General features: G+C 31.2%; 7 protein-coding genes across 11 annotated transcripts; 6 read left to right on the top strand and 1 right to left on the bottom strand.

Annotated features, from left to right (window-relative positions):
• The first annotated feature begins 2807 nt into the window (after nt 1-2807).
• Nucleotides 2808-9353, top strand: LOC110625452 (DEAD-box ATP-dependent RNA helicase 15). 2 transcript variants are annotated; one of them, XM_021771048.2, is made up of 13 exons: nt 2882-3098; nt 3225-3245; nt 3360-3480; nt 4399-4499; nt 4867-5039; nt 5156-5387; nt 5484-5602; nt 6397-6453; nt 6542-6726; nt 6962-7106; nt 7244-7327; nt 8709-8772; nt 9034-9353. In XM_021771048.2, exons 1-13 carry the CDS (start codon nt 2897-2899, stop codon nt 9042-9044), a joined length of 1515 nt encoding a protein of 504 aa, XP_021626740.1. In that variant the 5' UTR covers nt 2882-2896; the 3' UTR covers nt 9045-9353. The 2 variants fall into 2 exon arrangements, with proteins under 2 accessions (XP_021626738.1, XP_021626740.1); XM_021771046.2 differs by having other exon boundaries at nt 2808-3245.
• Nucleotides 9354-11069: 1716 nt separating this feature from the next.
• On the top strand, nt 11070-13403 carry LOC110625492 (probable polygalacturonase At3g15720). The gene is made up of 8 exons (XM_043962178.1): nt 11070-11590; nt 11675-11809; nt 11880-12050; nt 12131-12154; nt 12230-12437; nt 12517-12598; nt 12686-12794; nt 12869-13403. Exons 1-8 carry the CDS (start codon nt 11510-11512, stop codon nt 12995-12997), a joined length of 939 nt encoding a protein of 312 aa, XP_043818113.1. The 5' UTR covers nt 11070-11509; the 3' UTR covers nt 12998-13403.
• On the top strand, nt 13121-20350 carry LOC122724997 (polygalacturonase ADPG1-like). Its single transcript, XM_043961393.1, has 14 exons — nt 13121-13258; nt 14956-15078; nt 15165-15192; nt 15267-15298; nt 15432-15602; nt 17881-18006; nt 18107-18241; nt 18316-18492; nt 18578-18604; nt 18696-18903; nt 18992-19073; nt 19669-19777; nt 19926-20039; nt 20120-20350. The coding sequence occupies exons 1-14, from the start codon at nt 13121-13123 to the stop codon at nt 20348-20350; spliced, it is 1701 nt and encodes a 566-aa protein (XP_043817328.1).
• A 2851-nt stretch (nt 20351-23201) lies between these two features.
• Nucleotides 23202-29814, top strand: LOC110625554 (putative rhamnogalacturonase D; the record flags this gene model as incomplete). The annotated part of the gene is made up of 18 exons (XM_043961392.1): nt 23202-23336; nt 23480-23614; nt 23750-23923; nt 24117-24324; nt 24405-24486; nt 24577-24685; nt 24767-24886; nt 24958-25189; nt 27748-27766; nt 27810-27873; nt 27999-28133; nt 28302-28478; nt 28562-28588; nt 28677-28884; nt 28965-29046; nt 29126-29234; nt 29391-29510; nt 29587-29814. Coding segments are annotated over 18 exons (2364 nt in total), but the record flags the coding sequence as incomplete, so codon positions are not given.
• Nucleotides 29815-31585: 1771 nt separating this feature from the next.
• Nucleotides 31586-35704, top strand: LOC110625957 (signal peptidase complex catalytic subunit SEC11A). The gene is made up of 8 exons (XM_021771671.2): nt 31586-31806; nt 32533-32645; nt 33932-34003; nt 34454-34489; nt 34813-34858; nt 35051-35138; nt 35268-35325; nt 35451-35704. The coding sequence occupies exons 1-8, from the start codon at nt 31728-31730 to the stop codon at nt 35499-35501; spliced, it is 543 nt and encodes a 180-aa protein (XP_021627363.1). The 5' UTR covers nt 31586-31727; the 3' UTR covers nt 35502-35704.
• A 148-nt stretch (nt 35705-35852) lies between these two features.
• Nucleotides 35853-39958, top strand: LOC110626101 (pentatricopeptide repeat-containing protein At1g52620). Of its 3 annotated transcripts, none has more exons than XR_002489661.2 (2): nt 35853-39614; nt 39697-39958. XR_002489661.2 is itself a non-coding variant. In XM_021771843.2 (2 exons), the coding sequence occupies exons 1-2, from the start codon at nt 36911-36913 to the stop codon at nt 39408-39410; spliced, it is 2463 nt and encodes an 820-aa protein (XP_021627535.1). In that variant the 5' UTR covers nt 35853-36910; the 3' UTR covers nt 39411-39958. The 3 variants fall into 3 exon arrangements, 2 of the variants coding, with proteins under 2 accessions (XP_021627535.1, XP_021627534.1); XM_021771843.2 differs by having other exon boundaries at nt 35853-39334; nt 39372-39958; XM_021771842.2 differs by having other exon boundaries at nt 35853-39340; nt 39378-39958.
• A 530-nt stretch (nt 39959-40488) lies between these two features.
• On the bottom strand, nt 40489-44514 carry LOC110625461 (O-fucosyltransferase 13). 2 transcript variants are annotated; one of them, XM_021771059.2, is made up of 6 exons: nt 44207-44514; nt 44024-44103; nt 43041-43111; nt 42861-42949; nt 41529-41750; nt 40489-41386 (listed from the first exon to the last, which is right to left on the bottom strand). In XM_021771059.2, exons 1-6 carry the CDS (start codon nt 44332-44334, stop codon nt 40654-40656), a joined length of 1323 nt encoding a protein of 440 aa, XP_021626751.1. In that variant the 5' UTR covers nt 44335-44514; the 3' UTR covers nt 40489-40653. The 2 variants fall into 2 exon arrangements, with proteins under 2 accessions (XP_021626751.1, XP_043817700.1); XM_043961765.1 differs by having other exon boundaries at nt 43041-43146; nt 44207-44268.
• Nucleotides 44515-51127: the final 6613 nt, after the last annotated feature.

Here is a 51127-nt window from a genome sequence, read left to right as displayed (position 1 = left end):
ACTCGTTATCAAGTAACCATGAGTTATCAAATTTAAACTTCCTTCTCTCTACTGTCACAACATTAACTCTGGTGGAAAATAACAAGAATTTATGATCTGAGATAGGCAAAGAGAGAACTTTAACGTTATTGTCTCTAAACTGATTCAACAATATAGTATTAGCAAAACACCTGTACAACTTCTCACGAATCACAACTTCCCCATGGCGCCTCTGTTTTCGGGTAAATTTAGGACTTGTCGTAATTACCTCGGTCAAATTGGCATCCTCCACCGTTGAATAGAAGCCATTCATAAAAAATTGTGGCTGTAATAAGCCATCCTTCTTTCTCATCTTGTGATAGAATATCATTAAAATCACCTAAGCATATCCAAATTTTGTCATCTCTATTCGCCAATGCTCTTAACAAATTCCATGAAGACCTCCTGTAATTCCTTTCTAGATGACCTCCTTTCTGGATGACCATAGAAGCCTGTTAATCGAACAAACTCTCCTTCCCTGTAATTTGAACATCCATAGTATTATTCCACATCAAAGTTAAACCTCCATCTCTTTCTACGTTATCCACAGTAAAATGATTTGAAAAACCCAAACTCCGTCTAACCTCCTCCACCTACCTGTCATTCACTATAATTTCTATCAAGAACACAATGTTTGGCTTGTGAATCAAGGAATATTCCTTGAGAATTCTTACCGCCTGGGTGTTGCCAAGACCCTGGCAGTTCCAGCTAAGGGTCGTCATGGCTTTCGACTGTCATGTCTCACATGACTAGCCATTGAATTATTTTGAAAAGCTCCATTCGAATCCTTTGACACAGAAACAGATGGTGTTTTGTTGTTATTTTCCACACATTGCCCTTTTTTTTTATCATCAAACTTTGTAATTCTCTCATGCTCTGTTTGGTCCACTAAGGGTCTGGCCCACTGATTCCACCTCTATCCCTAAAGACAATCTATCTTTCTTAAAACCACTTAATGCATTGGTCAAATAAGGATCACGGTAGCCAAAATTATGCATGTCACATAAATTGTCTTTTTTTACCTTCCTCAATTTTTGCTTCAGAATTAGCCATACCTTCTAGATATTCTTTCCTAATCCAACTACGCTCCCTCTTTGCCGGCTTGCGTGGAGGAGCCCGGAGCGATTCATCCCATCCAAACCGAATGTCTTCTTTCTTAATCTTCAACCTCCATTCACAAAAATTATCTGTATGTCCTAGTTTTCCACACAAATAGCAGAAGATGGATAAATATTCATATTTAAAATAAACAAAATAAACTAAACCATCTGGAGCCACCAATTTCTGCTTTCGTTGTAACAATTGCAAAATATCATGTTCTATTCTGATCATAAACTCAAGATTTTTCATTACAATGATACGACTATCATACTCCACAAACTGCCCCACGAAATCTCCCAACTGCTGAGCATATGCTTCATTCATATAACCAGGTGGGATATCATACACTTGAACCCAATATTATGCCTTAAGTAGATGGATGGTTAAATGATTAGTAGCAGTTTTTATTTTATCCCACATAAGGAGATGTTTATTAAAGTGCCATAGTGACCTATTCTAGACTCTTTCTACATCAACGTCATTATAAAAATGGAATAGATACCGCTTGGCTCCTATATCTTGAATATCCATACTACCTATAGGGTGCTAAAGATCGGCAAAAATATTTTTCATACTCATAAAATTAATCGAATTCAACGTTAGAAACATTCCAATAAGGCAATGTTCATACGCCATCATAGGAGCTCTTGGTAATGGGGCTAAGTGGATCTCATTGCCCTCCTCTTTATCAGCCAAGAAGAGAACATTTAACATATCATCAATAGAAAGAGAGAAAAAGAGAAAGATAGAAGAAATATAGAAAACAGGAAAAAAGAAGAAAAGAGAAAAAGAAGAGAGGAGAAGAATAGAAGAGAAGATATATTAGGTTTGAGGGAAAGAAGAGAGAAGAATAGAATAGAAGAGAAGAGAATATAAGAATATAAATATTTTATTAATATATTTAATAATTTATTTATTTATATTTCATTTGTAATATAATATTATAATTTATATAATTCTCTCTAAGTACGTGTGTTGGGGGGGAGTATGATAAAACTTAAAATTTTTAATGGATTATTGGATCAATCCATTAGTAGATTAATTACAATGTTAAAATTTTTAATTATATTCAAATTACAATTTAAATATGATAAAAATATAGTTTATATGAAGTAAAGTATAATTTTATTTATATTTATATAAGTTAAATTTAAGATATATAGGAATTTGACATGAAAAATCTAACTCTTAATATCATTTAACTATTAATAACTCTAATAAATAATAATAATAAAAAACATGTAAAACAAAAATTAGTCAAATAAAAAAATGTGAATAAGTTTTATATTAATCATGAATTTTATATGTTTAAATTCCAATCTATTCATTTCATAATTTTTATCCATTTTCTTTTAATTATTTTATTTAAAATATTATTAATTATTTTTAATTTATTATAATTAATTTTTCAAGCTTTATATAAATTTAATTTTATAAAATAATAATTTCAATTAATTAAAGCTAATTTTATGATGATTGATTTTAATTAATTAATTAATTACTGCATAGTGAGTTGAATAAACTAATTATTTTGATTTATTTAGTAATTTTTTTCCAAAAAATTATTTTAATATTTTTATTTTTTCAATTAAAATTACCTAAATTGTTTTCTTTCTCAACAGAGTTAAGGGCAAACCTCATTGTAAGTAGAGTAGAAGCTTAGAGGCCCCAACTGTGATGGAAAAACAGGCCCAAAAGACTTTGAAAACGCTAGCTAAAATATAGCATTCCCTGTCCGGAAAGCTAATGATACGTAAAATTCATCCATAATATTTCAATGAAATTTGAAAATTTCATATATTTTAATTACTACTATTGTCCCCTTCATTTCCCACTAAAAATCGAATTTAACCTGACCAGGAAGGTTAGTTTGGTCATTGTGCCTAGCTTTTCTTCCTATCCTCTCCTTCACTCTCTTCAAAACCCTAGCCAGCTTCCTCACTGCTTACTGCTAAACTATATTGCTCTGTGTTGCAGAGGTTTTCAATTTATTAAACTTTTACTAATTATTTTTAACTCCTTTGAGCTCTCTGTCTCTCTCTCTCTGTGTGTGTGCGTGCGCTTATTTAATTTTCATTTTTCTGTTTATTCTTTCAAAACCCTAGTACACTCTTGGAGTTCTGAAGGTAAGCTCTCCGAGCTCTACTGGTAACTTGGTTTCTCTTAATTTCAAAACTGTGATTCTCCAAGCCATGATCCTGGAAATTGATTGAATTTGCTGTGCATCTGTATGCTTGCAGGCAAAATGGGTGAAGTAAAAGACAACGACGCCTACGAGGAGGAGCTGCTCGACTACGAGGAAGAGGTCGAAAATGCTCCAGATTCCGTCTCTGCTAAGGCCGCAGCTGAATCTGCTAAGAAGTTCGTTTCTTTTCTCCTCTAACTACTGTTCTATCACTTTTTCCATTTTTGCAAATTATTGAGTTGCAATTGTGCTATGTGTTCTTTTTAGTAGCTATTTGCTCTTAGTTTTTGTTTAATTTTATAAAAATGCACAAAAACTTTTCAGTTATTTTTCTTTATGTTTTTATTTATGTGGGTTTTGTGTGTGGATTTGTGTTCTTATCTGCGTTGAAAGTTGTTCCTCCCCTGAAAGACTTTTATAATGATATTTTTCTGGTTAATTAGTTTCATTTAGAAATTGGAAACTGATAGTCTTTCTCTTCTCTTTATACTGTGTATGTCTTTCTTTGTTTGTTAAGTATGCTCTTTTTTGTTTTGTTTAGAAAACTGCAGAATCTAGGCCCGCTTTTCTCTGTTACTATTTGTATAATGAGCATGCTCCCTAACAAGTCTTGAAAAATTTTCTTTATTCTTAACAATGGATATTGTTTTCTGCCTGAAAACATGTTTGGCAATGCTTGCTCTACAAACAATTTTGTTTTATTGTCTTTGTGTTTTGGGGGGTTGGGTGTGGGGGACTGCTCTGTTTTCTTTATTGAAGATTGGATTGGAATAAATAATAATGTGAAATGCTTGTGCTGCACAGCTGCACAGATATATTTAGGGTACTTTTTTCACAAGAATGCAGAAGTATAAAAGTGTGGTGATTTCTAAACCTTGTTTCTTCATATTCTAATTGAAGACATTTGATGGGCTTTTTGAAATTTTTTTTTTATTCTTTTTATTCCTTATGTTCAGTCAGCGTATATGATGAAGGAGAGTTACATGCATGCTTGTTAAGTGGATGATCTTCTTGTATTGATTTATATTGAAAATATCTGTGCATTTCTTGTATTATTTTTATTATTGATTTTTGTTTTACTTTACACAATGCAGGGGCTATGTTGGAATTCACAGTTCGGGATTCAGAGACTTCCTATTGAAGCCAGAGCTTCTACGAGCCATTGTAGATTCTGGATTCGAACATCCTTCAGAAGGCAAATTCTTTAGTCATCCCTTTATATAATGTCAATTATTTTATTATTTATTAATTTTTTATTACTGTTATATCAAAGGAGATGAAATCAGCCCAGTGATTCTCCATTTCCCAGTGTTTTATCATTTTTCTGATAGTACAATAAATGTAGCTGCCAAATTCTCTCTTAAATGATGCATTCTTGTGGCTGTTCTCTTCTTTTGACTTACTGTGTTTTATATTTACAGGTAATTACTACTAACTGTACTTGTTGAAAGTCGTAATTTCAGCAAGAAAACTCGTCCTGGTAAACCTTTTCTTTAAAAGGATCTGGGAGGTCTTTATTCTTACTGAGGATTCCTCCACTGCAATTTTGTTTCCTTCATCAGTGCAACATGAGTGCATCCCTCAAGCTATATTAGGAATGGATGTAATCTGCCAAGCAAAATCTGGGATGGGGAAGACTGCTGTTTTTGTTTTATCAACTTTGCAGCAGATTGAGCCTGTTGCAGGACAAGTTGCTGCACTTGTTCTTTGCCATACAAGAGAATTAGCATATCAAGTATGTCTCCTGGTTTTGTTTTATATCCTATTGAAGTTTATGGTTGAAGTTTTCTCTTTTTGGATATCAATTTTTGTCTTTTTGATTCTAAAGATTCCTTGGTTTTTGTTTTATAGATATGCCATGAATTTGAGAGGTTCAGCACATATTTGCCAGATATAAAGGTTGCTGTCTTCTATGGTGGTGTCCATATCAAGGTTCACAAGGATATACTAAAAAATGAATTCCCCCATATTGTTGTTGGAACTCCTGGAAGAATATTGGCTCTAGTAAGAGACAAGGACCTTGGATTGAAGAATGTGAGGCATTTTATCCTAGACGAGTGTGATAAGATGCTTGAATCACTTGGTATCTTGCTTAGATCTGATCCTCTGGAGAAAATAACAAATACTTTCCTTTCAATTTTCTATTATTTTAATATGTTTCCTTGTCTGCCTTTTCCAGATATGAGGAGAGATGTTCAGGAGATTTTCAAGATGACTCCTCATGATAAGCAAGTAATGATGTTTTCAGCAACGCTTAGCAAGGAAATTCGTCCTGTCTGCAAGAAATTTATGCAAGATGTAACGATTTCTTGCATTTATGATACACTCTGAAAATATTTTGTTTAGTTTGATTATTGTTCTTTGCTTCACATGTATGTTTGTCAGTGGCATTTGTGCCTTACACATTCTGGGGGAGATAAAATGTAGAAGAATTCTGCTGTTGGGAAGATGAAATTTTGAATTGATTTTGGTTCAGATGCAGGGGTGGAATTGGAACTAGACCTTTGCACGTTGTTACTTTTTGGGGGATTAGGGGAGATAAAATGTAAAAGAATTCTGCTGTTGGGGAGTCAAAATTTTGAATTGGCTTGTGGTTTAGATGCAGGAGTGGAAGTGCAACTAGACCTTCGCACCTTTTTTTTTGGTTTTTTTGGGGGGGGGGGGGGAGAGGATAAAATGTAAAAGGGATTGTGCAGTGCTGGACTGGAAGTGAAACAAGAAAAAAATATTCGGAGGACTTGTTCATATTTTATTTTCAGAATTACCTTAAATTTCAGGGTAAATTTTAAATTTTGGGAATATGGTGGAATCAATACGGCGAATGGTAGATTAAACATATGGAATAAAACTGAATCAATGAAGTTGCAGGGATCATCATTATTGATTTGCAAATTTTTATTTTAAATCCCCCAACCTCACAACCTTGTTTCCCATCTAGATCTGGATGCTAGGTTTTATGTTCCTTTATAGCAGGCATCTAATTACCACATTTTTTAATGATCGCATTGGCTTTTTGGATAATGCTAGTCTGACTGTGATTGCTGGTTCAAATCTTTGAAAAATTCTAATTAATTGATGTTTGATTCTGGCAGCCTATGGAAATTTATGTCGATGATGAGGCCAAGTTGACTCTTCATGGTCTTGTACAGGTATCTATAAAAATAATACCTCATTGAAGTTGAGCCATGGTAAAAGATATTGTTTTATGCTAATTTTATTTTGGCCTTTTTCTTTCAGCACTACATTAAACTGACTGAGATGGAGAAAAATCGCAAGTTGAATGACCTGCTTGATGCCTTGGACTTCAATCAAGTAGTCATTTTTGTCAAGAGTGTTAACAGAGCAGCTGAGCTGAACAAATTATTGGCGGAATGCAACTTCCCCTCAATATGCATCCATTCTGGAATGTCTCAGGAAGAAAGGTATTAATGGTACTTTAAGTGATGCTCTGTTAATTTGTACTGTAATATCGGCTGTTTCAATGCAAAATTTATTTGTGGTTTTGAGTTGCCAACCTCTGTTTGATTGTGTTGTGTGGGTTTATTTCAATGTAGGAGGCACTTAGCCAAAATATCAGAGGAGGTTTTACATTATACTTCTTCCATGCATTACAAAGTTGCCTATATGTCTGATATTCTGTGTTTACTCTGTTTTAAGGTTGACAAGGTACAAGGGTTTCAAGGAGGGGCATAAGCGAATTCTTGTGGCGACTGATTTGGTTGGAAGAGGGATTGATATTGAACGTGTTAACATTGTTATCAACTATGATATGCCAGATTCAGCTGATACGTACCTGCACAGGGTATGCTGCATATGCATTCTATTATTTGGTCGGTAGATTTTTATTATTATTATTTTTCTATTATCTGTCTAGAAAAGAAAATGAACTTATCTATCTTCATAAATACTCTCTTAATTTCAATTTGTTGTCAATAATAGGTGGGGAGAGCCGGTAGGTTTGGCACCAAGGGTCTTGCAATTACATTTGTCTCATCTGCATCCGACTCTGACGTTCTGAATCAGGTTCGTCACACTATTTATTAAGCTTTGTTGTCTTACTCTCAACAAGCATAATTACCCAAGCTTTGCTGCAGTTTAAAACAATATTTCTTAATTGTTATATCTTATTTAATATTTTAAAATATTAGAAATTAATTCAAATGCTAGTAAATTAAAACTTATATAGGTTAATTTTATAATAAAAGCCCTTTATGATGCATTTTGAAATTTTTAACTTTTTTTTCATAAATAAGTATTATTTACGCTCCTTTATGCTTTTGGCTGGATTTTAATAATATTTTGAATAATTATGTGATATTTTTAATCCAAATATTTTAGACAATTTCTTTACATTAAAAGAAAAAATATTTAAGAAAGTATGACAGTTTTATTCATTGTTAAAAAAATCTCAAAGATGTTTTACAAACCAATATGCTAATTAATTTATTGAAGGAAGCCACTTATTAAATTTGTAATTGAGATAAGCTAGATAATAAAATATTTGATATTAAAAAAAAAATATCGCCATAGTTAAAACATTTAATCACACCTTATCATGAATAAAATAATTCAAAAATTATTTGAATGAAAATAATAACAATTGATCTTTTCTTGGAGTAATTGAAATTAAAATGAGAAAAATTAGCATAAACATGTGCGTTTGTGTGGAGTGATTAAGGTTTTGTTAACTTAAGAGAAATGGTAAAAATGAGGAAAGGGTAGGCCGACAGTAAAGGAAGTGTGTGTTTGGAAAAAAAAAAGGGTTAGAAGAACCTTTCGCTGTTCTTAAGAACAGTAAAAAGTGATTCTGATTTAGTGTATGGCAATTATCATATTAAATTTGGAGTGAACCAGCTGGCTGGATTGATGAACTAGATCCAAGTCGGTCTGGGTTTATAATTGAATTGAACTGGTTTGAACCAATTGACTCAATGATGGACCAGTGAACCGATTGACTCGTCATGTCAAACAATGAATAGAAGCAATTTTTTCTTTTAAAGCGCTGCTGGGGGTATTGAACCCAAGGCCTCATTTGAAGTCTTTAATTGACAACAGATTGAGCTAACTTCTTGTGTATGTATACATATAATCTGTTTATTTGTCTTGTAATAACATTCAGATTACATATATTTTTTTATGTATAACTCATAGATATTGAAAAAAAATTAATAATAATATTTAAAATTGAGTAGTTTTATATAAAATAAAAAATACTATAGAAATAGAACATAATAAATGTTGAAAGCTTGATTTTGAATAAATGAAACTTATCTAATTAATTAATAACTCACTGGTTAAACCAAACATCCATCCATCCTTTCCCTTCTCTGGTTTTCAAGTGATCTGGGTTTACAAAAAGTGCTTCCTCTGTTAATAATCATATATTACATCATAATGATTTCAGGTCCAAGCAAGGTTTGAGGTGGACATAAAGGAGCTCCCTGAGCAGATTGATACTTCCACATACAGTAAGTTTCCTTCTAGACTCTCTACTTCTACTTTCATACAAGCAGAATGCTTTATTTATCATATGGAATCTAGCGGCTGGGAAACAGTCATGTATTTTCTGCACCTTGCTAGAAACGTAATTTGCAGTGCCCTTGTGTATATGAATCAGTTAAAATATTAAATAAAGGCCGATACTTTAACTTTTTTTTCTTTTTTTGCCAAAGAGCCTCTAACTTCATTGTTATGAATCTGACATTTCTGTTATCTTATGTTATGTGCAGTGCCATCATGATGTACATATACATTGATGTGATCAAGAGTGATGGGGAAGTTTCAAATATTAAAATATGTGGGGATGTATCCTGACTGGAGGTAGTTGACGACTTCAAGTATTGAGCTTCTTGCTAGTTAAGACTTGCAATTAGTTGTTAGTACGTTTGAGTTTATTTGTTTATGTTGTCCTTGCATGTTGTTGTATTATTCATATTCTGATTATTTGCTGGCCTAAAATTTATGCTCAGTAATTCTTTCGAAATCCTAAATTGTAGATGGCATTTTAATTGAGCATCTGGAAAACGGAGAACACATTTATTTGGGTCTACCATCTGTTTGCTATTCCAGTGTATCCATTACTCTCTTCAGCCGGTGGTAGGGGTGAGCATTCGGTCTGTTCGGTTCAAAACTGAACCGAACCGAATAAACTGAAAATCAAAATTTTAGTGTTTATAAAAATCGAACCGAACTGATTTTGGTTAGAAATCGAATCGAACCGGTCTGATACGGTTCGATTTGGTTTGGTTTGATCGGTTTTGATTTTTAATAATTTTTTAATTTTTTACACTTTATTTTTAATATTTTAAAATTTAATTAAAATATTTTAATTTTAATATGATTTAATTTCTGAAAAAATATATTATTATTACTAATCGGTTTGGTTTGATTTTTTTATTTTTTTCTGATCAAAATAGAATCGAACCGAAATAATTGAAATTTTTGAAATTAAAATCTGAACCGAATCGAAATGTATAAAAAATTAAATTAAAATTTTAAATCAGTACGGTTCGATTGATTTTTTCCGTTTGAATTGAATACTGTTCACCCTAATCGGTAGTCTGTAATTTCAGAGTTTAAGCCAAAGTGATTATGTCAGCCGGTAGTCTATATTATATCAGTTTTCTTATTTTTTTAATAAAGGGTATTATAATTATTTTATATTTCATTAACAGAAATTTTGATAAAAAATCTCTAATTTAGATAAATTTAAAATTTGGAGATTTTAAATATTTAATTTCAAAAATAAAGGATAAATTTCCGTGTAATTTATTTTATAATTTTTTATTTTTATTTTATTAAAATTTAGTATAATTATTATTTTCTTTAATTCATATAAAAAATCTTAAACGATTAATAAGATTAAAATGATTTAAGATTCAATTGATTCAATTTGAAATTATAAGCCTAAATGATTTAACTCAAGAAATATTTACCCTTTATTTAAAAAAAAAAATTTCAAAATTGTTTGAAAAGGAGAATATATATTTTTTCTATTTATAAAATTTTCATTTTTAAAATAAATAAAATAATTTATAAATTTATAAAAATTTTTTTAATTTTTTTTTTTTATAAAAGAAGTCGGGTTAATATTATATCGTTGAGTAACCGCAGAAAAAAGAAGAGGTTATGCAGTTATTTTATTGCAATTTCATTGTTAAAATATTTAAAAAAAAATACAATATTAATTTAACAATATAATTATTATTTTCCAAAAAAAGAAAACAATATAATTATTAGAAAACTAAAAATGCTATCTCTGTCATATAATATATTTTAATCTTTTTCTGTATTTATATATAAATAAAATTGCAATATAAAATTTCTATTATTTGTTTAACGGTCGTGTATCCAAATTTTGAATGTACGTTAATACATTGGAATAAAATTTAATTTCTACGTTTTCTCTCAAAATGTTACTTTAACCTTAATTTAGTTTAAATATAAGAAAATAAGAAAATTTTAAATTAAATAAAAAAAATAAAGAAATTTAGCTAAAAATTATAAATTCTGCTTCTTATTTTAAATCTAAGTCGCTAAATTAAAAAATTTAGATTAAGAGTTTTTATTTTTGAATTAAATTGAGTTTAAATTAAAATTTTCAAGTTAATTTGGATACAAATTTGAAAATAAGGTAATTGATCTAAATTAAATAAAGGGGTTCTAAAGAAAATTGAATTGATTAAAGCTCTTTCTAAAACATATTGATTCCATGAAAATTAAATTAGAATAAGAATAAATAAAATTATTTTTTTGCTCACTTCAATATGAAAATGTTGAAATCTTGTCTACATTGTAATGGAAACATGTAAAAAAAAAATAAAAAAAATAAATGTGATTATGCATATCAAGTAATAAAAAAAGATCAGATTATGTCATCTTTTTTATTTGGAATTACCATAATTTTATTAGAGATATGGAAAAAAATTCAGCAGGGAGGATGGAAAATACATTCACTTTGATTTCTTTCCTCCAGAAGCTAATGCAGATCATCATCTTATAAGTAGCTTTGCAGTTTCTGTTAGATCAATTCACAAATTGTTTTCTCTTGTTCAGTCTTCTCAATCTTTCATTTTTCTCAGACATACAATGGTAAGGATTGAGCAGTAATATATCTGTGAAGCGTTAATCATCATTTGAAATCAAATTCTTTTCATTTTGCAGGATTCATTTGCCATTGTCTGTGTTTTGAGCCTAGTCTCATCAATGTTCATCGTCGTTTCGAGTAAAAATTACAATGTTCTAAGTTATGGGGCAGTTGGCAATGGCAATAATGATGACACACAGGTAAAAACATCTTCATATATATATACACTTGTTCTTAATCTGACATATAATTGCTAATCATTACCTGGAATTCGTGAATTGCAGGCATTTATCAAGGCATGGACAGACACATGTAAGGATTCAGACAGACCTGTTATGTTAATTCCCAAGGGAAAGACATTCTTGGTGCATCCTGTAACATTTGCAGGTCCTTGCAAATCTAGCCAAGTCGACGTTCAGGTAAGCAAAAGGCAGGTAACATTAGTTCTATACGACAACTAATTGACAGTAACATTCTTGTTTCTTGCAGTTATCAGGAAATGTTATAGCCCCTAATGATCCTAATGCCTGGAAGGGCTTAGATTTTGGAAAATGGTTAACTTTTCAATATGTAGATGGGCTCACAGTATCTGGCGATGGCTTGCTAGATGGACGTGGAAAGGGCTGGTGGGATATTTCTTGCAAATACAATCCTGGAAAGGTATGGAACAACCTTAGCAATTCTGCAAATGTTGTCGTTTTCTTGGTCGAAATTATTAACCTTTTCTGATTTCTCAACAGGGTTGCAACAAACTTGCTCCATCGGTGAGTATATCAATGTAGAGTTTATTCATCTGCAAACAAATATGAACTAGTTGTGTTTGTATTCTTGGCTTTCAGATACTCAGATTTGAAAACTGTAACAATGTTAAAACGACAAGAATTAGAACTGTACAAAGTGGCGGAGTTCATCTTGTCTACTTTGGCTGCCAAGGTGTGGAAGTAACATCAGTGAACATAAACGCACCTGACGAAAGCCCCAACACAGATGGCATCCGCCTTTCACACTCGACTTCTGTGTCCATCACTGACTCGATTATCGGCACCGGTAATTGACTCATCGTCTTGAATTCCATTAACCCTTCGTTTGTCCACTTAAGCTTTGTTATTAACTGCTTAATTAACAGGAGATGATTGCATTGCCATGCTGGATCGCTCATACAACATTTCCATCACTCGTGTTAACTGTGGACCTGGTCATGGAATAAGGTAAGTGATTTATCATTACTACCAAATCCCACTGAAATTTCTAGCTCATAAACTAAGACATCTTCTGTGGTTTCCTTTGTGGAACAGCATTGGAAGCTTAGGAGGTAATGGAGACGAGGTAGACTTGGAGAACATAACTATAAGTCATATAAATTTCTACAACACAACCAATGGGGCAAGGATCAAGACTTGGCCGGTATGACATTTAAAAAAGAAGTTCTACCAGTTAAAAAATTGCCTTTTCTTTTTCTTTTGAGTTTGTTTTTGTAGGCTGGGAAAGGCCAAGTTCGAAACGTTGAGTTCTCTAATATAAAGTTTAAGGAAGTGGAGAATCCCATCATCATTGATCAGCACTACGGTGAATCCAAAAATTCACCCCGACAAAAGACGGAGTTTTAATGAGTAAAATAAAAGAAACAAGTTCATAGTTGAGAAGTACTGACCATTTTAGTTTAACAGAAAACTGGAATTCAAATAATTGGAGTTCGCTATCATGAATTATCTGGGACGTCAAAGACAGATATGGCTATGAATTTTGATTGTAGTGAGAATGTGCCTTGCAAGAATATCAGCTTGAAGAATATTGAATTAAGAACTGCATCATCAGTGCAATCAGTGAGTTCAAACTGCAACAATGCTTTTGGATCGGCTGAAGGAAAGGTGGTGCCTAAGCCCTGTCTCCGATGAAATCCAAACAACAAATTTAGATTCTTCACAATGCTTTTTTAAAATAATTAACACAGTGGGAGGAAAAGAAAGCTCCTTAATTTCCTTATTGTTTGTTATATGTTAGCAAAATTTCTAATGTTCCTGATATTAATTGATGAATAAAGAACAATATTTTTCAAATTCTAGTTATTTTGGAAGGATTATATAAATCTAAAATAAATCATAAAAAAACCTAATACTAAAGAATATCAACATCAACAACAACCACATAACTCAGACAATCATTTTTTTAAAAAAAATCAATCATTTAAATTCTTTTTAAACGTAAAATATTATGTTTTAAGAAAATATTATTAGTAATATTTTTCAATAATTTAATGTAATATCTGTTGAATTTGGATAAAATTTTTGAGATTTTTTCTCTACCTCACGACTCACGAGTAGCTCTTTTCACAGACTCACCAGCTTCAATTTTTTTTTTTTTTAAATTCATTAACTCTTATATTAAAAGCATTATAGGCCCATTGACACAAATTCATTTCTTATATTCAATTAACCATAATTTTTTTGGGTTACATCCGTTTTACAATTAAATTAAAGATGGGTGTGAAAAATCCTGTGTCCAAGAAAAACTAACTAAACATGGATAAAAGGAAAAGAGGGAAAGAGTGAAAAAAATAATATAGAGTTGGATAGCTAGGAAAATGATTTAAAAGAAAAAAAAATTATTTGCATTTCTTTGTATTTTTACATGATGACCGCTTTTGTATTTTTATATGATAACTGTTGGATCTCTAATATTCGGGTTGCGGTTGAGTTCACATAAAAAAAATTAGATATAACCTCATCAAAGTCTAATACACAAGTCTGTCCTCTAATACGCAGCCCAAATCGAGTAGAACAGAGTTTAGACTTAATGGAAAAGAATCCCGCTCACTTGACTTGATGGGTCAGTGGGGAACAAACACCTCTAATAGCCGCCTGACGATGGAGAAAAGGGAGAGTACGTCTATACATATGACTCTGCATGACATGTAATACTGTAGCAGGATGACGGTTATACATCACTAGAGGATAAAAAAGAAAAAATAATAAAGGAAGTGGGGTGAACCATTTAGACCAAACTCAATTACACATACCTTGCCCTTCTTCTAGTGTTGGATTTCAAATTATCAATTGGCGCAGTCTATAAAAACGAAGGAAATCTTTTCATAACCGGAATTCTCATTTTCATTACACCCACTGAGATCCACATGACCAATCACGGCGGCAACCACACTGAAAACACTCCAAATGATTTGCGTTCTAGTCAGGAAGTTTTCAGCCCTGGAGCCCCTTTGAACCAGCCATCCATATTAACTCAATCCCTCGCTGAGCTCGGTAGGGACCATGCTTAGAACCGCCTTGACTGACCAAGAGCTACAAATATGACTCTTCAACTCCAAAATACTGCACATTGATTAGAGCAAACATTATAACAAAGGAGATTCAATACCCCACTGAATGTACCACCTATAGTCGAAGGATTCAATGCTAACAAACTTCAACCTACCCTAAATCACCAAATCTCTTAGCAGAGCAGCAGGAGGACAGGCAAAAGAGGCGGAGAGGATAGTAGGAGAAACGAGCTTGTGGTCAGAACTATTACGATAATCATCATTTGAAATCAAATTCTTTTCATTTTGCAGGATTCATTTGCCATTGTCTGTATTTTGAGCCTAGTCTCATCAATGTTCATCGTCGTTCCAAGTAAAAATTACAATGTTCTAAGTTATGGGGCAGTTGGCAATCGCAATAAAGATGACACTCAGGTAGAACATCTGCATATACATACTTGTTCTTAATCTAATGTGTAATTGCTAATCATTAAACTTTACCTGGAATTCGTGAATTTCAGGTATTTATCAAGGCATGGACAGACACATGTAAGGATTCAGACAGACCTATTATGATATTCCCAAGGGAAAGACATTCTTGGTGCATCCTGTAACATTTGCAGGTCCTTGCAAATCTAGCCAAGTCAACGTTCAGGTAAACAAAAGGCAGTAAACGATATTGTAATAATCATGCGGGTATTTTTGGTACTTAAATATTTCTTCATTATTAGGTAAGATTAGTACTATATATGTCAACTAACTGACAGTAACATTCTTGTTTCTTGCAGTTATCAGGAAATATTATAGCCCCTGATGATCCTAACGACTGGAAGGGCCTCAATTCTGGGAAACGGTTAACGTTTCGATACGTAGATGGGCTAACAGTATCTGGCAATGGCTTGCTAGACGGACGTGGACAGGGCTGGTGGGATATTTCTTGCAGATACCAACCTGGAAAGGTATGCAACAACCTTAGAAATTCCAAAAATGTTGTCGTTTTCTTCTTCGACGTAATTATTAACCCTTTCTAATTTCTCTACAGGGTTGCAATAAACTTTCTCCAACGGTGAACTAGTTGTGTTTGTATTCTTGGCTTGAATTGAGAACTGCATCATCAGTGCAATCAGTTAGTTCATACTGCAATAATGCTTTTGGATCGGCTGAAGGAAAGGTGGTGCCTGAGTCCTGTCCCCGATGAAATCCAAACAACACTTTTAGATTCTTCACAATGCCTTTTTAAAATAATTAACACAGTGGAAGGAAAAAAAAATACTCCTTGATTTCCTTATTGGTCATATGTTAACAAAACAAATCAACGTCGACGAAAGAAAGGGGAATTGAATTGGATTGCTCGAAGATCGAGAGAATACGAATTTGAAATCTTTCGTATTTATTCAGACAGACTTAATACCAAATTAAATCTGTGAGTGCTGGCTATCAAATATTATTATAATAGATTTATTTACAATCAAGTATTACTGGATCGCTATCAAAAACCTTATTTATTTTAATTTTATTATTTAAATTATATTTAGGGTTTATACAAATTTAAAATCTTTTCTCTATTTATCCTTAAACGCTACTTTAATTATAATTCTAAATAATATTCTACAAGAGTAATTGAAATATTAATTAAAAAATTCTGAATTACTTAAAATTCTTACAAAATTAAAATAATCTTTATAAACAAAATTGAAAACTGAAAATCCCCTTTTTTAAAGTACGAGCCATTTTCCATACTTTTTTCTACGACCTTTTTTTTAAAACTTTTATGTCCTATTAATAAAAAAAAAATCGTAATATACAATTCAATTTTTTATTTATAAAATCAATAGTTTAATTATAGAATTTAGATTAATTTCACTTATTAATAACATTTGATAATAATATAATGCGTTGTATTTTAGTTAGCTAAAAAATAATATTTAAATTTATTATTATTTAAAATAATTAATTTGATTGGTTAGGTTAGTTTATTATTTAAATTTAAATTATTTTCTACTAAGGATTATAATATTAAAGTTTTAAATTTTTAACAATTTGAATATTTAATTTCTAAGATTATTGTTATATCTTATTATTATGATTTATAATAATTTTCCTCTCGATACATCACGAATATCTTTTTTATATATATTTAATTTGCATGTTATAATAAAGTCAGATTGTATTTTTTAAAAAAATTCTCATTAATTTCTTAATTAAATTAATATATAATTTAAGGAAATTTTTTTCTAACACTTACCTTTTTTTTTTTTTGAATCAAAACACTTACCTTTTTTAACTTTTATGTTCCTTATTATATGTATTAATAACAAAATGTAATATACAATATATATTAATTATTTTAAATAATAATGTAATAATAGAATTTATAATTTCATTTATTAATATATTATTTATTTAATTAATTGGTAATATGAAATATATATATATAATATTTGATAATAACGTTATCCTTTGTATTTTATTTAGCTAAAGAATAATATTTGAATTTGTTATTATTCTAAAATAATTAATTTGATTGCTTAGGTTAGTTTACTATTTAAATTTAAATTATTTTCTACTAAGAACATTATATTAAAGTTTTAAAATTTTAACAATTTGAATATTTATTAAGATTATTATTATATCTTATTAATATGATTTATAATAATTTCCCTCTCAATAGCATCATAAATATCTCTTTTTTTTTTGGTTTTTTATATATTTAATTTCTATGTTATACTAAAGTATTAGATTGTATTTTAAAAAAAATAACTATTTTTAATTTCTTAATTAAATTAATATATAATTTAAGATTTCTTTAATACTTTATTTGGTTATATAAATTCATAAATAATATATAGAAAAAAAGTGAAATTGGGATGCTACTTAGAAACTAAAAAATTTATACATAAATAATTTTAGACATAAAATGAACAAATTCAAATGCTTGAAAAGCAAAAAAAAAAAAAAAGATTATTTACAAATCAATTTATGCCAGATTATTACATTTTCTTATATTTAGTAGTAAAATAAAAATATACATTCACTTAGATTTCTTTCCTTTTGAAGCCAATCTAAACGACGTTAAATATGGCCGTTTAGTGTTTGATGAATGCATTCAGAAATTAGTTTCCCTTGCTCTATCTTTCTTTCATTTCTCTGAGCATACAATGGTAAGAACTAAGCAGTAGTATACATATCTAAGTTACCCACAGTGAAGAGCTAATCATCATTTGAACTATTTTGCAGGATCCATTTACCATCCTTTGTATGTTGAGCTTTTTGTCAGCAAGGTTTAATGTCGTTTCGAGTAATAATACTTACGACGTTTTGAGTTATGGGGCAGTTGGCGATGGAAATGCAGATGATTCACTGGTATATATAACACATCTTTATTTATTTTTTCAAAACTCCTCCTTAATCTGATGTATATTTGCTGTTCATTGAACTTTCCTGGAATAATTCTGAGTTGCAGGCATTTGTTAAGGCATGGAATGACACATGTAATGATCCAGACACACCTACCATGATCATTCCTGATGGAAAGACATTCTTTGTGCATCCTATAACTCTTGTAGGGCCTTGCAAATCTACCAACATCAATGTTCAGGTAAGTAAAAGGCAATAGCTGCGAGGTGTTTTCTTCAGAGTTAAAGTTAAGAATAAGATTCTTGTTTATTGCAGCTATTAGGAAAGATCATAGCGCCTGATGATACCAATGCATGGAAAGGACTAGAGTTTGGAGACTGGTTAGTCTTTAAATACGTAGATGGGCTGATAGTAAATGGCGCCAGCAGGGGCTTGCTAGATGGACGTGGAAAGGGGTGGTGGGATATTTCTTGCAAAAATAATCCTGACAAGGTATAGAATATCCAATAGCAATTCGACAAATTAATATTTTCATTTTCTTTGATAAAATTATTAACTCATTCTAATTTCTCGACAGCCGGATTGCAATAAACTTGCTCCGACGGTGAGTGTATCTATCCACAGTTTATAAAAACTTAATGGACCGATCTGCATGAACAGTGGACTTAGTTTGTGTTTGCATTCTTGTCTTTCAGATTCTCAGATTTATTTCTTGTAATAATCTTAAAGTGAATGGAATTAATACTACACAAAGTGGTGGAGGTCATCTTTCCTTCTTTAGCTGCAACAATGTCGAAGTAGAATCAGTGAACCTACAATCACCTGCAAAAAGCCCTAACACAGACGGCGTCCACATTTCACACACGACTTCTTTTTGGATTAACAACTCAATTATTGCCACTGGTAATTCACTCCTCGTCTTCAATGGTAGTAAACCCTTTGATTATACACTCAGTTAAGCTTTGTTAATTATTAACTTGTTAATTAACAGGAGATGATTGCATCTCTATGTTGGATCGCACATACAACATTAACATCACTTACATTCAATGTGGACCTGGTCATGGAATAAGGTAAGTTATTTATTAATTCGCAAGTGCAAACCAAATTGATTTTAATTTTTTTTTATGAATAAACCTACGTATTCATGTAGAGTGAGCAGTATATTCAAACCGAAAAAATTGATCCAGCTAAATTAATTTAAAATTTTGATTTAATTTTTTATTCATTTCAATTTGATTCGATTTTTAATTTTAAAAATTTTAACTATTTTAATTTAATTTAATTTTGATAAAAAAAATAAAAAATCGAATCAAACCGATCAGTGATAATAATATATTATTTTCAATAATACAAAGAGATGAATATTAAAGTTAAAATATTTCAATTAAATTTTAAAATATTAAAAATAAAGTGAAAAAATAAAAAATTTATTAAAAATTCAAACCAATCAAATCAAATCGAATCGATTCAGTTTCTGATCAAAATTGATTAGGTTCGATTTTCATAAATACCAAAATTTTGATTTTTAATTTATTCGGTTCGGTTCGATTCCGACCGAATGCTCACTCATATTCATGTATTAAAAATGTTTTATTTCATGGTAAATCAGATTCCGGTAAGTATTTTTTAATTTACAGCTCGTATTTGATTTCTTTTATGTAACAGCATTGGAAGCTTAGGAGGTTTGGGAGAAAATGTAGACGTGGAGAACATAACCATAAGTCATATAGACTTTTACAACACAACCAATGGGGCAAGGATCAAGACTTGGATGGTACAAATACATGCAGAAAAAAAAAATTTGTGTACATTCGATTCACCATGAATTTAAAAAATAAATAAGTAAAAAATTTAATAGGTCTCACTTATTTTTTATTTATGATAGATCGAATTTTCTAATGTTAATAATTTTTCTTTTTCAGGAGGGGACAGGTCAAATTCAAAACGTTGAGTTCTCTAACATAATATTTGATGCAGTAGAAAATCCCATAATTATTGACCAGCATTACGGTGACCCCAAAAGCACGCCGCCGAAGGTATGAGAGATTACTTAAGTTATTGCATATACTCTTTACTGAATGAACGAGAGTTGATTTTTTGACACTAATTATGACAGGACACTGGAATTCACATAAGTGAAGTTCGTTACTTTGAATTATCTGGGACGTCAAAGACACAAACAGCTATAAATTTTAATTGCAGTGAAAGCGTGGCTTGCACCGATATCAGTCTGAAAAATATTCAACTGAAATCTGCAACATCAGGAGAATTGGATTCAAAATGCAATAATGCTTATGGAAGGGCTGATGGAGTTCAGGTGCCTAAGCCTTGTCTTCGTTCAAATTGAAAAGTTGTACGACTGATTGAGCAAGGAAATAATTATTACATATAACAGTTTTTTCTGGGCAAGTTGAAATTGTGATAATGCACGAGTGAAATTGTAAAATTTTCATTTTAATCCCGGATAATAAAGTTTTTTTTTTCTGGGCAAATCCAACACTCTTCTGAATCCTGTATTGCTTTTTCAAATGAATGATAGACATACCGTTGGGAAGGGAAAAAAAAAGTTTAAAATCTTGGTGAGCTTTTAATATATGCAACGATTTTTAATTTTGAAATTAAAATAAATTTTCAGTTAAAATGTCTTATAAAAAATAGTGGAATGATCATCTTTGAGACTAATGAAGTTACAGTTGCAGATTCCTACTTTAATAAATAAATTTAAAAAAAAAAGTTCTAATCCAATTCTTCAAATTTTAGCTTTATAGTCTAAATTTTCAAAATTAATTATAAGTTTATACAATTCTGAAGTTTAATTTAAGAAAAGTGTATATAATTCTACATATTAATACAACTGCTACACATAATAAATAGGCTTTCTTTTCAAAAAATAAAAATAAAAATAACGATAAAAGACTGATTAAACTTTATCAGAAATTTTAATTAATATTATTTGATTAAAATGATATAAAAAAATAATAGGCTAAAAATCAAAATATTTTATTAAAATTTTTTAAAAATTAAAAAGTGAATTTCAAAATTTATTTATAATAAAAAATTTTTAATATATAAAATTATAAAAATATTTAAAAAATAATTAAAATATAAAATTGACTCAAATAGTGAAATTTTTACTTTAATTTTATAATAAATGTATAATTCTTATCATAATTTTAAAAATCGTGCGACTCGAAATTATCTTTCATAATAATTTAAATAGTTGGTTTGAAATTTTTTTTTTTCAAAACTTATTATGAATTTCTATCGAATGACAATAAAAATTAATTTTGATCTAAATCCACCATAAAATTTAAGTCCACGTAATTAATTAATTTTTTTTTTATGAATTTAAAATAATAACATTTGCTATCAATAAATCTTCTGCTTATAAGAAATATTTAGTTAATTGGTTAAACAAGTTTATTATTATTTTCTTTAAAAGAAAAAATCTAAGTATCATATGGGATCCATGTATAAATTAAGTTTGAAATCTTATTTGTACTGTCATATGGTATTATAAATTAAATTTTAAATTGAATAAAATTATAACCATTTTTGAAAATTTAGACATTTATATTAAAATTTACATATTTAGATAATAAAGACCCACAAAATTTTGGCTTTTCAATTCCACTAGACCTAATAATAATAACAACAAAAGATAAAAGATCAAGCCATCTTATGTAATTTTTTTTTAATTATTATCGTTTTGATCAGATAAATTTTACATTTTCATTATTATCTTTTTAATAATTTTAATGAATTCATTTATTAAGAAAAAATAAAAAAAATCTTACCCTTTCATTAAAAGAAAAAAAGAAAAAGATTTGTAATGAACCATTACAATGATGATTTCATAGTTATTACAAAGAAAAAACTTACATAATTTATATTGTAATTTTTAATTTAGAATTTTCATTTTTGTAAATAATTAATGTAAAAACTGATGAAGGTTTTGCGATTAAAATTTGTTACTTAAAATTAATATATTATTTTTCTCACAAAAGAAACAAATCATATATATATATATATTATAAATATGAAATTCAGATAGAAAATATACATATTTTACATTTTTATATTATAATAAAAATTAAATTAATGCTATAACTATATGAAAAATAATTTTAATATATTAGATAATAAATATATTTTTAATATAAATAGTAAGTAATTTTATAAATACTCTTTAATAGAAAAATTTATAACTACTCTATATTAATCATTATAGTAATGTACAACTCACATAAGAAATATGGCAATTTTTTATTTAGTAGAAACATAAATTTATTAGACAATATATGGACAAGAATTTAGGAATATATGGACATGAATTTAGGTGTAATAAAAATATACATCCCCTCAGATTTCTTTCCTGCTAAATCCAATCTAGACGACCTTAAATATGGTCGTTTTGTTTGATAAATGCATTCAGAAATTAGTTTCTCTTGCTTTCTCTATCTCTCCTTCATTTCTCTCTTTATACAATGGTAAGTAGTCAGCACTCACTTTATGATGAGTATTTGTTCGGTTCAGTTTAATAAATAGTTAGCACTCACTATAGAGATGAGCATTCGGTCAATTTGATTTAAAATCTCTAGTTCGGTTCAATAAGTAGTTAGCACTCACTATAAGAGTGAAATTGGTCGGTTTGGTTCAAAATCAAATTGAATTGAATAAACCAAAAATTGAAATTTTAGTATTTATAAAAATCAAATCGAACTGATTTTGATTAGAAATCAAACTGAATCGAATCGATTTGATTCAGCTCGATTCGATTCGGTTTGATCAGTTTCGATTTTTAATAATTTTTTTATTTTTTATACTTTATTTTAGTATTTTAAAATTTAATTAAAATATTTTAATCTTAATAGGATTTAATTTCTCTATATTATTGAAAATAACATATTATTATCACTAATTAGTTCAGTTCGATTTTTTTTATTTTTTCTAATCAAAATTGAATAAAACCGAAATAATTGAAATTTTTGAAATTAAAAATCAAATCGAATCCAATTAAATAAAAAATCAAACTAAAATTTTAAATTAATTTAGTTCGGTCGATTTTTTCAGTTTAAACCGAATACTGGTCACCCCTAATCAGGAGCGGTAAAATACATATCTAAGTTGCCCACAGTTCAAGCTTATAATATGAAATCTATGAAGAGCTGATCATCATTTGAACTCATATTCTTTTTATTTTGCAGGAAATATTTATTATTTTTTATATTTTGAGTTTGATTTCGGCAATATTTAATGGCGTTTCAAGTAAAAATACTTATGATATTCTTAGTTATGGAGCGGTTGGCGATGGAAAGACTGATGATACACTAGTATGATCCCGACAGTTTATACTCCATTTATTTCATAGAAAATAATTTATGCGTGAATTTATTTTTAATAAAAGCACTGTTTATGCAATATATCTGATGTATATTTGCTAGTAACTAAATTTCACTGGAATTTGTTAACTCAGGCATTTGTTAAGACATGGAATGCCACATGTAATGATTCAGACACACCTACCATGATCATCCCTGATGGAAAGACATTTTTGGTGCATCAAGTAACTCTTGCAGGTCCTTGCAAATCTACCAACGTTAATTTTCAGGTAAATAAAAGGCATGCAGCAAATGAAATTCTAAGCGCCATGCTTCATTACTTGAATCAAGCTAAATATTTCTCCATTGTTACGTAACTTTGATACTATACGTTATAAGAGTGAAGGTTCTTGTTTCATATCCAGCTATCAGGAAAGATTATAGCCCCTGCTCCCATTGCATGGAACGGACGGGATTCTGGAAGGTGGTTAGCCTTTCGACAAGTAGATGGGTTGATAATAGCCGGCACTAGCAATGGCTTGCTAGATGGAAGTGGAAAGGCCTGGTGGGATATTTCTTGCAAACACAATCCTGGAAAGGTATGCCACGCCGATAAGAATTCGACAAAATATTTTCATTTTGCTCGATGAAGTTATTGACTCTCTGTAATTTCTCAGGCGGGTTGCAATCATCTTGCTCCAACGGTGAGTTTATCAGTGTATTTGCATGCACATCTAATTATAATTAATCTAATAACAGACACACATGAACTAGTTTTGTTTTGGCTTTTAGATACTCGGATTTGAAAATTGTAATAACATTAATATGAGAGGAATTAGAACCGTACAAAGTGGTGGAGTTCATATTCGGTTCCACAGCTGCGAGCAAGTCGAATTGGATTCACTGAACCTACAATCACCTGGTGATAGCCCCAACACTGATGGCATCCACATTTCTCACTCAAAATCTTTTTTCATCAATAACTCCATCATCGGCACCGGTAATATATTCATCGACTCTTCATCTTGAATTATAAATAATATAGTTTTAAGGCTTCATTGCTAACTTCCAACTTGACAGGAGATGATTGTATCTCCATTGTCGATCGCTCTTACAACATTAACATTACCTACATTGACTGTGGACCTGGTCATGGAATCAGGTTAGTGATTTGTCAATAGTACTCTATCTCACTGAAACTTTTAGATTACGATAAACTAAGACATTTCCTGTGGTTTCCTTTCTGCAACAGTATTGGAAGCTTAGGACAAAAGGGAGAAGAAGTAGATGTAAACAACATAACTGTAAGTCACATAAATTTCCACAACACAACCAATGGGGCAAGAATCAAGACATGGACGGTATGAATGTATTGAAATGTTAAATTACTCAGTCTTTTAAGCAACTCTTACTAATCATATTTCTTTAATCAACTTGTTTAGGTGGGAAGAGGCCAAGTTCAAAATGTCCAATTCTCTGATATAATATTTAAAGAAGTGCAAAATCCCATAATCATTGATCAGCATTACACTGAATCTGGAAATACGCCTTCGCCGCCATCGGTATGGAATTGGAAGATGCTTCAGTTTTCTAAAATTTTGTATTAACCATTGTTTTTTTTTTGTTTGGACAGAACGTTGGGGTTCATATAAATGGAGTTCAATATCTTGGATTGAATGGAACGTCAAAGACACAAGCAGCTATCAATCTGAATTGCAGTGAGAATGTGGCTTGCACGAATATCAGATTGGAAAATATAGAATTGAAATCTGCAACACCAGGAGAAGAAGTCAAATCAAGCTGCAACAACGCTTTTGGATCAGCTCAAGGAGTTGTGGAACCTAGTTCCTGTCTCCGCCAACAAGGCTTTTAGAATTGCTTTTTTTTTTTTAATAATTTAATGAAGTGAATTTCAACGTTTAAATAAATGAATATGGATTGTATTCATCATACCTTATATATTTAAAAATCATTGTATTTGTTTTCGCTCATAAAATAATAATATTTATTTTTATTTTATATGTTTAATTAAGAATATATGTCTTTGTTATTATAATATACAGAGTGATTTACTTATTTTTTTGAAATGAATAAAAAATACAATTAAAATTATAATATTATTAAAAATATAAAATATATTATTATATATAGTAAAAAAATTAAAATTTTTTAATAATAATTTTAAATTTTTATTAAATTATTATTTCAATAGTATTAAAATAATAATTTTATAATCATTTCAATAATATTATTACATAAATTCTAAAATATAAGTAGCGGATGAAGTTTGATTTAGTTTTACAAAGCTATAATTAATAATAAAAATATTTTTAAATTTAATTTTATTTGGTCCAATGAAAGCAAAATAAATAAAGAAAATTTTCTAAAATTTCAAAAAAAAAAAAAAATCACAAGCGATAGATGTATATTATTAAAATTATGCTATAAAATGAAATAAGGTATATAAAATGTATAAATACTTTCATTAAATTGAAAATATAGTATCCTATAGTATATTATATTTATTAATTATTCTCTCACATTTTTAATAATACAAATAAACTATAATATTATATTGCATAAAATATAATAAAAAATTAATCAATTAAATCAAAATATGCTCTACAAGTATATATAAATAACACTTTTTATATAGAAACAAGAATTTAATTGTTTAATTGTTTAATTTATTCGTAATATTATTAATACTCACTGATTAAATTTAATTTTTTATTTTAAATTTTACTTAAAAATATGAATTTATTATTTTAATAATTATATAATATTTTGACATGGTATTTTAATATTCTTAATTTTAAAATTAATCTAGTTATATTTTCATTAATTTAAGTATTTCTTTTAGATTTTTTTAAACTCCAAAAATTAATTTACAAAAATTATAATTAATAAATTTTATCATAATTTATGATTATATTTAAACAAAAATTAATATTACAAGAATTTATATATTATTAATTTTTTTACAATATAATAGATTTTAAATTCAAGTGAAGAATAATTTATTTAATTTAAAGTTTTTAATATTAATAAATTTATATATCTTATTATTTTCTTAATTAATTTCTGAAGTTAATTTAACAAATAAAAAAAATTCTTCCTTTCAATATATAGTATAAATAAATTATAAGAATTAAAAGAATTATAAATATTTAAGTGAAATCATTTTTAAATTATTAATTTACTAAAAAAAATTAGTGATTTTATGTATTTCTTATTTTATTTTTTTATTTCATTAATATTTTTAATATTCAAATTAAATTTAAATTTTTATTTTAATTTATACTACAAATATGAATTTATTATTTAAATAATCTTCTTAATATTTATTTAATATTTAAATATATTATTTTAATAATTCTTATTTTAAAATTGATTTAGTGGTATTTAAATTAATTTAGATATTTACTTTATATTTTATTAAAAAACTCTAAAATTAATTTAAAATAATAAAATTATAATCTAATATATATCCTTAATTAAAATATGTAATTTTATCATATTTTTATATATCTTTTAAAAAATTTTTAATTAACTAAAATTAATTTAAAAAATATAAAATTATTATTTATTTTAAAAATTAAATTTTAAATAATAAAATTATCAACGATTGGGCATTATAAAAAATTTCATATTTCCTCCTCTTTCCACTTTTAAATACTAATTAAATTTTGAATTCTAACTTATTTGTATTATTTTATTAATTAACCACTTTAATATGCTAAATTTGCCGACGTTTTGATCGCAAGTAAATCGAAATAATTGGTAAACTAGAACATAGTGGTTCGCTAGTATTTCGGGCGACTACACCTATTTTCACAGGAGTAGCCTTTTTTCATAGGTCCACTAATTCTGCATAATTTATCTGACGACTTTGATACCCACTAAAACAGTCCGTTCCAAGCTGATCTAAATAACTTTTAAACCCATTTTTCAATTGATAAAAAATGATTAACTCAGATTATTGAGTAGTTTCGTACCAATAATTATATATAATTCGAAGACTTATAATAATACAGTAGAATGTACTTATTATTTAAAAATAATAAAATATAATAAAAAAATATTTATTATTATATGACAAATCAGTTTATTATGGCAGCATATTCAGCACTATAACAACATACTACTTATACCAAATTATTACATTTTTTTTTATATAATAGGACAATAATATACATTCCCTTAGATTTCTTTCCTTCTAAAGCCAATCTAGACGACCTTAAATATGGTAGTTTTATGTTTGATAATTGCATTCTCTCTGCATTGAGAAATTGGTTTCTCTATCTCTCTTTCATTTCTCTCAGCATACAATGGTAAGGACTAAGCAGCAGACCCATAATTCAAGCTTATAATATGAAGTGCTAATAATCATTTGAACTCATATATTCTTTCCATTTTGTAGGATCCATTTACCATTCTCTGTATCTTGAGTTTTTTCTTAACAACATTTAATGTCGTTTCAAGTAATAATACCTATGATGTTATAAATTATGGAGCAATCGGAGATGGAAATACAGATGATACACTGGTATAATAATTATATATTTATACTTTATTTATCACGCGTAAATTAATTTACATGCGAAAAACATGTAAGGATGGAGTGAAACATTTTGAATTTGTAAACTTAATTTCAGAATTTGTTAACTGCAGGCATTTGTTAAGGCATGGAGTGATACATGTAAGGATCCAGACACACCTACCATGATCATTCCTGATGGAAAGACATTTTTGGTGCATCCTATAAACCTTGCAGGCCCTTGCGAATCTACCAACATTAATGTTCAGGTATTTAAAAAGCATGCATGCATCAAATGAAATTCTAAGCACCATTCTTCCCTTTTGGCACTTGAATCAAGCTTAAATATTTCTTCATTGTTGTGTAAGTTTAATTTTTAAGGAAAATAACTTTCTTTCTTATAGAAAAAAGAGTGAGAATTCTTGTTTAATATCCAGGTATCAGGAAAGATTGTAGCTCCTGATGATCCCAAAGCATGGAAGGGGTTAGATTTTGGAAAGTGGTTAGTTTTTCAACAAGTAGATGGGCTGATAGTAGCTGGCACTGACGATAGCTTGCTAGATGGAAGTGGACAGGCCTGGTGGGATATTTCTTGCAAAAAAAATCCTGGAAAGGTATGCCAAGCCGATCGCGATAGTAATTTGATAAATATTTTCATTTTGGTCGACGAAACTATTGACTCTTTGTAATTTCTCAGCCGGGTTGCAATCAACTTGCTCCAGCGGTGAGTTTATCAGTGTATTTGCATGCACATTTATTTATAATTAATCTAATAACAGACACACATGAACTAGTTTTGTTTTGGATTTTAGATACTCGGATTTGAAAGTTGTAATAACATTAATATGAGAGGAATTAGAACCGTACAAAGTGGTGGAATTCATGTTCGCTTCCACGGCTGCCAGCAAGCCGAACTGGAATCACTGAACCTGCAATCACCCGGTGATAGCCCCAACACTGATGGCATCCACATTTCTCACTCAAAATCTTTTTTCATCAATAACTCGATCATTGGCACCGGTAATATATTAATCGACTCTTCATCTTCAATTATAAATAATATAGTTTTAAGGCTTCATTGCTAACTTCCAACCTGACAGGAGATGACTGTATCTCCATTGTCGATCGCTCGTACAACATTAATATTACGTACATTAACTGTGGACCTGGTCATGGAATCAGGTTAGTGATTTGTCAATAGTGATTTACTTTTAGATAATGATAAACTAAGACATATCCTGTGGTTTCCTTTCTGCAATAGCATTGGAAGCTTAGGAGAAGATGGAGAAGCTGTAGATGTACACAACATAGCTATAAGTCAAATAAATTTCTACAACACAACCAATGGGGCAAGAATCAAAACTTGGCCGGTATGAATATGACTTTCCTTTTATATTTAGATACACTTACCACCAGATTAAACCTGTGATTGCGGCCGGTACGAATATATTGAAATGGTTTATTACTCAAATCTTTTAAGCAATTCTTATTTATTATATATATATTTTTTAATAAATTTCTTTCAGGGTGGAAATGGCCTGGTTCAAAATGTTGAATTCTCTAATATAATATTTAATGAAGTGGCAAATCCAATAATCATTAACCAGTATTACAGTGATTCTGGAAAGTCACCTCCGCCAGCATCGGTATGTAAGACTTTTTTTTTTCTTTGTTGTAAAATTTAATTTTTCAAAATTATATATTAACGATTTAATTTGACAGAATGTTGGAGTTCATATAGACAAAGTTCAATATTATGGATTAAATGGGACGTCAAAGTCAGTAGTAGCTATCGATCTTAACTGCAGTAACTATGTGCCTTGCACAAATATCATATTGGAAAATATAGAATTGATATCTGCAACGCCAGGAGAAAAAGTCGATTCAAGCTGCAACAATGCTTTTGGATCAGCTAAAGGAGTTGTAGAACCTAATTCTTGTCTCCGATGAAATTGAAAAAATTCAAAAAAAAAAAATCATGTAGATCCTTTAGATTGCCTTTTTTAATAATTTAATAAAGTGAAAATTTTCACCTCTTAAATTTTTTTGTATTTATATATATATATATTAGTGGCATTGAATTGAAATCGAAAAAACTGACTCGAAATAAATTAATTTAAAATTTTGATTCGATTTTTTATTATTTTAATTCGGTTGGATTTTTAATTTTAAAAATTTTGATTATTTCGATTCGATTGGATTTTGATAAAGAAAATTAAAAAAAATTAAATTGAATCGATTAGTTATAGTAATTGATGATCGCTGGATTTCACTACCCCAGTCTAAAACCAAGTCCACGATGACGGCCCATGACCTGAAGGCTTCTAAGTCTTCCGCGTGAGTCAAGTCCAGTCCGTTCAGTCTAAAGACCGGGCTCCAGTCAGATTTTTCAATCAGGCCGACCCTGCCTTTTCCGGCCCAATGACTAGACCTCCTCTAAGCTCTGCCTTAATCTCATCTTCCAGCCCAACCCGAAAGAAGGGGGTGGCCAGCCCATCCATCTGGTGGGACCACCTGCATGTGTGCCAGAGAAGAATTAAATGGCCGTTACGCATGACGCAGAATATCTGACATTCTCGTATGACCGTATCAGAATGGACAGACAAAGGAAAAGAATAAAAGGGGAGGAACACTATTCTCTCGTTTTAAGTTTTTTCTCAGTTTACAGAACTCTTGTAAAAACCCTATTTTCTGGATTTCAGATTATCAGTAATATATTATTTTAAAATATTAAAATTAAGATATTTCAATTAAAATTTAAAATATTAAAAATAAAATATAAAAAATAAAAAATTTATTAAAAATTCAAATCAAACTAAATCAGACCGATTTAGTTTGATTTGATTTTTTATTAAAATCAATTTGATTCAATTTTCATAAATACTAAAATTTTAATTTTTAATTTATTCGATTGAATAGAATACTTACTTTTATATATATATATATATATATATATATATATATTTTACACTTGCAGATAGTTTATTATTTTATTTTAATAATATTATCTGAAATGTTATTTCTATATATATGTTTTATTTCAATCATATTATAAAAAATTTTTTATAATTAATTGATAATAACCTATAATTAATTATAACTTTATTTCAAGTTTTAATAAATAAATAAACTGATTATAATTATTTTTATTATTTTTTATGATATAAAATTTTAGTGATTAAAAGTATAAATTTTTTAGTGAAAGTTATTTAAAATTGAATAAATAAATAAAAAATAGATTTTTTAAGTTGAAGTTATGTGGCACACCGATAAGGTTATATATACCTTTGTATTAGTTTTTTTTTTTTTTTTCAAGTCATTCTAATTTATTGAATATTTGAATTAACATTTTAATTTATTTAATAAATAAATTTATAAAAAATATGATAATTAAATATACATTAAGTACATTATGATAATTTATTAAAAAAATAAAAATTAATTATTCGTATTATTAGTGGTACTCCCAATTTTATTAGTTATATTTTAAATTCTTATAAATTAATAAAATTATTAAAAATAATTTATCATTTTATTAAAATTTAAATTGTAATAAAAAAATTATAACAATAAGCAATAAACAAGATTATTTACAATTTTTTTATAACTCGTTAATTATAAATTAATTTGTACTTAATTTATAATAATTTTTATAATTTTAATTAAATATTTAATGGATTAATTTTAAATATATATTTAATTAATAAAAAAACATGGAGGACACCCTAGAAGACGAGTCACGAGTCCGACGAACCAGCAGCAGTGCCAAACCAAAAACGAAACACAGAAATTAGGAGGAGGGCTTTAGAGCCTTCTGAATCCGCAGAGGAAAGCAAAGAGTAAAAATTACAACTGAAGGAAAAATGGGGTGGATCGGAGATACTGTCGATTCCATCAAATCCATCCAGATCCGCCAGCTCCTCACTCAGGCCGTCAGTCTAGGTCAGTCTCTACTTTTATTGATGCTTTTTTCTATGCGTAAAAATTTCTGTAGGCTCATGGAATTCTTCTCTGGTATTGAGTGATGGAGGTGCGAAGATTCTGAGAGAAATTTGTAATTGTTAAAGTTCAATAGGGTGCTGATTGAATGTGGCTACAATAATGGAATTTTAATTTGTCATCATTTTGTTTTTTGGTTAAATGGGCATAACGAGTTAAAGTTTGAGGCTTTATTTACTCTTGTTTTTCCTTTGATTGATGTGATGTATTCTGGGTTGAGAGGAAAATTGCATTTAGTTGAGGCTAAAGTGCTGCGTAATCCTAAAACTGATTGCAATTTGTAGGTTCTATGTTGAATTGGGTTTTCTGTTTTATTGGATATAAACACAGGCATAATTGATAGACGCAATGTTCCTTTGAAATTATGTTTTTTGGGTTGGGTTATGCAAGTTCTGTAGATCTTTTTAGGAAATCAAGTACTCCTATATTTTGTGTTTGGATCAGGTTTAGCATGTAGTATATGGTTTAAGTTGCCTTTCCTCCCTTTGATGGTTTAGATAATTTGCTATTTAAAATTCAAAATGCTTTCTGATCAGATAATGGTTCAGAAACTTGGATTTATGAAAGAAAGCTGCAATTCTATAAAGAACAGTATTAAACATTACAGTTTCTAGTTGTGTCCCATCTGCTTGAGTGTATGTTATATTCAATACCTGCTTTTGATTTCAGGAATGATTGTTACATCTGCTCTAATAATATGGAAGGGGTTGATGTGCATCACTGGTAGTGAGTCTCCTGTAGTGGTTGTTCTATCTGGAAGTATGGAACCTGGCTTTAAGAGGGTAAGTCAAAATAAATTATTTTATTAATATCCAATTGTCCATAGATCTGCTTCATGATAATAAAGGGAATGTGTTGTGTATTTAGTAGAAGATGGAGGATAAGGAATATACTTGGTAATTTCCATATTTGCGGGGTGAATATTGATCTCATTTTCTTCTCAGCCATATGTTCTATATTGAATGCTTCGGAAATTCTTTGCAGTACTGTATTAATATCTGTGAGATGTCATTTTGTTGATAACTGAGCTAACTTTGTGATGGCTTGTTCTTTTAGAGCAAAGTTTAATCATCATGCATATTCACTTTATGCTTTTTGTCTTAGCTCTTCTTTGATTTTTAGCATCTTTTAGTACTTTTTAGGTTTGGTAGTTAGACCATTTTTGTATCTTATGTTTTGGATATTGTTAAAGAGACATATTTTTTGATAGGATATCCAATCACACAAAAAGAGGAAGAAACAAATGGAAATGAAATGCTTCATCTTTGATTTAGCCATTTCAGAAAAATTTACTCCTTTTTCTAAATCACATTACATTTCTTTGAACCTGAACACAGTTCAGGCCAGGTATTCTATGTGCTAGGTGCTGCAATCAAGAAATCTCTCATGTTTGATTTCCATTTCCTTATTTGATGCCATGTTACAATTTCTAACAATTATTTCTCTCTTGTCTCTTCCATACTTTAGGTTGATTATAATCACTGGAAAAAAGCAGCATTATACATGTAGTTTAGTTTAGATGCAACAAAAATCCAATAGATCTAATTGGCATGCTGCTGGTTAATGTAAATACTCCACTGAATTTTTACTGAGAACTAATATGCATCTATACTTGTTGGTTAGCAATTGGTTTCTAATAATTTTGATTGAAAAACAAAATTCTCAAAGTAAAGGAAAGGAGATCACAACATTCAGAATAAAGAAAATTGCAGAGATCAGCTAAGGAAGTAATGCCTTCCAATCAAGTTAGCTGATGCTTGAAACCAAGGCATATGTTGAAAAAACCACCTTATATTCAATAGACATAGAAAAATTAAAATCTGATTTTTAAAGATGCCGGCATAGTTGGAAAATGAGTTCCTAGTTGGTTAGGAAATCATTCAAATGTTGCATGAAACTGCAGTGGTAACACTCCACAGAAGTGTGTTATTGTAAGTTTTGTTGTTGGTATTAACTTCTTGTGCTTTGATGGTGACGATACTATCATATAGTTCTACCTTCATATTCTGATTCCTTTAGTTGTACTATTTAATCTTGCTGCTTGAGTAACAATTCACTTCTTTTGCAGGGGGATATTTTGTTTTTGCACATGAGTAAAGATCCAATTCGTGCAGGAGAGATTGTTGTTTTTAATGTAGATGTAAGGGCCCCTTCATTATTATGTGTTGTTTTGCTATCCTTAATTATAGTTCAGATAATTTTTGTTTGTTGGTTTGCTAGTGCCTGTAATTCACTTTCTTTTTTCTTTTGATGTCTTAAAACCCAGTTATGTCTTTCATTTTTACCATTCATACAGATTATCATAAAATATATCTCACCAGTTTTATAGAAAGGTAAATGGATGAAAAAGTGCAACTGGTTATTGGGCATTTACTGTAAAGTCTCCACTACAGGCTGTTTTTCTTGTTAGATTTTCAGTTGCTTATAGCTTAGTTGTATTTTTCATGCATGTTGTTTGTTATTTAATGTTGATGTGCTTCTATTTTTGCTTTCATGCTTGTCTTTCCTTTTTTTTTTCCCTTCATCATATTTGCTTAATGTTTTTATTCTACTTTCACCCTCACGATATGCATTGTTATTGATTGGTCAGGGCCGTGAAATTCCAATTGTCCATCGTGTAATCAAGGTAAAGATTTGGTTCCCTGTACTACCTGATCATTTTCATTCCTTACTGTGGCAAAAATTCATTTTGGATAAGACGTCTGAATCTTAACAAGAAAACTATAAGAGACATTTTGGATTACAATAACTGTGTATGTCAGGACTTGGAGTGGCTGGGAGAGGGTGAGAAAAGTAGGAAATGGAGATGGAAATGTTCTCCATTTACCTATCTATGAATCAGATTTTTATCTGTTTGATAATGAAACCATTTTCATCCTCAAAAATGGTAGAGGAAATTTAAAATTTCACCTTTTTGTCTGGTGAGTCTTAACATTAATTGTTGTGCAGGTACATGAAAGGCAAGAAACGGGGGAAGTTGAGGTCCTCACAAAAGGTGCTGGCATTTTGATCTAAGGATTACTTTGTTATATTGACATAGTTGCTTCTTGCAAAGTTACAATGCGTACCTGTGCTTTCAAATTTTCTGCTGTTTTAAAGATTCTACTGATGTCTTAAAAATTGTCCCTTCTTTTTTTTATTTCTTGTTTAACTATGCTAATGTTCTTCCATAATCTTGTCCTTTCAGGAGATAATAACTATGGGGATGACAGACTTTTGTATGCTCAAGGTCAGCTGTGGCTGCAGCGGCACCATATCATGGGGAGAGCTGTTGGGTAAAAGCTTAGTACTTCTTTTGTTCTCTGTTTACAGTAGGAGGTGTAGTTGGAACATTCTTTGAACGTTCCTCATTTTGCGTGATAACATGGGTACACTTGATGTCGCTTACATTTTATCATTTCCAGGTTCTTGCCTTATGTTGGTTGGGTGACAATTATCATGACCGAAAAGCCTATTATCAAGGTTTGTTTTGCTTTGTGAATCACTAGATACAACTGAAAGAGTAATATTTGAATTTTATCTGGGAATTTACATTTCATTTCATTCTCATGGTTTCTGGTAAACTACAACCTTTGTTCTATGTGCAGTACATTCTTATTGGCGCATTGGGATTGCTTGTCATAACTTCAAAGGACTGAAAGATTTAGCAATATGAAGAAGGCCAGGGAAAAAAACGATTCAAAGAGTAGAAAGTGGCTGTTACCATTTTTTCCCTCTTGGGAGAGATTTTACAACCCCTTTTTGAAAGCTGAACAAAAGAAAAGATAATTTTATCAGATAAATTACTATGTGACAGATTTTTATGCATGACTAGTTACAGAACCTTGATTTTTTTTTTTCATGTACTTGTGCAGTTTATTTCCAACCTAACTTCTTCCACATTTTCTGCTTATGCCTAAAGACGCACCTGGGTTTACCATGAAGAGGAGAATTGAAACTTTTCAAAAAAAAGAACTAAGAGCTCCTATGAGCATTAGTTTTACCTCCATGGGTGAAATAAATTTTTTAAAGTTCATATATAATCAATAGCTAAATTAATAGATCGAGTTTTCAAGAAAAATGACTGCCAGAATGATCATCTTTCAGTGGTCGGAGGATGTATGCTAAACGTTTCTGAACTTTTGGAGTTTGCTACTTATCTATCTGAAAGTATTGGTATAAAGTTTCATTTTTGCACAATTTGGCATTAAATTATAAGATTTTTCAGTTTTTAATAATTCTTTATATCTTATATTAGTATATGAACATTATATTATAATTTTTTTTCATAATTTTTTGTTAAGTAATCTTTCACACATGAGAAAAGTCTTTGCACGTAAGAATTATATGCGCAAAAGTAATTCTTTTAATATATATTGCTCTAAAATTATGAATGAATTCTCCTCTCTGCTATGAATGAATCTCTTCTCTGTTAAATCTTTTTATGAATGAACTCTCCTCAATATTATCGAAAGTGATTTCTCTTTAAACTAGAAATCATATAGAAGCTGAAGCGCTCGACAAACCCATGTCCATGAAAAACATACTCCAACATAGAAGCACGAACCTTTAAACTAAAAAAATAAAAGAAAAAAAGTCATCTATTAAGCCCGCGAGAGAAACCAAACGATAAAATTAAAACAAAAGCCTCTCCTCTGCCCGAATGTTGGGGAAGGACAGCGGGAGAATCAACTAAATCACTAAAATAAAAAATCAAATAACCTATCAAAACAAACATAAGAATAAAACTCTACAACTTTCTCTCTTATTTAATTTATTTAAGTGAGATATAATTGAAAAGTTAATAAAAATTATATTTATTAGTCTCTGTGAAAAATCAAAAATCAACAATTATCTCCCTTCGACCCAAAAATATAAATAAATAAACAAGAAGAAGAAGATGACGATGGGCGCCGGTTTAAGCAAAACTACATTCTAAATTAGCTACCATATTGCTGTTGAAGGGAAGCCATTTGCAGTGTGGCAAGGACAAAGGCAACTATTTCAAATCCCCAAATGCATAAAACCCTGAAAAAGCCTTCATTTTTACCACCCTCCTCACTTTCTCATGTCTAGAACTCTTCTCTCTCGCATCAAACCCCTTCACCACCCAAAACCTAATGCTTCTTCTCGCATTCCCTTCACACCCCCTGTTAAACATCTCGTCAGAGACACCATCCATATCATTAAAACCGACCCATCATGGCAAGAATCTCTGGAAACCCATTTTGCTGGGGCAGAAGCGCGAGTTTCAGAGATTGCAAGCTTTGTGTTTGATCAAATTCGCGACCCAGAATTGGGTATAAAATTCTTTCAATGGACATCAAAACAATCAGATGGAAGCAATTCCTTAGATGGATTTGCTTGTTCTTCACTTTTGAAGCTCTTAGCGAGATGCAGAGTGTTTGAAAAGATTGAAAATTTGTTGAAAATAATGAAAGCCAAGGATTTGGTGCCTACATGTGAAGCTCTGAGTAGTGTTATTTATATGTATGCAGATTGTGGCTTGGTTGATAAGGCTCTTACTTTGTACCATACTGCTGTTAATGTCCATAATTGTGTGCCCGATAGTTTTGCTTGCAATGCATTGCTTAATGTGCTGATAAAAGATAGAAACGTTGAAGTTGCACGCAAAGTATATGACGAAGTGGTCCATAGAGATGGAGATGCTGATAATTATACAATTTGTATAATGGTAAATGGCTTGTGTAAACAGGGGGAGGTTGAGGAGGGTAGGAAGTTGATTGAGGAGAGGTGGGGAAACGGATGTGTGCCGAATATTGTGTTCTATAATACGCTAATCGATGGATATTGCAAGAAAGGAGATATTGACAGGGCTAATGTGCTTCTCAAGGAGTTGAAGATGAAGGGGTTTTTACCTACAGTGAGGACTTATGGTGCTCTAATTAATGGGTTTTGTAAAAAAGGCAAGTTTGAGGCAGTTGAGAGGCTTTTGCTGGAAATGAAGGAGAGGAGTTTGACAGTTAGTGTTCAAATTTATAATAGCATCATTGATGCTCGATTTAAGCATGGTTGCAAAATTGAAGCAGCGGAGACTGTAAAATGGATTATTGAAAGTGGTTGCGAGCCAGATATGGCAACATATAATATTTTGATAAGCAGTTCATGCAGCTATGGAGAAGCTCATGAAGCTGAACAACTTCTTGAAGAGGCAAAAAAGAGGAGATTGTTGCCAAATAAATTTAGTTATACTCCTCTTATACATGTGTATTGTAAACAAGGGGAATGTGTTAGGGCCTCAGATTTTCTTATTGAGATGTCAGAAAGAGGGAATACACCCGATTTGATTACTTATGGAGCACTTGTCCATGGGCTTGTTGTCGCAGGGGAGGTTGATGTGGCATTGACAGTTCGAGACAAAATGTCGGAGAAGGGAGTATTACTTGATGCAAATATTTATAATGTCTTGATAAGTGGACTTTGCAAGAAAGGGAGGCTACCTGCTGCCAAGCTCCTGCTTGCTGAGATGCTTGACCAAAATGTAGCCCCTGACGCATTTGTTAATGCCACTTTAGTTGATGGATTTATAAGACATGGTAGGCTTGATGAGGCCAAAAAACTCTTTCAGCTCACAATTGAAAAAGGTATAGATCCTGGAGTTGTTGGTTATAATGCCATGATTAAGGGTTACTGCAAATCTGGAAAGATGTATGATGCACTGCAATGCTTTAAAAGAATGATAGATGGAGTTGATACTCCAGATGAATTCACGTATTCCACAATCATAGATGGGTATGTAAAGCAGAATGACTTGCAAGGAGCACTAAGGATTTTTGGGCTGATGGTGAAACGGACATGCAAACCAAATGTTGTAACATATACCTCTCTAATTAATGGATTTTGCCGCAGTAGAGACTTCAATATGGCTGAAACAACTTTTAAAGAGATGAGATCTTGTGGATTGGAGCCTAATGTCGTAACGTACACTATACTTATTGGTTGCTTTTGTAAGGAGGGTAAACTCTTAAAAGCTTTCTCCTTTTTTGATCTAATGTTGCTAAACAAGTGTGAACCTAATGATGTTACCTTCAACTATCTGATAAATGGCTTAACATATAGGGCTGAGATTGCAACTTCTGACAAAAGAAGGTACTCTCAACAGAATGGGAATTCTCTAGTCCGGGAATTTTTTGGAATGATGATATCAGATGGATGGGATCAGAGGGCTGCTGCCTATAATTCTATCCTCATCTGTCTATGCCTACATAAAATGGTGAAAACTGCTTTGAGGCTGCGTGATAAAATGACGAACAAGGGTTTCTCTCCTGATCCTGTTTCTTTTGCTGCATTGCTTCATGGTCTTTGCCTGGAAGGAAGATTGCATGAATGGAGGAATGTCATCCCATGTAATTTGAATGAACAAGAACTCCAAATTGGTGTCAAGTACTCGGGGAAATTAGATGAGTTTCTCTTCCAAGGGCTAACTTCTGAGGCATCACGTATTTTGCATACCTTAGTTGAACAGCTCAATCTCAAAGTAGTACATAATCTTAAAGTCTCAGCTCAATCTCAAAGAAGTACATAATCTTAAAGTCTCATCAAGATAGAGGAAATGAAAATTGGATCAGTCATGCTTTGAACTGAGTTCATGGAGCTAAATGTCCTTTTCTATTATTCAGAATGCTTGTTAGCTCCTTGATTATGGACTGCCAGAAATCCATTTACATCTTTACAATCAGTTGTACAAGTGGCCATTGGAGATGGCATCAGTGTTAATGTGGCATTCTTCTTGGAGTTTAATTCTTGTACAGGTGATGCATTGAATTTATGATTAGAGACTGCATTTGTCAATCTTCTGTGGGCAATTGAAATAACGTTAATGTATTTGTACAGTGTGGGAAACAAGTTCTGCACCTGGAAGCGAGATATTCAAAGGGATATTGCTTTTGGAGGTATGCTCAAAATACCATTTTGTCTAGGGAAAGAAGTAATCCTGATAACTAGTTCTGTATGGAGACGACCGATTTTGACATTTGATTTTCTATTTTGTATATTATCTAATTTGGGGAAAAGCCCGTGTGCTACCATATGTGGAAAAGGAAAATTGTTATAATACCAAAATATAAATACACTGCCAAAAATCACATTTTATCATGAACTAACTTGTTCACAAGAATTTCTTGGTTTGATATAATGTCATTTTGCATTATAGCTTGTTGAGTGCTAGATTTTTCTTGTTTAGATATAGTTCATCAAAATCAAAAGCAAAAATATGTAGAACTCGCATGCAAAATAAGTGGATAATATCATGTGTCACATGTTTATGTAGTTCATGACTAACTGGGTCTATGATAGAATTGGAATTGGAATTGGAACTTGAAAGTGCTACACCCTCAATACTCCAAATCCTGCTATTAAAATAAATGGTTTAAGTTCATAGAAGATGTAATATTAATGTTTATGTCATACATCCAATCAATCATGACATCAACATTGATTTTCTCCGAATATGGTGAGAAATTACAGCAAATGCATCTTTGGACATGAGAATAGTAGGATGGTGTTTTTGGGCTGCCTGCAAGGCTTTATGAAACAGATGGGTAGATTTTTGCTTTTATATAAGGATAACCAAATTTTTAATACTTGAAAATATTCTCCATAACGTAGTTTAACCAACATTATTGCTTAAAATAAGCAATCGATAATTTCGTGTTTTAATCAATTTCCAAGAACTTCAAAATGGTTACCAGCTAGCAGTCGATCAGACCTTCCAAATGGGATCGGCAACAAGCATAATATCAGATAAAAAACAATCTCATTAAACCAGGACAGGAGAAAATATTGATGAAGTTAAAATTTAAATTCACAAAAGCAGTCCGGCAAAGCAGACCCTCTTCCCATGACAAAGTCTTCTTTATGAGCTGTCCATAAGGCTTGCATCAACTCCTTCCCTTTCAAGCCCTGAAAAGTGAGCTCTGCGAAAGCTCTTCTACTTAAGAATAGGGTTTTATACAGCCCCTTATAAGCTCGCATGGCAGCTACCATCTTATCCATGTTACCAAAGTATGTAGCCATGTACGAATCGCTATTGATAGATACATAATAATCCAATGCAGCTTTTGTGTTCCCATGCATGCTTGTGAAATCCTCACCACTAAGAAGGGCAGACTTTTTATAAACATTGGTGTATACAGATGTTAACCCTTCAATTTCCATTAGGCCATCCCCAGCTGCAAGATATATACTTGTGTTTGTAGGAATAGAAAGTGCCTTAAGTATGATGGCAGTCTCATTAGGCGTTAAGGGACACTTTCCCCGTTTTCTCCAAATACGAGCCAACTCCCCAGTCCATGGTTTTCTGTCTCCCCTTGCAGCTTCAATGGCTTCCGTGGAGGCAATAGAAAGGCCTGAGTATTCACATTGACTGTACGCCACCATATCAGGTTCAAACCGAAGGTGAAGTGAGAGGAAGGGTTTCGGTATAGCTTCAAGCAGTTCTGAAGCTTTCTTTTCCAAGGATCTTGTAAGGCGTAATGCACTGTAACAAGCTTGACAAAGTGCAGCTTTTGCATATTTTGGATACCTAAAAACAAAAGGTATTATTTTTCAATCGTATCCATGATGCCAAAATTTAGTAACAGCCCATAAACTATTAACTCGGTAATTCTATATCAATAACTCTTTAGATGTGGAAACAAGCATGAAAGTTCAATATAATGTGCTACCTGTCCCTTCTTTGGCTCATTGCTGGTGTAATTGAAATGTAACGGTGTTCCAGTAGGGATGGAAGAACACTTTCAATGTAATCAAATTGGCCTTTGCGTTTGCTGCAGTCTACCTGAAAAGGTTCTTTTGATGCAATATCTAGGGGCAATTCTTTAACAACTTTAACAAAGCCATTTATATGTTGAATGAAGTAATCAACATCAAATACATCTGCAAAGCCACTGAGGTAAAACGAAAGAGTTATATAACTGAAATGATCTTTAAAACAGAATAAATGGACCACATCAATGGAAGTCAAAAAGGAGAAGATTATGTATTAGTGAGCCATTAGCCTTTCATCTCTATGATACTGCATTAAAGATATACATCTCAAAGTAATTTGGAAATGTTACCTTCAAAAGAAGTGTTTATTTGAGTTTATTATAATAAAACAAAGAATGTTGTTCCTTTATTTCAGGAAGTCATTGAGAAAAGAAGAAGAAGAAGAAGAAGAATCATACATTTGCAAGCATATTTTCTAATTCATTCCTTAAATCAACTGGAATATATCATGAATTAACTACATCTCTTCATTATGTGCTGAATACATAACCAAAATGTTCACATGAAGACATTCACAAAATTTGAATTTAGAGTAAACTACAATTTAGATCCTGCAGTTTAGCGAAACCTATACTTTAGTCTGGTATTTTTACAAGCCAGTTATTTAATCCTTGTAATTAAAAAGCCAACAAAGTAGTAACTTTATAGCAGGATTTATATTTTCCATTCACAAGTTAGTTCCTGAAATTTCATATATTCCAACAATTTTCTCCTTGTAGTTTAAATACAATTATATATATAGCAAGCCAGTCCTTAAAAATAATACAATAATGATAATTTAACTGCACATGGTAGAGACTAATTTGCTGGTTTTTTAAAATTACAAAAACTAAATAGCTAGTTTAAAAATACTAGGCACTAATGCTTTAATTTCACTAAACTATAGGGAGTAAATTGTAGTTTACAATTGAATTTATTTTAAAGTTTAAATATATAGATAACAAATTTTGATATCTAATTTTAATATGTAGAAAAGGAAAAGATATTTGACTCCTGGAAAAGAAACATCTCAAAACATTATCACAAGTTAAGCTAACTTGCATATTGGATCAATATACAAGGAGAAACCATAAACATTGCAGGATCCTCTCCCTAACATAGCTTAAATTTTGAGATTAAGCAAAATAAATTATCTTTTAGTGTTCTTTAAAGCACAACAGAAAAATCTTATTAACTGTACATTCAATCTAAATTATGAACTAAATTATGAACAAACCAATGGAGATTACCTTGATTCATTCCAATATGCAGCAGCTTCAAACTTTGGCAACACCAATGTTGCATTTAACAAACGGGCAATGCCAACACCATCACAGAACTGCAAACATCATAAACAATTTAAAAAAATACCAAAGCAACATGTATAAACCAATCATTTTCTCAACTCTATTTATCTACTGAACACTCACATCTCGTCTCATCTGATTGAGGCCACCATAGCAATCCACACGGATATACCCATTACTCTCTGCTGGTAGAGCTGCAGGATTTCAACAAAAAAACCAATGCAATTGTCTGCAATGAAAACCAATTAAATTGACTCAGAATTAAAAAGAAAACCAAACCCAATGCTAAGCCTTATCGCATATCAAACCCTATTCTTAGCCACGAATACAGTCTAAACCCTCCAAAAAGCTACCTTATATCATTGATGGTGCTTATCTACGTATTTGCTTTATCTTTTTGCATTGAAACATTTAAAGAAGTTAATACTTTCTAATCAAATTTGGCCAGAATTATTCAGTGAAAAGCGATATTAACATTAAACTCAAGTTCAAGAATTAAAATTTGGAACGAAGAATAAAACAAAAACTCAAAAATGGTAACTATTAATGAACCTAATTCCCTGATAACAAGAAAACTAAAAATAACAATAAAAACATCATATTGTTTTCAAACAAGATAAAAGTCACAACAGCAAAGTCTAAGACTAACACTTGATTAGAAATTATAAATCTGGTTAAGCAGTTGAATGAAAAATGTTAAAGTCTAAGAATAAATAGAAACTGGATAAAGTTGAAGCACTATCAATTTTACTATCACTACTAAATTTTATTCTTAATTGCATATTAGAGAAAATGCTGGACAAACTTGTGCTATATAATTCAACAATTTCCAACCATTCCAGATCTTAACTATTCAAATTGGCAATTGCACACAAGGATTGCATCTAACCCGAAATCTTTTCTCCTTCTAACGTAGCTAAAGTGAAGGGTATTATTATAGATATTAGATTAACCCAGTATCGAAAAGGGAGTAAACAAAGAAGCCAGAAACTTCAATCATTTACAATTCTTTAGCCCTAGCAACTAACTTTAAATTCGCATTTCAACTCGACTTCTATAGTGAATCGCAATTCACCAAAAAAGCATCAAACAAGAGCAGTATTTACCAGTAAGGTGTCCTTGAAGCCACCACCTGCAAGGCCTCCATTCCACAATCCTTCTAACACTCCATATATCCAATTTCCGTCTGCATTACCGAAATTATATATACAGGTGAATTATACATTACAAATTCTCTGGATGACATTAAGAGAAACACTATTAAGAAAGCTCTAAATGAATAATCATACTTGGATGAAGATGAAGAGGACACCAGGCTCGAAGAAAACGGCGTCGAAGGAGAGAGCAAAATGCCGGCAAGGAAGAGAGAGAGAGTGAAGATGGCGATGAACAATGGCTTGACGGAGACCGCAATCATATCATTTGACAAAGAAGATATCCGATTTAGGATTTGATCTGACTAGTAAAACGAAATTCGAGGGGGTTAGGGCTTGTAATAAGTGTCTGATCTGAGAAACTGCTAGATTATCGCGCGCAATCGATCGTGAAATCAGCGCCATTGGTTAGAATGTCGGTGATCACAGTGGATCGAGTCGGGTCGAACCGGCCAGCTCGATTATTTCTGAGGAATATAATTACATATACTTGTATATCAATTAGGAGATAGTACTCGTTCAAATTAAAAAAAATAATTAAATTGAATTAATTTAAAAATTCATTTTTAATTTTTTATTTATTTTATTTTATTTTAATTTTTAATTTAAAAAATTTTAGTTATTTTAATTCAGTTTAATTTTAATTAAAAAAATTAAATTAAATCGATTAGTATTAATAATATATTATTTTCAATAATATAAAGATTAAATCATATTAAAATTAAAATATTTTAATTAAATTTTAAAAAATTAAAAATAAAAAAGTAAAAAATAAAAAATTTATTAAAAAATCAAACCGATCAAATTGAATCAAACTGATTCAATTCAATTTAATTTTTAATTAAAATTAATTTAATTTAATTTTCATAAATATCAAAATTTACCAATTTAATTTTCATAAATATCAAAATTTTGATTTTTTTATTTTGATTTTGAACTGCTAGAATTAATATTAAAAAAATTATAATTATAAAAAGAATAAAGATTATGTTCATAATATTAAGATTTTGTTTTTAATTTTCCCAGTGAAAAAGAAAGAATTCCATTTATTCTTAAAACTCACATAGATATATATTTATCAAGAAAACTTAATTCATATATTTTAAACTTTTTATCTAAATTACTTTAATTCAATTCAGCTTAAAAATAAAGAAAATTAAAAAATTTAACTTCTTAATTTTTGGATAATTAAAAAAATAAGCACCATAGTTTAAAAATCATGAATTTAGCTTTTTAATTTTTATCAAGTTAATGAACCAATAAATTGATTCTAAAATTTTTAGTTAGACACCATAATAACAGTTAACTGTATTAAAATAACTAATTTTATCGATAACAGCCTGTTAATGTCAACCTTATTTCCCTAAGATAAATACATTACAAAAGCAAAAGGATGCTTATCTATTTTGTCCAATGGAGGCTAGGGAAAAAAAATTCACACAAGGTATACGAAAAGCATTTCTCTGCAACCTCAGATTGTGTCCACAAATGGACATCCTTGCTCAATAATATTCTGTCACCTCTCCAAAGCTTTCCAACTTGTTTACATTTCCATTACAACACTACCAAAGCTGCATGATACTGTCTCCTGGCCCCCATATAATTCATTTTTGTTCTTTTTGTTCGAAATGAAATTTCAGTAAAGACCCGGAGCTAGCCTTCCCGTTATTTTGACCCCGCAAAGCATCCTCAATCCGACAAATAGAAAACTGCTGCTCTTCCTGCCAGCAGATCTAGCGATAAAATCATTCCGAAACTGATGAAAGGACTCCTTCTATAGACGATCAGAACTTCAACAACACTCATTTAAGAACAAAAAGGAGGAAAACTATCAGAAAAGACTTTCCCAAGACAAGCATTACGAAGTCTATAATCCAAAAACCATAGAGAAAGAGATAAAAAAATCGTTTCTCTCTGAACTTGCTAGAACTTCTTATTAGTGATGAAAGATGACTAAAAAAATATTGTAATGACCCGGAAACCGGACCGCTACCAGTGCTAGGATCCAGATCGACTTAAGGTCGCCGGGACCCATAGCCAGCCTAACATACAACCTGTTACACCTGATAAATCTCATACATGATCAAACATTTACATAACTTTAAACTTTTTCATTCACCAAGCTCAACCTGTGTATGCACTATACATTAAACATACAAACCCCAGATTAGAGCTCTCATCAAATGCTCTAGTTGGGTCATCATTACTATAATCAAGCTTGGTTTTTATAAAATATCATTAAAACATTTCATTAAAAAGATCATGTACCAACAGGGATTTACATACACTAGGGCCAAGCACAATTCTATCCTCAATACAATTCTTTACATTACATCACATTATAATATTTTACTATACATGTCCACATCTAACTGTTACATATACGCAACTTCATCCTGGAAGACTCCCCGGTCTAACCTGTACCTGCAAACCTGGGAGTTAAGGGAAAGGGGTGAGCTACTAGAGCCCAGTGAGCAGAATAGTAAAACATTATATTAAAGTTTATGTTTTCATGCAATGCATCACATCACAAACAAATCATATCAAGGATGGACTTGTCACCAATAGCCCTCTACACATTCCAATAGTGCCAGAACGTAGAATGGGTCCTGGTCTTTCCCTTAAACATCACATATCACAACATTCCAATGTACCGGGACGTAGAATGGGTCAACCGGACTTTTTCTTACATTATGCCGGGACGTAGAATGGGTCAACCGGACTTCCACACTATATCATCATCATATTATATCGAGGACTAATGGGTCATCCAACATCCATCCACATCAACATCAAAGTATGCAATGCAACATATTCGTGAATTCTAATGCAAACACCCTAATATATCTCATGGCATTCGTGATGCATGAACATGCTCAAATTTAGTTTGCTTTGAAACATAAAGATCCATTCTACTCACCTCAGGCTGACTCTGAAGCAGCTAGCTCACTGCTGGGGTCCTCGGTTCCTCGGGTCCAAACCTACACAGGTGGACTCAAAATGAGGGACCAAACATACGCTAATCATAACTCTAAAATACTTCCCAAAAATTCCCTAAAACATCATAAAACAATCATAGAAATCATGCAAAGGAAGGCTGAACAGGGCACTTTCGGCGGCAGGTTCGGCGGCCAAAGTCCCTACAGAGCCGAAACTCAGCCACTTTCGGCGGCACCTTCGGCGGCCGAAAGTCCCCTCCAGAGACGGAACTTATGCACCTTTGATGGCACCTTCGGCGGCCGAAACTCCCCTCCAGAGCCGAAAGTCCAACTTTCAGGGGCAGGGTTCGACAGCCAAAAGCTTGCCTCCACAGGCAGGTTCGGCGGCCGAAAGTGCCTTCGGCTGCCGAACCTGAGTTCTTTCAGAAATGGCAGAACTCAGCCCTCACTTGTACATATGCCTCCCAAACCTTCCAAACACAAGCACAACACTCCCAAACATGCATAAACACATTCATAAGCATATAGGGGTCTCAAACTATCCTATACCCCAATAAACATCAACATGGCAACTCAATAATCATGCATTTCATACTTAACCCATAAAAACCATAACATTTAACAACTAGCCTAATCATGCCTCAATACCCCTTAAAACATGCTCAAACATCAAAGACGTGAGGATCGACGCTTACCTCTTGAAGATCGAGAGAAAACGTGACCCAACTTGGAGATTTGGGGAAAAATGGGTTTCGGAGGTCTCCAAGCTTCACAACTTCGATTTGAGCTCAAAATCTTCAAAACCAAGTTAAAACTTGTTAGAAACTTGTAGGATTTGAAGGAAAACCTCAAAACCAACTATGGAAGGGCATGAACTCACCTTTGCCCGAAAATGGAGGAGAAAACTCGCCCATTTTCGGACATGGAGCCTTTTATAGGTGCTGGCCAGACCACCTTCGGAAGCCAAAGGTGACTCCAAAACTCCACCAAGTTCGGCGGCCGAACCTGGATTTTCCTCCATGGTGCTTTTCTTTCAAAAACTCAATTTCTTTCTTACTTAAAACCTTAAAACACTTGAAAACATTTTAGAAAAACATATTTTACCCTTCTAGAGGTTTCCGACATCCGAGATTCCGCCGGACGATAGGAATTTCGATGTCGGAGTCTAGCCGGGTATTACAAATATCTTCCTTTATTCTTATTTTTAGTAGCTCACTATGATTTAAGGTACACACACTACAAAAAACCATATAATTACTAACAAAATTCACTAACGGACATAAATCCATTAGTCCGTTAATGATAACAACGGAGAGGAATCCGTTAGTGATAATAACTTATATTACTTACGAATTTTGCGAAATATATTACACATTAACAGATGTGCATAATCGTTATTAATTCTATTAATGACCATTTCGCTTTGTAACGGACAGTAATATTTGTCACACATCCGTTAGTATATACTAACAGATGTATACGTATAGTCCGTTAAAAAGCCGTTATTATCACTAACGGACCAATATCCGTTAGTGATTGACAAATTAAATGATATCCCAATCAATAAATCCCTAATTCCTATTTTTCAAATTTCCAATCTCGCTAAGTGATTAACAAAGGAGTATAGCTTCCACCACCATCACCGTCCACCGTCCATTGCTAGACCGTCATCAAGTGCGTCATTGCTACCATCACCGTTGACAAGTGAGCCATTTCCACCGGTTGCGCCATTCATTGTCGACAGTCATCCAGACTTGGTGAGTTAAATTTTGCATTATGTCATGTTAAACGTAATCATCAAATCCCTAATTCCTGCCATCATTTAGATTTGGTTAGTTGATTATTTTTATCTCTGCAATAACTGCTTTCCAACTCTTTCAAACTTGGTTAGTTGATTTTTGCATTATGACCTGTTAAGGCAATCTGGTCTTGCCGATGGTCTAACACACAATAGATCATTACGAAGATTTTTATGACATGTAATAAAATCTAATACAGAACTATATAGTTCAATTTATACAGTTTCTTTCTGGAAAGTATTATGTTTTACTCCATTACACCAGCCAAACATTTGACAATAAACCTCAATGCAACCCCACCTAAAAGCATGAATTATGTTGTCAATCCCTTGATGCACTTGGATATGCTAGGAACACATAGTGTCTAATTAATCTAAGTTCTAGTGTTTTATGCTAGAGAGAAATGCTAGAAAAAGTGATTTTTTGTTAGCATTTCTCTTGCATGTATGATGGATTTTGTTATAGTCATTGATCATGGGTCACTGTGTGTGTCCCATTATATCCATGGTTATACCATTCATCTTCTGCGGGAATTCATCAACAAAAAAACATGGAGAAGAAAATAAAAAGCTCACCGTTGAATTATTCAAGCCAGTAGCATGAATTTCGTGAAGCCGATTCCAAATATTGGTATAAAAAATAAAACAGATAACTATCAGTAGAAGCTTGTGGGAAATTAAACTATGTTCATCCAGATTTAATTAGCTGTAGAACTATATTGGCCAGCTTCTCATACGAATGTTGATAGCTCTTGACGCCATAGCTCTCAAGTTTGCTCTAGCCATGGAAAGTGAGCTTCCTGAATGTGCATGGTGTCCTCCTCCATAAACTCTTCCCTCCGCAGCCTTAGAGCTAATGCAGCATCCTCATCTTGGCTAGGCCTAGGCGTCCCTCTTTTTCGCCTTAATAACCTTGCAAGATCTTCTCTTGGCAAGCTTTGTGCAGATTCAGCATCCTCATCTTGGCTCAGTCCCCCCCCCCCCTCTTCTGTTCCTTCCACTTGTGTCTCTTTGCAATCTTTGAGCTAGTGCTGCAGAATCTTCATCTTGGTTCAGTTCCTCTCTTCATCCAAAGAACAGTGTTCACACTGCAAGATCTTTCATTGTTGAAAATTCACAACACAGAAGAAAACATGATGATTATGTAAACTTCATAATTAAATATGTTACCTACTAAAAAAAATAGCTTAATTTAGTAAAATTCACACCTTATTAGCTATCTGCATTTTGGACATTTCTTTCCACATTTATCAGCAGCAAACCTTAAGCATTTCTTACAGAAACTGCAAACAAAGAAAACCTAACCTCTCAGGAATAAGTATATCAACAAACATGTCCAAAGAATGGAAATTACCCCTGCTTAAATAATAATTACAATGTTGAAACAATCACAAGATACTAGGGACACACACAGACACTCACAATCAGTGTTAAAGAGATGGTTAATTTGCATCTGGTCCGTCCACTTCCAAATTGAGATGGTTAATTTGCATTCTCATTGAATTTAATTGACTCTCCAAAGATGTCTGTTCTTTAAAGACAGCTTCTTGTTCCATAATAAGTCTCTCTTTCATTCTCATGACCCTAATTGCAACCAAAATCATGTCCAGGATATTAAATTGCCATTGAAGATAGGAAATCAATCAAAACAACAAATAGGCATTACAAGACAAGTTGAGGAGACAAACTTAAATTTCAAATATGTGTTCATGCCAACAACCTAACAAAAAAATCTTTATGCTTTCTATGTTCTTAGGATTTTGCAAGAATAAATTATTGACCAATATTAGAAATAGAAAAGTGGTTTCAATTCAGAATCTAAAAGTTGCATGGAATCTAGTAAGCCTCAGCAATATCAAAACCTACCTTGAGCTCCTTTCTAGAAACCCCTCTTCAATAAAATGCTTTGTGCCTCCCTTTTGCTCAAAATCTTCCTTGTCTTTTCCCACTGTGTTTGCAGGTTTCTCTCTTTGCCCTATTGTCATTGTGTCATTGACAGGGTTTATAAGTATTCTAGTTTCATATCAGCATAGTGAATGTAATTATTATGTCTACTGAAAGAAGTTAGATGTATGCCCGTCTCAGAGAGGGTTTACTGAATCCCAAATTTTTAGAGGGAATAAATGAATTTATAGAGAAAATTAAGAATTGCCAAGATTATTTAAATAGTGATCGGATTCGCTATCCTTGCAATCGATTTAAGTGTCAGAACCGTAGCTTTCAAGATGAAAATACAGTCAAATATCATTTAATGAAGCATGGTTTTATGCAAAATTATCTTGTTTGGTACTTGCATGGTAAAACTGAAGTACATGACGA

This window comes from Manihot esculenta, chromosome 11 (assembly GCF_001659605.2).
Source record: "Manihot esculenta cultivar AM560-2 chromosome 11, M.esculenta_v8, whole genome shotgun sequence".
Taxonomy (NCBI): Eukaryota; Viridiplantae; Streptophyta; class Magnoliopsida; order Malpighiales; family Euphorbiaceae; genus Manihot; species Manihot esculenta.
This window is presented reverse-complemented; position numbering and strand designations above follow the sequence as displayed.

Excerpts from the sequence above, each read along its gene's own strand:
- LOC110625452 (XM_021771046.2), top strand. The coding sequence starts at position 2,897 with ATGAAATTTGAAAATTTCATATATTTTAATTACTACTATTGTCCCCTT. Across the intron at positions 7,107-7,243 it reads CTGATACGTACCTGCACAGG|GTGGGGAGAGCCGGTAGGTT; the intron begins GTATGCTGCATA and ends TGTCAATAATAG. Across the intron at positions 7,328-8,708 it reads ACTCTGACGTTCTGAATCAG|GTCCAAGCAAGGTTTGAGGT; the intron begins GTTCGTCACACT and ends TAATGATTTCAG.
- LOC110625492 (XM_043962178.1), top strand. The coding sequence starts at position 11,510 with ATGTTCATCGTCGTTTCGAGTAAAAATTACAATGTTCTAAGTTATGGG. Across the intron at positions 11,810-11,879 it reads CTAGCCAAGTCGACGTTCAG|TTATCAGGAAATGTTATAGC; the intron begins GTAAGCAAAAGG and ends TGTTTCTTGCAG. Across the intron at positions 12,155-12,229 it reads GCAACAAACTTGCTCCATCG|ATACTCAGATTTGAAAACTG; the intron begins GTGAGTATATCA and ends CTTGGCTTTCAG.
- LOC122724997 (XM_043961393.1), top strand. The coding sequence starts at position 13,121 with ATGGCTATGAATTTTGATTGTAGTGAGAATGTGCCTTGCAAGAATATC. Across the intron at positions 18,904-18,991 it reads CAACTCAATTATTGCCACTG|GAGATGATTGCATCTCTATG; the intron begins GTAATTCACTCC and ends GTTAATTAACAG. Across the intron at positions 19,074-19,668 it reads GGACCTGGTCATGGAATAAG|CATTGGAAGCTTAGGAGGTT; the intron begins GTAAGTTATTTA and ends TTTATGTAACAG.
- LOC110625957 (XM_021771671.2), top strand. The coding sequence starts at position 31,728 with ATGGGGTGGATCGGAGATACTGTCGATTCCATCAAATCCATCCAGATC. Across the intron at positions 35,139-35,267 it reads ATCATGGGGAGAGCTGTTGG|GTTCTTGCCTTATGTTGGTT; the intron begins GTAAAAGCTTAG and ends TATCATTTCCAG. Across the intron at positions 35,326-35,450 it reads CCGAAAAGCCTATTATCAAG|TACATTCTTATTGGCGCATT; the intron begins GTTTGTTTTGCT and ends TTCTATGTGCAG.
- LOC110626101 (XM_021771843.2), top strand. The coding sequence starts at position 36,911 with ATGTCTAGAACTCTTCTCTCTCGCATCAAACCCCTTCACCACCCAAAA. Across the intron at positions 39,335-39,371 it reads CCTTAGTTGAACAGCTCAAT|CTCAAAGAAGTACATAATCT; the intron begins CTCAAAGTAGTA and ends TCTCAGCTCAAT.
- LOC110625461 (XM_021771059.2), bottom strand. The coding sequence starts at position 44,334 with ATGATTGCGGTCTCCGTCAAGCCATTGTTCATCGCCATCTTCACTCTC. Across the intron at positions 43,112-44,023 it reads GCTTCAAGGACACCTTACTG|CTCTACCAGCAGAGAGTAAT; the intron begins GTAAATACTGCT and ends GAAATCCTGCAG. Across the intron at positions 41,751-42,860 it reads GCATATTGGAATGAATCAAG|TGGCTTTGCAGATGTATTTG; the intron begins GTAATCTCCATT and ends GTTTTACCTCAG.